Genomic DNA, 72089 nt, shown 5'->3' on the forward strand with positions numbered 1-72089 from the left:
ATTGCACCCAAAACATTTTTATATGGGCTAATGCCATAAAAACCCTTAAGTTTTTAGGTTTTTATCGGTTTTACCATAAATTGGATTATATGTTAGTTTTTGCCTTTATATTTTCCAAAAAATGTTCAGTTTTACCCTTTTATTAGTGATTACAAATCGGTCCACCCATTTCAAGCCCAAATCCATGAAATCAAGCACACTCCAAAGCCCAAATTAGTAAAACCCACCTCATTGGCAAATAATCCATTTTTAATTGGGCTATCTAGATCCAAACATATATCAACTAAAAATACAGTTGTAACATCCCATGTTCGAAGGACCATAACTCAGCCAATATTAATCCAATTAAAATGACTTCGGCACCTAACTTGTAGCTAACACAAAGGAGAATATGCAGAATATTTTTTTAGATCATTCCAAGCTAGTATGAGAGAGATATGATAGTTCAAAGATTACAAAAATTTTTTGGCTGAAATATCTGATTCAAGCATTTTAACAAACATTTGGTGAGCAAAATCAGATGCTCAGATCTTTATAATCCATTTGATGAAACATACAACATATGTAATTAATAAATACATGAATGTGACTAAATTTACAATAAAAGAGTGTATACCTTCAAATAATAGTGAGAATTCAAGATTCCATGCCATAAAATCGAAATTCCATTATGACAAAATTAGATCTTGATCTTCCATTCCTACAGAATTGCTGTCAGATACGCCTATAATCAAAGTTTTGTGGTAATTACCTAATCGAGACCACTGCTCTGTACATAAAAATTATACTGTTAATTTTTCAAAGTTCTGGTTGGAACAAAAGCGATTAGATTTCTTGTTGGAAAGAAGTTAAAAAATTAAATATCATTAACAAATTTTTCATTGAGGCAATTTATCGAACACATAGAGTCCATGACAGAATCATATCAAACATATCAGAAAAAACGAAATTTACTTGGATTACAGAAATACATAAAGTCAAAGAAGGATAAAATAGAAATATATGAAGTCAAAGTAGGAGAAAATAACGAACCTGATGAATCTAAACTTCGAATTGTGAACTTGATTGTGACCAGCTAAGAAAAACACCTCTAAAATCGAAGATTTGACATTAAGAACGCCATCTAGAATAGTGTTCAATGAAGTGTTGGACAATATTTCACGATCGGTTGTGTTGATAATTGTACAATAATAGGAACGAGAGTGAAGGAAGGATGGAGGACCGGTGACGAGGAAGGTTGCTAGAGTGAAGTTATGCCCGACTTATTTGATTTCTTTTTCTTTTGTAGGTGAAGAACAACTAACGTGAGATAAAAGAGAGAGCAATTAGATCAAACATATTTATTTTGTTTACTTAATTGCAGTGATTTTATTAAATGATCACATTAATTACAAGTGCAAAAAACCAGAAATACCCTTTTTGATTTAATTATTTATTTAATTATTTTCTAATTTCTGATTCATGCATTCAGAAGCACAATAATTGTTAGAAACATTTGAACCTAACTCTCTCTCTCTCTCTCTCTATATATATATATATATATATATATATATATATATATATATATATATATATATATATATATATATCTTTACTATATTATTAAGCATATTGGACATTTCTTGAAATTTAAGAGGTACAACACATGCTACATCTTATACAACCATTTTATGCTTACTAATCAATACACACATTCCATTTTTGTTTCAGAAATTAAGAGGCATTCAGCGTTGACGTTTCAGAAATATCATAAATTAAACATAACGTTTCCAGAAATATCATAAATTAAACATAACGTTTCCCTCTACGCTCACTTTGTCCCTCAAGCAAATATCAAAAACCCTAACCCGATCGTCCTCACCACCATCCGCAGTGAGCAACCACCCACGCTTCAACCTTGCACCACCCCGGCAACGAGAACCCACCATGATCCATCACTCTCACTCTCTCTACCCTAACTCGATCTCTAACCCCGCCACCACTCATCAACGCTAACCACCGCAATACTCATCAACGCAACCACCACTAAATAGTTCCCTCATCATCGTCGTCGTTTCCATTCAAAAATAATCGATGTCGCCGACATGTAGGTAACATATCCGATTTTTACACATATTTCTTTCTTCATTATGTGAATATGATGAAGTAAACAATTTTCTTTTATTACAGATGGAAATGTGAGAACAGAGACTATCAATTGGTTACGCAGATGGTTTGTTTTCTTTGCTCACTTTTGTCTCTAAATTTACTTAATGGCCATTCGACAAATATTTGCTATCACTACGACCATGCACTCTTAGAAAACCCTGGCCACCACTACGACCATCACAGCAGAACACGATCACCACACTATATCGCACCATGGATGCTCTTCTTCTTTTCATCCACCAAGTGCCACCTTCAACCGCCGAATTCATCAATTTTTCTGGTACATCTCTCTATGGTTATCTTTTTTGTTATTATCTCTCTTTGTTTCTCCTTCTTTACAACCCGTAACCACCATTCATAGTCTCCCACACCCAAACTTCACCACCACTAAAAAGCCCTAATCATCCCACCTTCACCTAAGAAAACCCTGAAGATCCTACCCTTTCGCCTCTGACGTCCCTTCATCTAGGGTTTCCACAAGATCTATTAAATTACGTGAATATATTTTTTCAAGTTTTGATTTTTCTTAATATAGTTTGATAGAGTATTGATTATCAAGATGGAGTATGACTATTAATTTATGCATGAAAGTATTGCTTATATGGTTTTTTATGTGCTACAAGATCAAATAGAGAATGCAGAGTAGAAAAACTACAAAAAGAAAAAGCAGATATGCAAAGCTAATTGAACAAAATGGTGTTTGCGAACAAAAGTCTTGGACTTTTTTGCATTTATTTACATGATTTTTGTCATTTGTTAGGATCCAAAGAAGGGCCATGTCGAAAACCTTACCATTTGACCTTGATTTCATAATTCTAATTTCAAGTACCATTTCTGTTTTGTTTCATAAAAGGTCGAAAGATCATTACTTGACATTGATTTCGATGTCTATGCATTTTGATTTTGTATTTAAAAGCTTGATGTCCATTTGGGGTTGATTTAGTTGGCTGGTGTTGTTGATGTTGAAGTGACCAGGGGCCTTGATGTGTCATTCCATCCTGGAACAAACAACTAAAGAAAAAAATTATTATAATTTTTATTTGTTTTAAGCATCTCAATCCTCTGCCTGTTATCTTTTATAGATTGATATTTTTGCCCATTATTATCTTTCTTAAAAAGCAGATTGATTACTATATGTACATCTTTTTGACAACAGTATATATGTATTGTATAGTGACTTCAAGATCCTTATATGGACAAAGGATGACACAAGTATGCTTTTGTAGTGATATTGAAGAACACTCTCCACAACGGGTATAGCCTGCCCTTTTATACTGAGATATGTGATGAAAGCACCAGAAATACATATTCAATTAAGTTTTTTTTTTGTTTTTTTTTTTGGTATATTTATTGAAACAAACAAGATATAGTTAGGTTTTACATTAAACGAAAAAAGTCATGCTTCAGAAAATGGGGTTTTAAGGTTTTAGGGGACAATTATTCAGTTGTGATGCTTACAATGATTTATAATCCAGTAAAACCATATGCTTTCTAGGTAAGTCAGAATAGTGATTTTCATGTTTTTTTAACTTTATATAAACTATGTTTCTCTAATGGCGTCTAATGTGTAAGTGGTGTTTTATTTATCTGTGTGGACATGTATGATCTTGCTTGTTGAGTGCTACGACTAAACTGATGATTAAAAGTTTGGAAGCATCACCGTTTTGTGAATTTTACATGTGCATCTCCAAATGTTTTGTTATAAACTTCGTAGGGATGTAATTTTGAGGGATTATTGGGAAATTTAACTTGGAAAAATTGCATTGGGGATTTGTAGAGTACTGTATGTATATCTATCTAACTATTCAAACTTTTTGTACCGTCATTTGGGATCTATCTTAGCCTTTTGAAGGATTAGTATGCAAAAATACGTATATTGAGGAAATTAATATATTTTCATATACAAAGATCATTTATTGTTAATTTTTGACGCTTTACTGTTCCCATGTTACCTTAAAGTTAAAATTCAAATTTAAAAGTAAAATATGTATTCTGTGTACCATTTATGTCTCATACATGTCAATCTCATTCCAATACAAGTCTTCATCTAAAATTAGGTAATTTATAAATAAAATTGATTAAATTTGGGTATAATTATGAAATAAGTTTATTTCCCCCTCAATTATGATCATTTTACCCTACATAGTCCCTCCTTTCATAACATACCTCTTTGTGTGCACATTGTAGCTTCAAAACACACAAGTCTGCCCATCTTTAACTCTTTATGAGCTGGTTTTCAGATTTTTTTTTTTTTTTTTTTGGGTACTTGAAATGATTGTGTTATTTGGCTTTTTATTTTATTTTTTATATATTGCCCACATTTGAAAAATGAAAATTGACTTTTTTTTCTTTTTTGGAATGTCTATATATATATATATATATATATATATATATATATATATATATATATATATATATATATATTCAAAAATAAACTAAAAATGTTTTGTTTATTGAACTCATACACAAAAACCCAAAAAATAGGTTATTATTTTCTAGCATTTTGTTTCTTTACTTAAAAGGACTTGAAGAAGTAATGTTTGGCATCTAACCATGGAAACAATGGACAAAATGCAAGAAGTAGCAACATGCTTTTGTTTATTTCCATTTGATTGCTTTAATCTTTAATATTCTTTTTTCGGGGGAGGGGAAAAGGAAGAACAGTCTTGTAGTTCATTATCTTATATGTCTGGTAGATGGACTTGGCTACACTTTTTCCCCTTTTTGTGCGATGATGCATCAGTGATGACCATCGAAAGGAGTCAAGATGAAGAAAGGAAACTGAGGATAGTTGAGAAAGGATGTACTGGTGACTTAAAATTTCATTTTACATGGGCTTAAAATGATATATTAATACTGACAAAAGAGGTTGGAAAGATTATTGCTTGACCGCACTTGTGGTTTTCTTTTTGTAACTTTCAAGTCAATTTTCGTTCGTATGTTTTTTAATTGATGTACAAAATTGAAATCAAGACTTAGTGTTTTTTTAGAATGCCCTTGAGATTCCTTTTGTATTTTTCCTTTTCTGATAAACACAAATCAAATGATGCGAAAACATAATATCTGTGAAAAAACGAAAACAAATAGTAATTAACTATATTTTATGAGCATCTATTGCATTCCAATTATTTTTTCAAAATAATTATAACTTGTTACAATTTAGATTTTGATTCAACATTGACCATGCCATATTTTGACCATTAATGTGACATAACTTTAGATTTCAGAAATTATATAAAAACTTTCGATGTAGTTGGTCATTAAATTATAGGTCATGTCATCATTTTGTCCTGTAAGTTCAAACCATCGTAATATTAATAATTAATGGGACACCATGTTATCAAACATCAAAGGCATAGATGGAAGTTTTAGATAGGTTTCCCTCCACCCCTAAAAGCTGTGTCCCGTCGCATTGTGTGAGTATAAAGAAGTGTTGCACAATGAATCATGTGTTCCTGTAAATTTATAAAGAATCCCAACATTTTATTTTTAATTCTTATTAATTTCATTTCTGCTAACATGACTCTCATTGGTAATTGTTTAGATGTAGTAACTATTAGCGCAAAAGAACCAATCGTCTGTAGAAACTAATTTATGAGAAAACTATTCACACCCGTCGCTTGGCGTGGGTAAACGGCTAGTATATATATATATATATATATATATATATATATATATATATATATATATATTACTAGGTTCAAGCACTCTAACTAATTATTGTGTGGATATCGTATGCTATGAGAATTAATAAGAGAATAAGTTGTTTAGCAATGCGAATACATCAAACATTACAAAAATATCATCATTTTCATGCATTCTCGCTAATTATTATTTATTTTTATATCACACATCGTTTTTTACTCATTTTCATCTTGACAGAATACGACCCAATAAATATTCTGACAAACATTGTTACAAAAATGAGAATAATAATAAGTATATAATAACCTTATAGACTATTTAATTAGTGAAAATGTGTGTTAATGACAATAGTTATGTAAGATTGAACGTATTTGCATTGCTAAACAACTTATTCTCTTAGTAATTTTCATAACATACGATATCCGCACAATAATTAATTAGAATAGAATAACCTAAGCTTATATATATATATATATATATATATATATATATATATATATATATATATATATATATATATATATATATATATAACATTTAAATAGAACGTACTTATAATATTTAATTAAATGTTTTTTCATATATAAATACGATTTTTCTGCATAAATACGTATAATATTTAAAAAAATTTCTGAGGGTAAAAACATAAGAAATTTATAAACTTAAAGGTAAAAACATAAAAATATTATCAAATTAAGAGTTTTATTTTGTTAAGTTAATGTTATGGTAACCTAAAAAACATGTAATCACCGTTAAAAAGGATAAAACTAAAATTTTTTGAAAAATATTAAGTAAAATCAGACAAAAAAATCTAATTTTGAACAAAACCGACAAAAAAATAAAAAATTTAAATATTTTGATGGCATTAGCCAATTTTTATATTTAAAATATTCCATAATAAGTAATAAACTCTACATAGTGCAACAAGTCAACATTTAATACAAAATATAGAATATCTAAAAATGTAGAATATCTATCCCAAAATTCGAGATGTTTCACTTACGTTTATTAATTTCTCTTCTAGAAAATATCAGTATCTTATATCCAACAGTCAAATTAGTCTTTTCTTGAGGGGTCAAATTGTAAAAAGTGGAAAGTGGTGATGTATATGACAGGTACCATATCCAAAAGTCATCTCTGTTAGTGGGCACTAACAAACTTTTTCACCGGGTCGGTGAAAATTGTCAAAAATAATCGAATGGTCATCCAATTTACTTTTACAAATAACATGTTATAAAAACCATAGTCAAATACTAAGGCTTTATGGTATCATCACGAGTGGTTTATGAGTAAAAAAGAGGCCACTTTAGGATATCATCACGAGTGGTTTATGAGTGAACAGAAGACCAAATAGATTTTTTACCATTTCCAATCCACTAGGTTGTAGAAATAGTGTTCACCGATGGGTTGATTTTTCCTCCGTCTTCATTGAGATGCCACAGCCAAGCCACCAGATATTTGGGCGGTGTTCACACATCCATTGGGCTGCCATATAGACTTCTTTCACGCGTGATTTGAGGCTCCATTCCGGATAATTTAACCTATAATATTTTACAATTCTTAAATAATTAAATATATTAATCTAATGCAGAATATAAGTTTATAAGTTATAAAACATAATTTTTAACGTTAAATCATTTAATTTTGACAAAGTTTTTAAAAACTTAACACCAAATATCAATTTTTTCTTCCTAGGGGCTCTTAATTTTGACAAATAATTTGAATAAGTTATCTATTAATGCTAATATGAAATTATATAGGTAAATTATGTTGGCTTAACACCAAAAATCAATTTTTTCTTCTTAGTAGGCTATTAATTTTTACAAATAATTTGAGTTAATTATCTATTAATGCAAATATGAAATCATATAAGATTGGATTAGCTCATACAACAAGTACACTACACTCAACCCTACGTTGATAATGTCTATTGTTTCTTCTCATGCCATATTAGCTTGACAATTAGACAGAAAACAATTTTTGAGTGTCTAAGGGTCCCATATGCTCATGATTTTCTTATGACTATTCCTATTGACGGTTTTGGCCAGCATATGTCGCCAGTGGAGTATCGTTTCATCCTCAAGTATCGCCTTATGATCCCTTTATTTCCAGCTGATGAGCCCTGTTTTGTTGCAAGACATGCTTGGACTCCTTTGGGGAGCATGCAATTCATTGTAAAGAGCTCCCGGGTTTCAAGTACCGACACGATCTGGTTAAGTATGTTCTTTTCGACATATTTAGACGCGCTGCGATTTCTGCCAAGAAAGAGGCACTTGTGAACTTTCTGACTGACCCATTGGAAGGAATATCAACACCTAGACCACCTGATGTTTTAGTATTTGGATGGACTGGAGGAAAACATGTATGCGTGGATCTAACAAGGGTTCCCCTCTTGTGGGCTTGGGGAATGAAGTTTTCACTATGGGGCAAACTGTTTTAAAAGCTGCATCAAGCAATGTGGCAAAACATGAGAAAGCGTGTATGGAAAATCAATACATGTTTATACCCTTTGCATTTGATACTTTCAGTTTCCTTGCGCCAGAAGCTGTAGAGCTACTCAATAGAGTCAAATGAGTCATGCAGAATAATGTTATGACTTCAAGATCTATAGATGCTTTTAAAAGAATTAATTTTCCATTTAAAAAGGGGTTGCGACACAACTTTTTACTCGTTTACCCGCAACGTCTATTTAAATCTTTCTTATGAATTCTGAAATAATATTTGAGTGGACCTTTTTTTTATGTAAAAAAAAAAAAAGCTTGGCTCCATTACTCCGTAGGCCATTATTACTTAATTAGTAAATTATAATCATGAATTGCAAAATCACATAATATAGTTCAAATAATTGACAACATAATCTGATTATCAGATTTTACTATAACAAAAATCACAAAACAAATTTTAGGTTAAAAATTTAACTTACATTGATTTGATAAACGTGGGGTCAGAATCGCGATTTCACATAAAGTCCTAATTCATATTGGAGGTTTGGACTTGTGTTTCCACTTCCCAATAACGCTTTGGCAATCGTCAATCAAATAAGACCAAGAAATGGGCTTAGTTTTATGCTTTAAACCCAATACAAGCATCACGCCCTGGGCCCCAACACTACATGTACAACCGACTAATCTTAAATTTGGTTGAAGGCATGTGTATTAACAAACATATTTGACCTCAAATTTTAATCCTACATGATGCAATTAATTAGTCCTCCCTTATATCAGTTCTCTTGTGTGTTATTTTCGTTACCTATTAATATTATGCAGTTCTTACTGTTACATTTCCTCTTACCGGCTATTTTGTTCAACGACCAAGAATTGTATGTATATTACATTGGGACAGTCACAATTAAGTTACTAAAGTATACATATCGACTATTTTATTATTTAAAAAAGATCGTAGTTCAGTAAAAAGGTATCATGCGGATGGGTAAATGGGCAATAAAGCCAAAGTCACAAGATTGTCGGCACAAATATTTAAAATATTTTTAACTTAGCTAATTAAGAAGTATTTAATTGGATCTTGATGCACTAAGAACCTGCTGAGATACAGCCGAAAGTAAGTAAAACTAAGCACTAGCAAATCACATAAACAGCTTATAAGCAAAAAAGAAAAACTTATGTAGTTGTATCTACGTGTTTTCCAAATTCATATGGATGGATAAACGTTGTACTCGGCAATTATATGTTACATAGATATCATTTTTGTTGTTGACTCTTTAAATGCACTTTGTGTAAAGCAAGCGTTGATTTTATTTCAGGAAAAACGAAAGTTTCCGGAAACAAAGATAGGATTAAATGCTATAAATTAATTTTTTTTTGGAAACGACAAATATATTATGAACTCACATCAAGGTGATGTGAGGAAAATTACAAAAGAGAAAAAAAGAATAACACACGAAAAAACACAAAATATTACAAACAAAGAAAATGACATAAATACCATACTCTTCGTCCAACAATCTTCTATGTTTGCACCAAATGAAAGTTATCGATTTTATCCTTTCCACCGTGTTTGTCGGGACAAAAGAAATGTTATTGAAAACCCTTTTATTTCTATCGTTCCATATACACCATAGTACTCCGCACAATATCACATTCAACAGTTTTCTTTTCTTTTTGCACTTAAACCATCGCGAAATGAAAAGTAACAGATCCTTCACCGAATCAAAGCCATCACAGGAGATTTCACACCAAAAAAGTATCGAATCCATAACCGCTTTCGCCGATCGGCATATGAGTAAAATGTGATCACTCGATTCCTCCTGAAAGTTACATCAACCACACATAATTGATAGAACTGTGACACCCCTCCGTTTAAATGCTACTGCTGATGAGATTTTGCCCATCCTCGCTCTCTATATAAAACATAAAACTTTAAATGTGATCACCTTACACCACTCAAATGGTCCATCATAGACCACGTGACCTGCCAATTCAATCCGTTCTCGTAACAATCTAATAGAAAAACGATGGTCAATCACGAAATCAGAGGCCCATCGATATTCATTTGGGTTCCACTACACAATCTCCTTAGGGTCGATATTGAGTTTTTTTTTTAAACCGACCTTATTTTGACAATATTCTGCCATATATATTATGTTTTTAGTGACATTTTTTATATCATTAGAAAATAATATATTAATTTTATGTCACTAATCTTTATAGTTTGTTAGTGGCATAATGGGTTAATATGCCACAAAAAGTTATTTTCATTAAAAATATTACATAAATAAAGAAATGAGTTATAATATTAACATTTTATTTTTTATTTTATTTCTGATTTTCATCGAATAATTTAGTTAACTTCCATACAATTGTTTAACATGTAATTATTTCTTAGATTTTTTTTTTGAACGTCTGGAGTATATCAAAGCAAATAGCCCTAGCAAGAAGCTAGAGGAAAATGAAACAATGATACCTTTGAGCATTAAACAGAAACAAAATAATCGTTTTTTAGATACGATGTCAGAAACCCACTTCCACTTCCGCTGATCTAAACGCACCATCACAACCCTTTCTTCGTCGACACCAGACCATCTCGTTGCCATTAACCTATGTTGTTGATTTCGTTGTCGTCATTGTTGCATCCTCAACCCACGTCGACATCTCTTCTCCTATGTAACATCCGATTCAAGGTACTTTTTATTTTTGACCCTTGGTGTGTAAATAGTTTCCAAATTTGGTCTCTAGGGGGCATTTTTTCCATTTTCGGAAAAATGGGGGTAACAATTGTTAATTTTAGGGTTTGGACCCTATTTAAGCAACATTATGACTCATGATCCCCTCATTTCTCAGCCTCCATTACCCTTTGAGCCTCATTTCGAAACCCTAGCCCCTCTAGAGAAGATTTGACCATCTTTTGTGTGTGTGTGTGTGTGTTGGTGAGCGTTGAGGAAAAAGAGCTTTAAAGAAGGAGCCTTGATTAAGGGTGTAACAATTGGTAATTTTAGGCTGGAATGCGTCAACCAAACCACCGTTATAAAATTATTTTATTATGAACCAAAGAATAAAATGATGGAATGATAAAATATATGTGGAACATTTTAAATTATTAAACACTTGCCAAGTATCTCAAGTGGTTTAAAAGCTTGTCCAACGATATAGAAATTTGGAAATTTTATCATTATATAAATACGGTTTGACAATTTATCGTTAAACCAAACCATTAATAATGTTTAAAAAAAATGGGTAAACGTTATTTGTTTAAAAAGAAGAGACATTTCAATTCAATTATATAAATTCCCACTTTTAAAACAATCACACACAACCCATAAAACACGTGCTAGTATATTTGATGTACTAATATTCTTATGATAATTCAAATGGTGTAGTAGGAACTTGCCTCCTAGAATCAATAATGTTGGGAATAGTTTAAGCTATGGCACTACTAGTTGAATCATTGCAAAAAAACTCGACTGCATGCAAAAACTCTATTCACCTTCATGGTTCCTATTTCTATCATTTAAGAGTGTACGTAGATGCATTATCAAATCCAAGAAATGCTCGCATCTTAAATCACCACTAAAGGTTGTGTACGCTGTGTCCTTAAATGCCACGATCATCGTGAAAAATAGATCCCTTGCATTTTTCTTTTCAATTGAGTATGTAATGCATATGACCTCAATTATGCAACCACACCCTCACACACAATGAAGCAAGTTGATGGAATCCAAAAGCCTATATAAACCCAATACTTTTCCTCATTTGTGCAACCATAACCCACGTAAACATCTCATTCCTTTGCCTTTTTTTTTTCTTGGTTTGTGACCACCCCAAAGAACACTCATTTGAAGGCACACATCCGAATATTCCAGTAGAAAAGAAAAGAGTGCAACACCTTTGTATTACACCTTCCTGTTCCAGCAACCAAACAACCCAAAAACACCTTTGGAAGCTATGAAAAACCATTGTTGTCCTCCTTACTCGTACCTGTTGTGACAACAAGCAGAAAGCAGCGAGAGGCTGCCGAAAAACAACCCCATCGCCACCCACTGCCACTGGTAAACAACCTTGCTGATTTCCGATTTCTTCCTCCTTTGACAAGCTGAAAAACAGGAAGAATTCTCACGTTAAAAGCTCACCAAAATAGCCCCAGATCATCCCTTGCATTTCACTACGAAACACTTCTCAAAACCGAAACAAAACACGCAACGAAAGTGAGTCTTCATGACCCCATTTTCGTTAAGTTTTATAAACATTTGGGGGGAGATACATATATGTCTTGCATGCTAAACTTGAAATTTTATTATCATTATATGATACATACTTAACATTATTTATAATGGGTTAGCATATGACACTTTAGTTATATTGAATATACCTGCAAATGAATATGTGAAATTGTTACGTGCATTATAAAACTAAATTTCATATTATATTATGAAGTAATAAAACATTCGCATAAAGTTATTATTCGTAGATATAAATATATGTTCTTGAGTATTATACTTGTGCCACAAATCTATACATGAGATATTTAAAGCTAAAACATTAGTCTTAGAATGGTCTCTAGTAGGATAATACAAGAAAACTATGGAATTAGGACCTAATTTGTTAATATAATTACAAGCAAGGTAAAAAATGTAAATATAATAAGATATAACTATATTTACATATACATAAGGATTTAACTAGATTAATGTTATGTATATATGAAAATAATGAGTTGTATATAATTACTTTTATATAAATTGATATTTCATATAAACGGGAGTTTATAAAAATGGTTTCGTAACATTTTATAAAAATAAGTAGTTTTTATAAAATATGATAATTTTTATATAAAAATGACATTTTATATAAAAATGGAGCTTATAAGGAGATCTTGTAATATTTTTTAAAAATAAGTAGTTTTATAGAATATGATTGTTTATATAAAATAAGATATTTTATATAAAAAGAAAACTTATAAAAAGATTATTAGCGCTTGAAAGAAACACACGATGGAAGTAATATTTTTATGCCTTCAATAATATATACATACATATTTACATACTCATAAAAGTATAAGTATAATAGTGTATGTACAACTATATATATTAGAATGTGACGACAAAGAAATACAAGTATTGTTAAGGCTCGGAATGCAAATGACGACAAAAATCCTAGACTTAACAATTTAAGGATATTCTGTATGAGAAACACTTCATCGCTAAGAACTCAAAAACTTAGTACAAAACCCTCTGTGCTATAACCGTTAATCCGAAAGGAACGTGGAACATTGGTATAGATCTCTACGGGTTGACAGCCCCACTTGCGGTTGCTAGCTACAACCATCGTCCGACGAGTCAAAACGAGCGTAATCGTTTAGTAACTTATATATTTCACGACGTCGATGAAGCGTCGTGATAGTCACAGTACATCTTCTCACCATACTGCTTTACAGAGGCTTGCACGTCCATAGTTCGGTTATAGGCTCATACTAGAACCCATAAATTTTAATCTAGAAGTTTTATCGTTATAAGGGAACTTTTGAACAAAATGGATAAGTGTTGAAAACATTATTATATATAATTCGTATTTATAATATTTTCAACACGATACTCACAACTCATGATTTTTTGGTTATGAACAATGAACCAAACTATTTTACTTGTATGGGATTACAAGTGCGGACTAAATACATACTTATAATCTTAAAAGGTCACAAATGTATTTTTGATTATAAACCCTTGGAACCTAAACCTATAAAGCTCACTAACATTTTTGTTGACGTATTTTTAAAATGTATGTATCTTCAGGAACTTAAAAGATGGAGGAACGCCTACAAGGTAAGGAGAATATTTCTCCTTAAATAAACTATTGAACGGATAACCGGTCCTCTTGATATATGCTTTATAAAACTTTCAATATGTATTGGTAGTCGTTTGGGATTTATTAAACAATGTATTTCTTCTTTTCATACTTTGGAAGAATATAATGTTATTTGAATCCTGTAATATTCAATGTATGTTGTTAACTATGAACCAATGTTTCATGCCACAACCCCCGGTGATTCCGCCATCGGTCGGGGTGTGTTAAATGGAGAGCTAGTAGATCTAAATTTTACTCATCATTTCCAGCTTCATTGCGGTATAAAGCTTGGAAATTGCTCATTGTATGCTTAAATCTAGTCTTTATGGAGTTTTGGTTACTTTTGGTCCCATGAATTAGATATAGTGGAAAATTTTCCACTCCAGAAGTTAGGAGTTGCTTCTTTTGATGTTTCTGAGGTCCCTAGTCTATAAATTTAGCATCTTGATGGTTGTGGATCAACCATGAATGTGTTTGTGTCCATTGGGTGAAAGTAGAATGCTAAATCTAGGGTTTGAGTTCTTTTAAGCCATGCAAAGGCTCTAAGTTAATGAATTTATGAATTAAGACGTTCCACAAGGCTAGGATCTGAAGTTGGGACGTTTGGTTGCAAGCATTAAGTGCTTAAAGGGAAAATGCTTAATGGGAATCTATGCATTCGAGTCCCCGATCACACATGCTAGCCAGGCGTACGTCTGGTATGCGTAGCGTACCATGCCTAGTCTTGGGCTTTGCGGTTTGGGCCATATTTGGTCTACTAGGGTTTTGGGCCTTGTTGGGTCACTCGTCTTTCTGAATATGGGTCATTGTTAGGCTTTGGGTCTTCTTGGCATATTGGGCTTTGGGTAACCTTTAGAAAATTGGGCCACTATTGGGCTTTTAGTGCCATTGATGTGGGCCTTGGATATTGGGCCAAGTGAGGAAAATGGTCTTTTACCCAGGGTGTTGGACCAATGAACTAGATTTCTGGTTATGGATTATGACTGAGTTATTAATTGGGGTTTAATTTGGTTGGCTAATGTGGGGATTCTCTGGTTCAACAGCCGGAGCATCTATTGACTAACAACAAACTGATGTGAGTTTGCTCACTATACTGTAAGACACTAGGATATGTTATGTGCTTGTAATATTTGTGACTCGTGTTGTATATGTTGTATTCCCGTATGCCTGTTTTCTATATATATATATATATATATATATATATATATATATATATATATATGTGAGGTGAAATAGTCTGGGGGGTGAAATAGACCCGGTACAGCCTTGAGCTGACATATGAATTTAAATAGAATCAGGGGTGAAATAGACCCGATACAACTTTAGCCCAATGCATGAGTTGAAATAGACTCGGAGGTGAAATACACTCGAGGGTGAAATAGACCCAACACAACCTTGAGTTAACAGATGTGTATAGTATGCGGTATTTTGGGGAAACTCATTAAGCTTCGTGCTTACGGTTTTAAGTTTATGTTTCAGGTACTTCCAGATCAAAGTGGAAGAACACGAGATGATCACATAACACTGTCACACCCCAAAACCGGAACGGCGGAAACGTTCTAGGGTGGATGACATCATGTCAAGTATCACAACAATGCAGTATAGTAATCAAAGTACAACAACCATTGCATTAATAGTAATAGTTTTACAGGGTTTACATTACATAGAAACATCAAAGTAATACAAGTAATAATATAGGCGCAACTTGGTACTAAACTGTCTTCATCAAAAGCTCCTGGAATGTACCTGTCTATTGCTGACTTGAGAATACAAGTTATTTGAAAGCGAGTATCAGCATTTTTACAAATGCTGGTGAGTTCATAAGTATTTAGTGTCATTTTATTCAAATAACTTAATTTAAAAGTAGTAGTTTTAAAGTGTACAGTGAATTAGAGTCCTTTCCAGAAAATCCTATATTTTCTAATTAAAAGCAGCCTTCTACCAAGACTGGACAGAGTTATGTTGTAAAAAGTAATTTTTCCTTAAACACTATCATTATCAAAATACGGTGTTTGATTTTAAAGAAAGTAGGAGAATATCAGGGAAAATAACATATGCCTCAGCAGTGAAGACTGCTGACTAAGGCAGAAAGGAATCATAGACTCCAGGAGAGTATCAAATGAACCGTACGCCTGGCTCAGTCTAACAAAAGGAGACACAGACCCCAGACGGTATCAAATGAAAGATACGTCTAGTAAGGTCCAAAAACAGTGAACACAGACCCCAAACAGTATCAAATGAATGATATGTCTAGCAAGGTCTAAAAACAGTGGATACAGACCCCAGACAATATCAAATGAATGATATGTCTAGCAAGGTCTAAAAACAGTGAATACAGACCCCAGACAATATCAAATGAATGATATATCTAGCAAGGTCTAAAAACAGTGAATACAGACCCCAGACAGTATCAAATGAATGATATGTCTAGCAAGGTCTAAAAACAGTGAATACATTGAATACAGTGTTAAAACCCGTTACCTTAAGGCCATGAATTATAAGGTAACCTCGAGATACTCGTAACCATACTGATAGACACTAGAGAACTTGACGCCCTGTAAGCGTCGGTGTAAGTATGACATTTGTCACCCCTTGGCTTGGTAGGCCGTGGACTGTAGCTAGCAGTTAGGGTGCAGGGGTGTCAATCCTATATAGATCTATACACACAATGTCCGTTCTCCCTACAAGAGACTCTGGTTACCAACTTGACAACGGAGAAGGCCGTGTACTGAAGATGTATCTCGTGTAGTGAGATCTGGTGTAAATACTGGGCTAATGATAGAGACTCACAACTGAACTGACTAATGTAAATGTATATGTCTATGCTTGTATACATAATATATAACTAATGATCAAACGACCTTCGGACGGACATCCGATCCCACCAGACCAAATCTCAACAAAGAAAACGAAATAGGGCGAACAAGCCTTCCTAAGTCTTTTAAACATTATTTATATATATCTCTATACAAGCACAGACATACATTTAACAAATAGGAACATTTAACGAAATTTATGTGTTTAACGAAGTAGAAGTGTTTCCCAAAGTATAAGTGTTTCCCAAAGTATAAGTGTAAACAAGTAGGAGTGTATCGTGAAGTAAAAGCATATAGTGAAGTAGTAAAGTATCGTGATGTAGTAGCGTATGGTGAAGTAGTAGTGTATCGTGAAGTAGTAGCGTATCGTGAAGGAGTAGCGTATCATGAAGTCGTAGCGTATCGTGAAGTGGTAGCGTTCCTCAAAGTGGGAGTGTTAATAAAGTACAAACGTTTGTGAAGTAGTAGTATTAATAAAGTAGGAGTGGTTCGTGAAGTAGTAGCATAATTAAAGTAAGAGCGTTAATAAGTGGAAGCGTTAATAAGTAGGAGCGTATCATTAAGTAAGAGTGTATCACGAAGTAAAAGCGTAAACAAGTATAAACGTATTTCGAAATAGAAGCGTTAATAAAGTAATAGTGTTTAACTAAGTAGGAGTATAAAAACATGGAAGAAAACTTTGGAAAAAAACCTTTATGCTTAAGAAAATCATGACTTGGTATTCTTTTGTAAAAATCAGTTTGAAAACCTTTAGAATTCTTTTGGAAACCTTTCATAAACAAGGTTTAAGTGAAACTTTGATAAAACATTCGGTGCGAAAGTCAATTTGAGGAAAGATTTGTACAAGTAAAAACGTTTTAGAAAAACCATTTGCTGTATCATACTTGGTAAAACAGTTGACAGTGTAAGAAATCATTGTGCATGCGGGTTATCAATCACCTGCGATTGATATGATAACTGGCATGTTTAACTTGTATCCCCCCATAAAAGCATGTAAAAACATTTAAAAGTTTCATTCTGGGGTATGAACTCACCTGATGTAAGTGGATCCGACGAGGTGCCGGTTGGGTGCTCGGTGTCAAGTAAAGACTTGAACACACTTAATGACCTATTAACATATGATAACATATGTTTACATACAATTAGTACATATAATACCAATTAAACAAGTATACGCATCCTAAAGTGCAGAAAACACTTTGATTAAGTGCTTGGAGTGTCCCGGGTAACATCTAAGGGTGTGTATGGCCTAGATAGGGAGTTTACTCTTCAAGAGTAAACTCTATATAGAGTTCACGGCCCTGGGACTAACTCCCCATGAGTTTACGGCAGTAAACGCATGGTGAGGGTGTTCTAGGATGCCAAAATGTCTTATTTCAATTGTGGAATTTTGCTAGGTCCAAATATAAGGCACATGAGTGGATTTAAGGCATCTAAATGGGCCAAATAGGAGCTTACGGCCCTAAACAAGGAGTTTACGGCCGTAAGCTCTTATGTACATATTCTTTTGGTGTTTTAAGGTCTTAAGTGGTAGGAAATAAAGTTCTATGCATTTTCCAAGTCAAATGAAGGAGTTTGGGTATCATTTGGGCACTTAATGGGAGTTTACGGCCCATGGACCAATTCTATGGGAGTTCACGGCCGTAAACTCCTATTCCCTTGGTTTCTTTAATGTTTAGAGCATTTACTTCAATGGGTTTGCTTCTAGACATTTTCCCATGGCCATAGGAAGTGTTTGTGGGCATTTCTAACACATAAAATTGAGTTTACTCCCCATGAAGAGGAGTTTACGGCCCAAGCATGTTCTTGGACAGTAAAATCATCTTTACTCTCCAAAAACTCGTTTCAAGGTGTTCTAAGTCTGAATGTGTAAGCCTACAAGTCATATCTAAGCCTTTGGGGCAATTTGGAGGGGTTTTGGGGCTTAAAAGCCCCATTAAATGGTGTTCACGGTCCAAGAGTGTTCTTGGGCCGTAAAAACATAATCTTGACCCTAATTTATGTCTTAAACTCGAATTTGCATGCTAGATAATCTATACAACAAGTTAGGGTAGATTGCTTACTCGTTTGGGGCTCAAAACGGACGATTTTTGGCTCGAAAAATAAGTTGTAGAAAGAGAGTGTAGAGAGAGAGAGAGTAAAAAGGGTGGAAATGAAGTTTACTCTCCCTTATATAGGGGCTTAAGTCGAGGCTCAGTGGAAATCTACCCGATACTGCCGTTAAACGGGGCTTTTGGTCGCACCCGATTTAGTGGTTGTATTTTGACTTGGTTGAAACTAAAATTTTTCAAAGGAAAAATTTGGGGTGTTTCTAACTTGTTTCAACCCTCATAAAGTCTTTTAAAAGTCCCAAATTAATTAACCTCTTCCAAAAGGTTAACGGACAAATAAATAAAGCGAGGCTTATTAACGGAAGGAGGTTAAAAATAACGGAATCAATTTCGGGTTGTCACATCATCCCCGCGTTAGAGGGAATTTCATCCCGAAATTCAGGTTTAGGCAAGGAAGTAGGTATGAATGACCGAGTAAAGGCAGGAGGGTACTTCCTATTCGGTTTTCCTTGCACTCCCAAGTGATCTCTGGCCTGTGTCTATCATTCCAACAAACCTTCACCTACGGGATGCGGATTCCGTCTCGTGCAGTTAGCGATTTCCTATAGGTATGTCTACGAAGCTAAGGTTCTCAATGGTTTCTATCAAGATGAGTGGGATACGAAGGGTGACGTTGGGCAAACACTTATGAAGGCTAAGGAGTGGATCGATCTGTGGTGAAACTTGTGGAATTTCAGGGTTGGACCAATCTACGTAAAGAATCTCGGATGGTCCTAAGCTGTCTGAAGGGTAGCGCTTTTCAGTACTTAGAACATAGTGTACTTCTATGGCGAGATCATCACTGGCGTGATCGCCATTCCGAAGTTTCCAAACGTTCTCTCTCATACTGGAAGTGTAGTCCTTCAGGGTGGGTTCTTAGGAAGCTCGGGCTGTCCTTGGTTTCGCGTTTCCTGTCACTTGGCTTTTAGAGACTTTCTAGAGCATCAGATAGGTTGTGTGTCTACGGGTATCTGTTTGCTGCAGAGTGTCTATCTCAACCTCGTGCAAAATGAACCTGCACTCTGATTCTTGAGATATTTCTAACGGAAACCCTCAGGGTCGAGGAGATAGGGTTTCACCAGACGAGTGTTGGACTATCTCAGGAGGCGGTTCTACTATTTCTGCGTGAGATAGTATTCGTGGAACACCTGATAGTCCAATGAATCTTGTAAGACATGTCCCAATTTCCAAGGCGTTGGTTTATTTCAGTGCGGAAAGCGGTTGCTCTTGTATAACCCATCGACTAACACCTAGACTGGTGTCAAGTCTATAATCTCTTCGGGATCTGGGTTATAAGACTTAACGCCACTACTTTCTCACTTTGATCAAGTATTATTGGCTACGAAGGTTATCCTGTGGTTCTCGGTATTCTAGTGTTCGCTTCGGAGAATGCAGTCTATCGCCTACAAGGCGGCGGTGACTTCCTCCATGCGAGAGGGCGGAGGATCCTAGGCACTACTTGTCTGTAACGGGGTGGACAAAGTGCCTGAGTAGTGCGAACATCTTCGGCAACTACTCTTCCGAAGGTTCTGAGTTTTCTCGGTCTATGTCAAATCTAGTGAGTATTGGGTTCCATTACTCGGAACTTTAATCTCCTCATCCACTCTTCTTAGATTTTAACATCATCACAGCTTTTGGATTTCTGGGATATCCGCTGAGATGCTTATTTCGGGGGATTAAGCGTGAATGGATGGTCGTAGTCAATGTCCTTGACTCTTACGACTCAGATTTCTTCACCAACCGAGGGTGTTTAGCTACTATGCTGGCTTAACCGGGATGACAACAAACTTCGGATCTGTGGTCATTATAGTAGCTTAACCCGTAAGGGTTCTCTTGACTCTAGCTCCTATTCTATGGAACAGGATGAAGGGTCTTTTTGAGGGATCCACGAGGTATGCTTTAGGTGGTTATCGTCTTCTGGAATACCCGTAGTGTCTTTCACTTCAGTTTCTATCTGTCTAAAGGGGGTTGGTTAACAGCACGCGGTACCCCTCTCCTGGGTACTTTGTAAGGTTTCAAATACGGATGACGACTGATGAAACATATTAGTCTTTATTATTTAAATTTTGTTCAGGTTCGGAAGAACCTTTATTTGCCGAATGGCTATGGAGAAAGTTCCTTTTACACATCACTAAGGATTTACACATGGTTGCACGAAGTCGAACCATGATTAATAGAGGCGTCGAAGTTGGCACACTTCAACATGATATAGAATGAGGGTCAATAGAGTCATGTGCCGAACAGGCACACAAGTTCTAGGCGTCTCGGGTTTCGTCCCGTGTATCACTGTCACGGATACTTGGACTGATAGAGTCGACGCGGAACTATAGAGAGTCCTAAGTGTTTCTGAGTAAAGTATCTTTTCATGAATGGATTTTCACGATGCATTTCTATAATCGCCTCACATATACTAGTCATGTATAATTAAGGTGGGGACGACTGTTGACTGAGCGACTCCGCCTTAAATCCACAACCAAACGAGGAACAGGAAATGAGGCGGCCTTCACTCACTCTAGGTCTATCCATCTCAATTATACATGGCCGTAACGTATATATTTAGCCATTATAGTTTTACCTGATGAAATTTTAAATTTTATAACAGTGCTGCGACTTTCGCCTTAATGGGAAATAATTACACTTAGAATTAGCCTTTTTATGTTCTCGCTTAGTTATTTGAATTTGAGAGACGTACTTAAAATTCTACCGGGTTCCTGGATGCTTCTCCCTAAGCAGTAGAGTCAGACTCCTCCTGAGTCTTTGTTGTTTCCTTTCAGTTTGGATAGTTCTTCTTGAAGCATCCATCCTTACCACATAGGTGGTAAATTAGGTTGTCTGCCACATTGGCGGTTGATGTAATAAACTCAACCGGGGTTCTGCAGACGCGAGCAGTATGCCCCATCATGTGGCACCTAGCACAATAGAGCTCCCATCATACACCTTGATGATGGTAGATACACTTGCTGCAGTGGGGAAGGTTTCCTAGGTATGGTCTCCTAGGTGTAGGGATGGAAGGGTTGGCAGAGAATTTGACCGTCTCAGCTTGTTGCCCTTCGGAAGGTCCTTGAGCCGACGTACTTCCCTCCTCGATCTTGATCTTCCTATTTAGTGGATTTGAGTGAGGTTCTTGGGTGGTTGGGTATACGGAGGTTGGTTGCTGTTGTCCATTACTAGGATCGGGATTTTCGATAGGGCTCTTGCTAACATTGGTGTTGTTAGCATTCAGTTGAGCCATGATAGCTGCTACGGCTGCCGAGACTACAGTCTGGAAGGTAGCTTCATCGAGTAGGAGAGTAGGTTTCTTGCTAGTGGATTGGTTATGCTTGCTCGAAGGCATGGTTTTTCCTATACGGAAAGGAACTCAAGCGGATGAGAGACGATGGTTAATCCTGGACATATCTATCCTTACTATGTTAGGCCTAAATTTTTCCCGTGCTTCGGGTATTGTTTGTCTGAGTGTCGACCTACATCCCTATGATGTAGTCCTGGTGTACAAGGTAGGAGTGTGAGTATCGGAAAAGCCATAATATGCGAGTCGTTCCTATTAAGTTACCTTTATACTGGGAAGGTTTCACTCTTCGGCCTGGAAAGATTTGAGAACAGTTCGGAACGAAGACCGCAGGAAGAAAAGCTCATGAAGACTTATAGCTAAACAACCTCAATAGAGGTGTGGGGATCCGCTCTAAGCGTATTACTTGCAACGGGAAAAGACGATTTACCTAACACATAGCGTGAGTAGTGTAGCCACTAACTCACTAAATTGTATTATTTTATGGGTGTATTAGCGTGACGAACACGGAGAAAAAGACACTTCTTGGGTTCCATGTACTGACTCCCTCTATCTACCTCGTATTTTTGACTGGGACCAGCGTTGGCTTCCTTCGGGTAGTTACCTAGGGTTCTCTTCTCCTATAGACATATTGAATTTCTACTCCGCCTTACTTTCGAATTCGACTCTGGGTGTCATCACTACATGGTGGATGACTGGAAATCTCGAAAGTTTAGGCGAATTTCTTCACCTATGTCCCTAAAAGATATAGGCACTTGGTGAATTCAATAGTCTTGACCTAGTTCATTTATTTCCGAACCGGAAATCTTCTCAATGAACCTCTTCTGGGTCTGAATCAACTCTCCTGTCAAGCACTGAAGTGGATAGGGTTTTCTACAGGGTTCGTGCAAGAATGGAAATGTCTAAAGAATCCTAAGAGATTATTAACATTTCACTGAGTGATCCATATCGAGTCCTGCTACGATTACATAGGGTATACAAATCATATATAGCTTAGATCCGATAGGCCTTCGAATATGTGATACTACTCTATATCCACATCCCAACGAGGAAAAGGAAGTAGGGCGAAACCACACATTCTTAGCCTATGGGATACTTATTATATATGGCCTTGGGAGTATACCCTCTGTAATTGTAGGTATATCAATAAGGATCTTTTTAGTTCTTCACACAAGGTTATCTATGGATCTTAAAATACCCCTATGGTTTTTTAATTCTTGATTGTGTTCTTACCTTCTGAATATGATTATGGGATTAGTGTGAGTCTTTTAGTATTCCAAAATACTCCTATAGTATTTTAAACTTTATTTTTGGCTCTAGCATTCCTAGTTGGTAAGTTTCAGACCTGTTGCAACTCCACTATCACTCCCAAGCACACGTTCATCGCATCTCGAATAAATGTAGTTGATCAGGTCACATTTATTCCAACTTACGATTACATAACTGCCCAGGTTTGACGGTAATGCTCAACATTCGAAGACTTTTATTATTGTTCTTCTTGTGATACTTGTGTTCGAGTGTTTAGATTCTGGATGTTCTTATACTTTGGTAAAATATGGTTATATTTTAAAGTATAATTCTTGGTCAGAGTGTTTTATCCTTATGTATTTATAGGCTGTATATCTTTTATGAATTGATATACTTAGCTCACTATAAACAATGCTCTGGTACCAATCTGTCACACCCCAAAACCGGAACGGCAGAAACGTTCTGGGGTGGATGACGTCATGTCAAGTATCACAACCATGCAGTATAGTAATCAAAGTACAACAACCATTGCATTAATATTAATAGTTTTACAGGGTTTACATTACATAGAAACATCAAAGTAATACAAGTAATAATATAGGTGTAGCTTGGTACTAAACTGTCTTCATCAAAAGCTCCTGGAATGTACCTGTCTATTGCTGACCTGAGAATAAAAGTTATTTGAAAGCGAGTATTTAGTGTCATTTTATTCAAAAAACTTAATTTAAAAGTAGTAGTTTTAAAGTGTACAGTGAATTAGAGTCCTTTCCAGAAAATCCTATATTTTCTAATTAAAAGCGGCCTTCTACCAAGACTGGACAGAGTTATGTTGTAAAAAGTAATTTTCCCTTAAACACTATCATTATCAAAATAAGGTGTTTGATTTTAAAGAAAGTAGGAGAATATCAGGGAAAATAACATATGCCTCAGCAGTGAAGACTGTTGACTAAGACAGAAAGGAATCATAGACTCCAGGAGAGTATTGAATGAACGGTACGCTTGGCTCAGTCTAACAAAAGGAGACATAGACCCCAGACGGTATCAAATGAAAGATATGTCTAGTAAGGTCCAAAACAGTGAACACAGACCCCAGACAGTATCAAATGAATGATATGTCTAGCAAGGTCTAAAAACAGTGGATACAGACCCCAGACAGTATCAAATGAATGATATGTCTAGCAAGGTCTAAAAACAGTGAATACAAACCCCAGACAGTATCAAATGAATGATATGTCTAGCAAGGTCTAAAAACAATGAATATAGTGAATACAATGTTAAAACCCGTTACCTTAAGGCCATGAATTATAAGGTAACACCAAGATACTCGTAACCATACTAATAGACACTAGAGAACTTGACGCCCTGCAAGCGTCGGTGTAAGTATGACATTTGTCACCCCTTGGCTTGGTAGGCCGTGGACTATAGCTAGCAGTCAGGGTGTAGGGGTGTCAATCCCGTATAGATCTATACACACAATGTCCGTTCTCCCTACAAGAGACTCTGGTTACCAACTTGACAACAGAGAAGGCCGTGTACTGAAGATGTATCTCGTGTAGTGAGATCTGATGTAAAATACTGGGCTAATGATAGAGACTCACAACTGAACTGACTAATGTAAACCTATATGTCTATGCTTGTATACATAATATATAACTAATGATCAAACGACCTTCGGACGGACATCCGATCCCACCAGACCACATCTCAACGAAGAAAAGGAAATAGGGTGAACAAGCCTTCCTAAGTCTTTTAAACATTATTTATATATCTCTATACAAGCATAGGCATACATTTAACAAATATGAACATTTAACGAAATTTATGTGTTTAACGAAGTAGAAGTGTTTCCCAAAGTATACGTGTTAACAAGTAGGAGTGTATCGTGAAGTAAAAGCATATAGTGAAGTAGTAGCGTATCGTGAAGTGGTAGCGTTCCTCGAAGTAGGAGTTTTAATAAAGTACAAATGTTTGTGAAGTAGTAGTATTAATAAAGTAGGAGTGGTTCGTGAAGTAGTAGCATAATTAATGTAAGAGCGTTAATAAGTGGAAGCGTTAATAAGTAGGAGCGTGTCACTAAGTAAGAGTGTATCATGAAGTAAAAGCGTAAACAAGTATAAGCGTATTTCGAAATAGAAGCGTTAATAAAGTAATAGTGTTTAACTAAGTAAGAGTATAAAAACATGGAAGAAAACTTTAGAAAAAAAAACCTTTATGCTTAAGAAAATCATGACTTGGTATTCTTTTGTAAAAATCAGTTTGAAAACCTTTAGAATTCTTTTGGAAACCTTTCATAAACAAGGTTTAAGTGAAACTTTGATAAAACATTCGGTGCGAAAGTCAATTTGAGGAAAGATTTGTACAAGTAAAAACGTTTTAGAAAAACCATTTGCTGTATCATACTTGGTAAAACAGTTGACAGTGTAAGAAATCATTGTGCATGCGGGTTATTAATCACCTGCGATTGATATGATAACTGGCATGTTTAACTTGTATCCCCCCATAAAAGCATGTAAAAACATTTAAAATGTTCATTCTGGGGTATGAACTCACCTGATGTAAGTGGATCCGACGAGGTGCCGGTTGGGTGCTCGGTGTCAAGTAGAGACTTGAACACACTTAGTGAACTATTAACATATGATAACATATGCTTACATACAATTAGTACATATAATACCAATTAAAGAAGTATACGTATCCTAAAGTGCGGAAAACACCTTGATTAAGTGCTTGGAGTGTCCCGGGTAACATCTAAGGGTGTGTATGGCCTAGATAGGGAGTTTACTCTTCAAGAGTAAACTCTATATAGAGTTCACGGCCCTGGGACTAACTCCCCATGAGTTTATGGCCGTAAACTCATGGTGATGGTGTTCTAGGATGCGAAAATGTCTTATTTCAATTGTGGAATTTTGCTAGGTCCAAATATAAGGCACATGAGTGGATTTAAGGCATCTAAATGGGCCAAATAGGAGCTTACGGCCCTAAACAAGGAGTTTACGGCCGTAAGCTCCTATGTACATATTCTTTTGGTGTTTTAAGGTCTTAAGTGGTAGGAAATAAAGTTCTATGCATTTTCCAAGTCAAATGAAGGAGTTTAGGCATCATTTGGGCACTTAATGGGAGTTTACGGCCCATGGAACAATTCTATGGGAGTTCACGGCCGAAAACTCCTATTCCCTTGGTTTCTTTAATGTTTAGAGCATTTACTTCAATGGGTTTGCTTCCAGACATTTTTCCAAGGCCATAGGAAGTGTTTGTGGGCATTTCTAACACATAAAATTGAGTTTACTCCCCATGAAGAGGAGTTTACGGCCCAAGCATGTTCTTGGGCAGTAAACTCATGTTTACTCTCCAAAAACTCATTTCAAGGTGTTCTAAGTCCGAATGTGTAAGCCTACAAGTCATATCTAAGCCTTAGGGGCAATTTGGAGGGGTTTTGGGGCTTAAAAACCCCGTTAAATGGTGTTCACGGTCCAAGAGTGTTCTTGGGCCATAAACACATAATCTTGACCCTAATTTATGTCTTAAACTCGAATTTGCATGCTAGATAAGCTATACAACAAGTTAGGGTAGATTGCTTACTCGTTTGGGGCTCGAAACGGACGATTTTTGGGTCGAAAAATAAGTTGTAGAGAGAGAGTGTAGGGAGAGAGTAAAAAGGGTGGAAATGAAGTTTACTCTCCCTTATATAGGGGCTTGAGTCAAGGCTCAGTGGAAATCTACCCGATACTGCCGTTAAACGGGGCTTTTGATCGCACACGATTTAGTGGTCGTATTTTGACTTGGTTGAAACTAAAATTTTTCAAAGGAAAAATTTGGGGTGTTTCTAACTTGTTTCAACCCTCATAAAGTCTTTTAAAAGTCCCAAATTAATTAACCTCTTCCAAAAGGTTAACGGACAAATAAATAAAGCGAGGCTTATTAACGGAAGGAGGTTAAAAATGACGGAATAAATTTCGGGCTGTCACACATACACACACCATGATTTTTCCGCTTTATTGACTCTGATGTATTTCAGATGATTATTGATACACTATGAATTTCTTATGGGTTGGTTATCACGTTGGTTGATGTTTATTTAATATAGAAATGTAAATTTTTAGTTTTTAATTTTGGGATGTTAGAAGTTGGTATTAGAGCCTTGGTTTGAGGGATTCGGGCATACTCTCGGGTATGTCTGAACTCAAACTTAGGGTTTGAAATTTTTTTCATAAAAGAAATGTTTTATAAAAGGAATTTTTCTAATAAAAGAAAGAGGTAATAAAAGAAAGAGGTGTGGTGCATGCAATCGACCGCGTTTAAGTAAGTTTTCTAGAAATACCCATACATGTTTTGTGTTATGCTTGAATTTTGAATCTGTGAACCGCATACTAGAGTAGGTCTAAGGATCTGCTCAGGATTGCATGATAGGATGCTAGGAGAGATTCATTTATATCCCTACTGTATGAGCTTGTAGACTTTCATGCTAGTACCGATTAGTTGGTGATAGGATGGTATGTATAGTTTATGCTTTAATTACGATTACTTGATGCTTAAATGCTGCTTGATTTGTGCTTTTAGGAGTTCCCATTAACATCACCTAACTAGTAAGCGAATATGCTAAGTTACATATTATTAAGACTAGATGATTTTAGAAGGGTAGGTTTTAACTCTATTGCATAGCTCTTGTTTGAGTCCAACCATTGTAGTGTGAGACCTTTCATTCGAAGAATTATATTGGTGTCAGTGGTGTGTAATTGTAATGTAAGGCAGTTAGGGCGAGTTCCGTTTGCAACTGATGGCGGAGAGTGGTGTGGTGGTAGCCCTAGGAAAACCTAAGAGGTGATTAGGTGCAGGGAGCCTTGTTTTGGTGAGGGTTGTTCGGATCATTAAGGAAGTGACTTGGGGATTCGAAGTGATTCTTGAGGAAAGCAAGGATAGATGTGGAAGGTAGTATGGGCCCGTACTACTAGAAGAAGAGGATCCGTACTCGAGACAAGGAGAGTCACGAAGATACCAGGAAGCTTGTAGAATATGGGATTCTTAAAGTATATTATGAGGGCTTATATGGTTTATTTTCAGTATGGTGGTCACTCGAGGAGGTTCTGGTAGCGGCTCTAGTGTCGGGGATCATTCGGGTTCGGGCTATGGAGTCGGGTTTACAGATTATCAGATACGGGAGTTCATTTCAGTAGAGATTACCCACCGTATTCATGAGCAAACTCCTGTGATCTTTGGCATGCTCAATGAGGGTATTCTAGAGATTCTGGATGAGCGCTTGGTGTGACAACCGTCAAAATTCGACTCGGTTCTAGAATTGATAAACTTAGTTGCATCTGTAGGCATGAAACATTCTAGACTTTGTAAATAGAAGCTAAGTTATAACCTACTAGAAACTTGGAAACAAGTAGAATTGAAGGATACCGTACTTAGATTTCACATTCATATGTGAATTCTACCACTACTTAACTGTAATGACTATCCATATTTGGGACATTCCTTGAATTGAAAATCGTTGCATGAATCATGTAGACTCATCATGCACTTCAGCTAGTAGTATAAATTAGGTCAAAGTCTCATAGAAACTTAAGTCAAAGTTCAAAACTATGACTAGTATACTTGGTTCCTTCATTTCACTTGAATCTCGGAACCACTACATAGAAATGCCAATAAATCGACAAAAAGGAATTACAAACATTATTTAACTATAAAAGAGTTATAAGACTCAAAATAATTTGATGCCTTTGAAATTCAATCTATCTTGATTTCTAAAGTTCAGCAAAATCTGAAAAACCCTAAAAGCCCTAAAAGCTAAATTTATAAACTTCAACACCTAAAACTCCATAAAATTGTTATGAACCTTACAATATCACTTTAAAATAATTAAATTCAGGAAAACCTAATCAAGAAATGAAAACTTTAATTATCAACATTTAACCCTAATCTACAAGTTAAATGTCAAGATTTTTATGAAAAGAAAACTAGGTTAATGCATAGTTTATAAAATAATGGAAAAATTCATAAAAATAGGAGGTAATATAATTAGAAGAAATAAGTGAGAGGGAGACTCTCTAATACCCTTAAAAAACTCGGCCTCCCCTCTCCAAATATACTCTTCCCCTTCCCAACACACCTAATCATTTTCACCTCACTTACACTCTAACTTCTTTCTCATTCTCTCTCATTTTCAATCACTTCCACCACACATTTTCTCTCAAACCTCTCTCTACCAAACGTAAACCAGCAGCCAAGAAGCCCTTTCCACATCAAAAATCATCTTCTTCAGGTGTTCTTCTTAAGGTAATCAACAAAGCCAAGCATTCTTCCTTCATTTCTACTCATAACTTCACCATTTTATGCATTTCTTTCTACTTATACTCCATTCTATGAAAAGACTTTGAACCACATACCATATCCACGATTTTTATGATGGTGGTGGGAGGTTTTCACATAAAAACAACATCCATGTTGCATTTTGTGGAATCCCGTGATCCAAACCTATGTCAAAATCAAGATAAACCACTTTTATACAAGTTTTGGTGGAGAAATCATAATATTAACCAACGATTTCTTTCAAAACCGATTTTTAAACTTTTCAAACTCATGCATGGCCCTAAACAAGCATGTATGTGTTGATCTTCAAGCCTAAGATGCTTGGTGATCAAAGGATGTTAAAATGTTCAAACACATGCATGAAACGATTTAAATCCACCAAATTATTTTCAGAAAATAATTTATTTTTCTCGAATTAATATAATTATTTCAAGAAAATAGAGAAAAAATTCATATAAAATACTTTTTTCAGACAATAAATTATGAAAAAAATTTGGAAACGACCTATACACTGACTAAAGACATTGTACGAAGTTACATAAACTTATAGGGCTGGTTTGTGTTAATTTCGAATTTGTTTTGGTTGAAGAAAAATAAATAGAAACATATAGTTATGAATGTCCAAAACAATATTTCATACTTTTAGCATCTTCTAGTTATAAGAAAAAATCCATGAAACATTTTCAAGATTTTTCCAAGACGATTTCATATTTTTTCCGATTTAATGAATAGTTAAGGGATTAAATCGATGAAAAATAGCAACACTTATCCAAAAATTATGAAACTTCATCAGAATAACTTGTATTACATATAAATTATAAATAAAAAGTTTTGTTAATTTTACCTTCTGTTTAATAGTTTTTCACAAATTAATGATTATTTCAATGAATAAAACAGAGAAAAATAGTTAAACTATTTGAACACCAACTTTGATATTTTTACAAGATTATATATATTAATTACCAGTGGAAAATAAAGTTTAGAGAATTTTCTAAACTATTTCCTATTTATGTTTATTCTTCTATAATAAATACACAAAAATTGAAAAAATTATGATAAACTATTTGAAAATACATTTTATTATTTTTCCCAGATTATCTATCTTGCATATAAGTAGTGCAAAATGTTTGGAGAATTTGCTTAACTTTTTACTATTTATATCTATTTTCTTAGTATTAAACAAATGTAAATTCTAAAAGTAGAGATTTACTATTCAAAAATGACTTTAAATAATTTTCTCAAATTATGTACATTATAAAACAGTTACAGAAAAGTTATAAGATTTTTTCATGATAATTTACTATTTTTTCATGATTTTATGATTATTCAAGGAATTAAAATGGTGAAAAATAGTTAGACAAATAAAAAATTCAAGAAGATTTATCTTAACATCTTTGACTTCAGTTGAAACTAAAATACAATGTTTGGGAAATTCTAGAACTAAATTGATTTATTTTTTTGGATATTTAATCATTGGAACACCTCTTAAAATGTTAAATATTAACATTTCAATAATGAGAATTTTCCACTTAAATTGTTATATAACAATTGATTCATGGAAATTTAATTTTCATAGAAAAATGTTTATAACTTATCAATATCAAATTTTTGACACATTATTGACATAATTCTATTGTAGTAGTAAGTATACTAGTATTAGATTTCAATTAGAGACTCATTAGTGTGTAACATCGTTGCAGGAATCGATAGTGATATGAGTGGAGTGTAGTTCAAGGCACCATTTGCATTATCTCAAAGCATTGTGAGTATTCACGATTTCCCATATTTTCGGTTTTAAATGTTTTGGGGTGGAAAAGCATGCGCTAAACTATTTATGTTCGTTGTATTTATTTTGACTCGTATGTGTGTGTATGTTACTTTAATTCATGAGGACTGTATCGCGGTTAAGTACATGGAATCATTCGACACAACTCATTAACTCTTTTGAGCCTATGGTTATTATGGATAACGCTATCAGGAGGTAACAACTCCTCACTCTCACGATTCGCTTGAGTGCATTTTACCATTTTATTCTCTATGTTTGCAATACACATAGTAGTTAATAGGGCACGATTCGGTCATTAGGCTTGGGTTGTGAACTCCTAAATGGAATCTTTATGACATACGAAACTTGTATACTCATGTTAGCAACGACAATTGTATACTCATTTTAGCAATGAAAATTATATACCCATTTTAGCAATGAAACTTGTATACTCATTTTAGAGATGAAACTTGTATACTCATTTTACCAACGAAACTTGTATACTCATTTTATCAACGAAACTTGTATACTCATGTTAGCAACGACGCTTGTATACTCATTTTAGCGATGAAACTTGTATACTTATTTTATCAATGAAACTTGTATACTCATTTTAGCAACAAAAGTTGTTTACTCGTTTTAGCAAAAAACTTTATTTCCCATGAGAATATGAACTTTGCATCTCATTTTGGAAAAATAGTTTATTTCTCATGATGACAACAAACCTTGTTTCTCATATTAGCAACAAACTTCTATTTATGGAAACTTTATTACTCGTTTTAGCAACGAGCTTCTATACATGAAAACTTATTTACTCATTTTAGCAATAAAAATTTGTCTATGGAAACTATTTTCAATATTCCGATTTTCATGATTTCAACCTATATTATGTTATAAACTTGTGAGTACTCACCAACTATTTTATAGTTGACGCCCATTTTACATGCTTTTTCAGGAATTATCTAGTAAGAGGCACGTAAAGACATAACACTTGTAGGAGAATTTGCATGTGTTGACTTTCAAATACATTGTAATTTGTTTTAAAAAGTTGTTCAAACTAATTGTAAATTGTAATGCTTTATAATTATATGCTTGGTGTTGTCTTTTAACTTTTGCTACGAAACCCTTTGTACTGTCACATCCTGTATTTCCTCTTTAGCGAGGTGTGACATAAATGGTATCTGAGCCAAAGGTTATAGAGAATACCGATTTTCTTTTGGAGAACCACAACTATAGCCAAATTTTTTTCAAAATGTTTTTTTTTTAAAATACTGAACATACTATTGGTATAACTAATTCGAGTATGCATTATTGGACTTTAATTAAGTATAGCCTGGCCAACTATGCTTAATTAAGGAAAATTAATGTGAGGTTGGAAACGATTATAGTAGAATTATGTTCAAAACAATATTCAAGTCGAACTTTTGAAAAACATAATTTTGCGGTGTGCGTATGGGCATTGCATATTATTGACATTCATCTAGGTACACTTAGAAACTAAGTGCACTTTTATCACAATGCCTTATTTAGGAATGTTCTTATCCCTTATCAAGTGCTAGGTTAACCAGTTAGGTTATATCACTAGCCACTCTAGGAGCAATCCGCTTAGTACTGAGAATGAATATTCCTGAGTAGCTATTGACTCTATTCGTAAGGTTAGTCACTAGATAGCTACTAGTAATAATCCTTGGTTAAAACCGATACCAATTATACCTCAATACCTCTTCATTGTCTTTGTACTAGAGTTACAACGAGGAAAATCATTCCGATACCGACACGGGTGACAATTGGAGCATCGCGTTAGATGGTAGGTGATTCGCCACAAGTAGTCACCTGGATGCCATTGGAAAGAATCCATAATATGACTCACGAGGAGGCAGGAAAGCTCAACCCATTGCTACTGATATGTGAAACTTCTCTTCTATGCTACGAATTTAGCTTTAGGTTGTCTCCACCTTGAGCTTAAAACCTAACATAGAATATCCCTTTGACCTAAAAGCTTTACAATAGGTAGTTCTTACCTTACCATCTTTACCTTGTATTAAAGCGCAAACCATACCCGCATATGGCAAAACTTACAAGACTTAGTTTGAGACCCCCAGATACACTAGTGATTATCTCAAGTATACCATCGTCTTACACTTTCAAAATTAATAAATGTTTTACACCCAACCTTAAATTTTTATGCCCGATCAAACATTGCACTACATTGTTGTACGAATCCTTCCTACAAATTTTAAATCCTCCTTTGAACCTTATTATTTTCATACATTCTTTTAAGCCTTATCGACATTACTGACATTCCTATCATTATTAAGGATTACATCCTCTTACGCTGTGAGCTAGACACCAAACCTATAACTTAACCTGTGACCTCTATAAAAGTCCGCGAAATTGAATTGACACCATAAAACGTTTTACAAACAATTTTCTTGTCCTTCATCTTGGGGAAAAGACATCTGCACTCCCCTTAGTATTTAGGTACGATCAGCTACACTAATCTACTTATTCCTTACTTCTTCATCTTCTGTCGAAAATTCATTTCGCACCATCGGTTTTATTTATCATCGATAAAATAATTTATAACCACTTCATACAACTTACTAGACCTTTCCTAACAATGTAAACCATATTTTTCGCTAAAAACAACCAACTTTACTTTTGACAACTTGCTTTAACTTAACACTTTTATCGAAAACTTAAGTTAAACAATGTTGAGTTTAACCTTGCAATTTCAATATCATTTCAAATCCATTTCAACGGATACATGTCCTTTTAAGGGCATATACACCATTTTAAACCTTGCTTACCATTTTGGTACGTTTTTGAAAAACTTAAAAGCATATTCTTTTATAAAAGTTTTTAAACATTATGCTCTAAAAATTAATTTATGACGTTGAAGTGCATATTATGTGTAAAAGCTTCATCGGATCTTTCAAAACAGTTTTATTTTGAGTCTTTTGATCACTTTCTCATTTAGGCATTGTAGTTTACTTAAATGTGTTTTCTTGAAATCCAATATGATATTTCTGCAACTTTCTACTTCAAACATGTTTATAAAACATCTCTAATGCCTACATCTCAAAACATACCTCATTTGTTTATTTTATTTCAAATTAGTTTTTTAATCTATAAAGTTTATAAAATTTAAATCATTGCAAAACTTAGTGTTCACTTTTAAACTTCCAGTGACACACTTTCAACAATGTACAATTATTCTTCTAAATAAGTCAAGCCTTTACCTTTTTCGTTTTTACCATTCTTGGAATCCAGTCTAAAAGGTCAAAACTGTCAAATTTTCAGTTACCAGTTGTAGTGCTTCTTCTTTTTCACAAATGGAGTTAACTTAATAGATAGCTCGTGAATTTTTAGCAAACCTTAGCAAACATTTTAAGACATCTACATTTCTATATAACCATCAACATACATCAAAGAGTGAAGTTTGAAATATATCTCGACTTGGTTTTAAATGTACCTAAAGATATTGTTCTTAAAATTTTAACAATAGCAACCATTGTTGCCGTTACCTTCCATTTCTTTCCCCCACACTTTATTTATTGCTCTATCTGATTTTAGATCTCGCACACCCATAATAATAACATAATACATTGTCCAACTTTGTTTCTGTCTATTTTGCTTCTCTTGGTACCATGTTCCTACACATATATATACAAACTGTAAGTCTACCCTTATCAATTTGAGCGATTAATAAGTGTATAGTCGCAATGCATAATTTTGATTTAGTCAATTTTAATAGATTCAATTATGCCTTTTATCATATACATTTTGTTTTTATTTTTAAATCTACTGTAAACAAGAAATCCTTATTTACATTTGCTATTTCCTTATAAATTCGGAAACTTGATTTAAAATGCATTTTTCATTGTATTTTCTTTACAATTAATACACAAGATGAATACCCATGTTCTTATCATTTTTCTAAATCCAGAAAATATATGTGAAACAATACATTTTCTTATGTTTCTTTTTTTCTTTAAAAATATAAAAAGTTTTAAATGTTACAGTTATCTATCCTTCAAATAATTGTTTTTGTAAGATCACTAAATAAAGAATGCAAGATTGACATTTTTACACATTTCTTAAAATAGCATTCTACTTTGCAATTTCCAGTGAGTTCCTAAACTCTCAAACATGTTTTCATAAATATTCTGACTCTTCGTAAACTTAAATTCGTACTGACTTAAAGAATTGGACAATTTTTAAAAAATTGTAATATGAATATTTCCTTATAAATTCCCTCATTGATAACTTAAACTTTTAAGCTTAATTAATCTCTTTATTATTTTACTACATCGTTTGATTGCCACACATGTATCTTCATTTTCTTGGAATTACTACACATTTTGATAACAATGAGATTAACAATCATTTCTAAACACTCAATACTATCTATACAATGTGATTTAAAATATCATAAACTTTCACAACCTTCATTTGAAACAACGACTCTATAAATATATTCTTCAATTATGATTCTATTATTGTCAGAGTAACCATAGTAGTAATTATAGCCTCGAATATCATCAATCATTTCATAATTTATTTAGTAGACGACACTTAAATAGTATTTATACTTGAGATGTACCAAAACTTCGTTACTTACCCTTAGTATGTATCTTTAGGAACTTACCCTCGATCGCTTCTCTTGCATTCGTGCTACCCCTTCTTCTTTCAGAATATATCTTTTCCAGATTTAATAGCCAACTCGGAAGTGAACAAATTGTTCCTAATCTCTTCTTTATCAGGTGGAAAATTTACACTTAGTGCTGATTTAGAACGCGACTTAAAGATCAATGCGGACTTAACGTTCAATGCAACTGGTGCTTCAACAAAACTTATAACGCTCTCTTAATTCAAATAATATCTAATCATATTATCTTTTTTTTATCTAGTTCGCCATGGTTGGATCATGATTTCCATGATTCTAATTTCCTACAATCTAGACGACAAAACTCGAATTAGGGAAACACTAATTTGATTATAGTTAAAGGATTTGAATCTCCCTTGAGGAGTTAATCCAAGGTTCTTAAGGTCCCAAGTCTCCATCTATACAAATGTATTCGGCTAAGTTCTAATAGAATACGTCACGAATTGAATTTCGGGACGAAATTCATTCAACCGAGGGAGACTGTGACAACCGTCAAAATTCGAGTCGGTTCTAGAATTGATAAACTTAGTTGCACGTGTAGGCACGAAACATTCTAGACTTTGTAAATAGAAGCTAAGTTATAACCTACTAGAAACTTGGAAACAAGTAGAATTGAAGGATAGTGTACTTAGATTTCACATTGATATGTGAATTTTACCACTACTTAACTGTAATGACGATCCATATTTGGGTCATTCCTTGAATTGAAAATCATTGCATGAATCATGTAGACTCATCATGCACTTGACCTAGTAGTATAAATTAGGTCAAGGTCTCATAGAAACTTAAGTCAAAGTTGAAACTATGACTAGTATACTTGGTTCCTTCATTTCACATGAATCTTGGAACCACTACATAGAAATGCCAATAAACCGACAAAAAGGAATTACAAACATTATTTATAACTATAAATGATTTATAAGACTCAAAAATAATTTGATGACTTTGAAATTCAATCTATCTTGATATCTAAAGTTCAGCAAAATCCGAAAAACCCTAAAAGCCCTAAAATCTAAAATTTATAAACTTCAACACCTAAAACTCCATAAAATTGTTATGAACCTTACAATATCAAAACATAATCAAGAAAAGAAAATTTTAATTATCAAAATTTAACCGTAATCTAGATCTACAAGTTAAATGTCAAGATTTTTATGAAATGAAAACTTGGTTAATGCATAGTTTATAAAAATATGGAAAAATTCATAAAAATAGGAGGGAATATAATTAGAAGAAATAAGTGAGAGGGAGACTCTCTAATACCCAATACATTCTTCCCCTTCCCAACATACCTAATCATTTTCACCTCACTTACACTCTAAATTCTTTCTCATTCTCTCTCATTTTCTATCACTTCCACCACACATTTTCTCTCAAACCTCTCTCTAACTCACGGAAATCAGCAGCCGAGAAGCCCTTTCCACATCAAAAATCATCTTCTTCAAGTGATTTATTGGATTAGTGTCTAAGTCCATAACTATATTTGGTATGTACTTGACCTGGTTGCAGCATGGTCCTTTTGGGTTGCCTTCAATAAAGCAACTTCACTGGATGAATTATAGAGAAAGTGGTTATTATGGTTTATTAATATATTATATGAATAATATATTAAAAGAGAAATCATATTGTTTAATTAATATTGGTCAAGAATTAATTTAGAATTAATTTTGTGATCAAAAGTTATTAATTGAACCTAGGGGACTCGAATTACAATTATAAGATAATTGGATTTTTGGATGAGGATCCATTTGGATGGGGTGGACAAAATTAAGGTGGGAAGCCCACCTTAAATTCGTTCAGGGCCTTATTCTGGAAGGTTCCTTTGGACCGCATAAGGCCTAAGCTATCCAATTAGGGTTTTGACTGAAACCCTAGCAGTACACCAATATAAAGGGACCCTAGGCATCATATTTTCGGCTACCCTAACCCTAGAAGGATTTGCTAGAGCCGAAAATCACCTCCCTCCTCTCCCTCTTACATTCTTCCAATTGTCTTGGTGTTTATGATCGATTAGAGGTATTACATTTGTGATACTAAGTTCTCAAAGTCAAGGATCTTCAAGCTTCAATTTAAAGGTAATCATCTAAACATGTATTAGTTATTAATTTCAATTTTTGTATGCTAGATCTGTGGTTTACAAGCTTTGGATGATTTGCATGTACAATTAGAGAAACCTAGATCCAAAGCTTTAGGTTTTGCATGTGCACCATAGGATTGATGTTATGCTCAAAATCCATTAGTGGTATCAGAGCCTAGGCTGTTTTCTATTGTATTTGATGCCTTGTTTGATTAGTCATCGCTTGCAAAATTGAAAATTCTGCCCTTTGACAGCTTAACTCGTCGAGTCACCAGATGAACTCGACAAGTCTAGTTAGTGACTCGGCGAGTCAGAGTGTCAGGGAGCAAAACTTTCGGGATTTTGGCCTATTTTTGATTAGGATAATTACAAAAAACGTTTTTGATTAATTAAATCCGATTTTTATTAAATAGATATGATTATCCTTATCAAAATAGAAGATAATTTCAAATTAATTAGCTAAATATTGCCTTATATGATAATCTTTAATTTTTTGAATTATTTGATTGCATTATCTTGCCATGAAATTAGATTAGGTCAAATTTAGATAATCACTAATTAATTTATTAATTAAATTATTTATCATTTGATCTAGAAAGTTTTGAAAAGTTTCAAAACTTGCCCTCAAGTTTTGGAATTTAAAATTTTGATTAAAAGTTTAATTTTTAAATATTAACATTCTAAACCCTAGAATTTTAAGAGTTTAAAATTCAACTCTTATACTATTATAATATTATAAGATTAATAATATATATGTATATGATTAAGCTAGTCTTACTGTTAGTAGGCCTCATTCACGAAGCCGATCTATAAGGCGGGTGTAAGATTGCTACCTATAAAATGAAAGTTTAATGGGTGTCCACTCTCATCCACCGCTTCCTTTATTGGTAGAGGGTCGTTAGCCGAACGGGTAGGATAGGGCAACTAATTCCTCATTAAAAGTATAATGTTTAATTAAAGTATCTAAATGTTTTTTTTTAAATTCCCAATCTTAGTTACTTTAGGAAAAATGTGAAATGATGCTATTCCATGTAATTACACTTTACACCCTGCCAAGTCGTTAGTGGAGCGTGCGTGGATAATTGGCACACTAATATGGAGTAGCAATGGAAGCAAAGGGTGACACAATGTTTATTATAGATCAATGGAGCATGTGTGGTTAACCGGAACATTGATTAGGTGGTAAATGACATCGAGGGTACCAAGTATATTTTCATGGTTATTCACACCCTGTTTATGATCCTCGGTATCCCATTCACAAACTTGAAGGACATATCGAGATTTAAACATGCCATTGAAGAGTTCAATAAATCTCAAAAGATCTAGGAGTTTCAATACATTTAAAATTTAATCTCTTTTTCGTTTTTCATGGTGGAAATTAGTGAATCATCATTCACTTACCTTCAAATTATTTGTTGTTTGGTTTACGACATTCCTCTTCTAAATTGTAAATAATGTTATTGGATCCTAGCCGTAATTTCTCATTTGGGTGTTTAATTGTGGATTCTTATGTAATCAAACTTTGTCTCTTTTCTATTTCAGATGTCTACTTCGAACGACAACAACGCTTCAGGCTCGACCCCTTCCGGCTCATTCTCACTCATGAACTTGTGTGGGAGGGTGATATTTGAAGGGACCAATTTCAATAATTGGATCTACAACATCCGTATGGTCACCCACTATGAGGAAAAGGAGTATGTTCTCGATAAGGAGAGGTTAATGTCAAAACTGCTTCTCCTGAAGAAATCGCTGCTTTTGAGGCTCACGAGCGAGATGCTACGAAAGTCCATTGCATCATGCTTTCAACCATGGCCGCTGAACTCCAAAAGTCCTACGCGTACTACTACCCCTATGAGATGCATCAAGATTTTATGGATAGGTACCATCAAAGCACAAGGCAGGAAAGGTATGAGTTCATCGATGCGATGATGACTACCAAAATGAAGGATGGATAGTCCGGCACGACCCACCTGCAGAAAATGCAGACATACATGGACTGTTTGCTAAAGTTAACAACTTTGATGAGGAGCTGGCCATATATATCATTCTACACTCCTTACCTCCTTGTTACAACTAGTTCCACATAACCTACCACATGAACAAGGAGGAGGTCACTTTAAGCAAGCTTCAAGGCCTGCTAAGGACTGCTGAGAGTAGTCTGAAAGATAAATCCGTTGCATTAACTCCTACTATCACCCCGTCTTGGTAATTGGGCAAGGGACGTGCAAGAAGAGGAAGGCTCCTTCTAAGAGCCACAAGGGAAAGTTCCACGATGACACCTCTTCTAGTGGAACCAAGGCTGGTCCTGCTGCACCCTCCTCCAACCCGAAGGATGCAAAGTGCTACTACTGCCACGAGAAAGGGAATTGGAAACAAAGCTGCCTGAAGTACTTGCAAGATATCAAGGATGGGAAGATAAAGCCATCCTTCGCAGGTATTTATACTATTCATTATAACAACTCATCACATGCTATGTCTTGGGTCCTTGATACAGGATGTGGTTTTAATATTTGTTCTGATTTGAAGGGCCTAAGAAGAAGTAGGGATGTGGAGCATGGGAAGATAAACTTGATCATGGGGAACATGAAAGCGTCGCCTGTCACCAAGATTGAAGTTTACTCTTTAGTGCTTAGTAGTGGGTTAGGTTTAGATTTGAATAATTGCTATTACTCATCATAAATGACACAAAACATTATTTCTTTTCATGGTTTGTATAAACAAGGTTTTAGATTTTCGTTCAATAATGAAAAGGGTTATATTTATGCTTTCTTTAATGGTTCTTTCTGTTTTGATGCATTGCCTTGTAATGGTATATATGAAACTGTGATGGTTGTAGACAACTTAGGAAATGATGTGATACATATCGATTCTTCCAATAGTTTGGACAAAGCATGCTTGTGGCATAGTCGTCTTGGACATGTCAACAAGAAGGGCATAACCCAACTCCAAAAGTATGGAGTGTTGGAGTCATTCGACCTTAGTGACAATGATGTGTGCGAGTCTTGTTTGCTTGGAAAGATGACCAAGTCACCCTTTATTGGAACTTGTGAAAGGGGTGAGGGTTATTGGATCTCATACATACCGATGTATGTGGGCCCTTTAGATCCATCACAAGGGATGCAAGCCGCTTCTATGTGACTTTCACTGATGATTATAGAAGATATAGGTATATCTACTTAATCAAGCACAAGTCAGAAACCTTTGAAAAGTTCAAAGTGTTTAAGCAGGAAGTGGAGAATCAGCTGGGCAGGAAAATTAAGATGCTCCGATCCGATCGAGGTGGTGAGTACCTTAGTCTTGAATTCCACGATTACCTCAAGGAATGCAGAATTGTTTCGTAACTGAATCTTTAAGAATAAGACCGACATGGATGGGAAAGTACACACTTATAAGGCGCGATTGGTTGCGAAGGGATTTACTCAAAATTCTGGAGTTGATTATGATGAGACCTTCTCACCAGTTGCGAAGATTAAATCCATAAGGGTTATGCTAGCCATAGCTACATTTCATGATTATGAAATATCGCAGATGGATGTCAAAACCGCTTTCCTTAATGGGAAGTTGGCTGAAGATGTTTACATGAGTCAGCCAAACGATTTTGTTGACACGAAGCACCCTAATAGAGTGTGTAAGCTTAAGAAATCCATTTATGGATTGAAACAAACATCTCACATATGGAATATTTGTTTCGATGAGAAAGTCAAAGAGTTTGGTTTTTTTGCGAAGCGAGGATGAGTCCTGTGTACATATCAAAGCCAGTGGGAGTATACTTAGCTTTCTCGTTTTGTATGTCGATGACATACTACTCATAGGAAACGACGTCCCAACCCTGCAGGAAGTTAAGTCCTGGCTTGGGAAGTGCTTCGCTATGAAGGACCTCGGGGAAGCTGCGTATATTCTAGGGATAAGGATGGTGAGAAACAGGAGTAAAAGAATAATAGGACTTAGTCAAAGTACTTACTTGGATAAGGTACTGAAACGTTTTAGTATGTAGAATTCCAAGAAAAGGGAGTTACAAATCCAAAGCAATACCAAGTTGAGTTAGACTCAGAGCCCGAGTATCGAAGCTGAGATAGCGAAGATGAGCCGAGTACCTTATGCTTCCGCAGTTGGATCGATCATGTATGCTATTGTTGGATAAGGTGTCTAAGTCCATAACTATTTCGGGCTTGTACTTGACCCGACCCGGCATGGTCCATTTGGGTTGCATGGCACCATGCAATTGGATAGACTAAATGAGAGAAATAACACTTGGAGATTATTAATATATTATAAGTTCTAATATATTAATAATATTATTTGATTAGTTGATCAAAGAATTAATTTGGAATTAATTAAGTGATCAAAGGATAACTAATTAAATATATGGGTTGATTATGTAAATCATCCATATCTTGTATAGTGGGCTAAGAGGCTCCATGGATTATCAAGTTGGGCTATACCCATAGGATACTCCATGGATGCTCCATGGGAGTTACAAACCCATGGGTCATGGAAATGAAGAGTCATGACACATTAGGGTTTACATGGTGTAACCCTAGATGTGTCAACACTATATAAGAAGCATATTCTCCACCAAAAATCGGCACAACTAAGGAACTAGAGGGCTTGGCCGATTTTGAGAAGTGTGTGTTATCTCAAGAGTCTTTCCAAGAGCATTTGGTGTTGTGTGAAGCATTTGAGGCATCACACTTGGGGTGCTAGGCTCACAAGGTTTCAAGGAACACAAGCAACAACAAGGTAAGTTATTCTATCTATGATTCAAGTTAAAATTGTTCCCCATGTATGCTAGATAGGAATATAACCTTGGAATTCAACTTTGCATAATAATTAGACAAACATAGATCCAAGGTTATTAGGGTTGCATGTACACTTAGGAAGTGTTAGAATGCTCAAAACCCTTCAGTGGTATCGGAGCCTAGGCTTGTTTGTTTGTTATTTGTGCTTAAAAGTTGAAGAAAGTCGAAAATAATTATTAAAAAAAAAAACGGAATTTCGACTTTCGTTGCTGGAAAATGGATTGGAAACATTATTCTAAATTGTTTTGGTACTTGAAAACTTGTTTTAGATGGAGTAATGTTTTTGCTAATTCATTTACAACAACTAGTTATCAAAATTACAAAGTTTTATGTGATTTTGATTCTTGAAAGTGTTCATATTCATATTCTTGTTCTTATGATGTTTAGATGATCATAGGAATTATTTGTAACCTATGTGGTAATTTAATTCTTGATCATAATGTGTTTTAATGGAGTCCATAACTTGTCCTCAAGTTATGGAAAACCAAAAGTCTCTTGGATTAAAAACCATTAAAAGAACATAAGAGTTAGAAAAATGAAGAGTCTTCATTTTATTACTCTATTAAACTCATAAGTTACAAGAAATGAAAAGTTTTGAAAGTTTACAAAACTTGCCCTCAAGTTTTGGAACAAGTAAAGTCAAGTTAAAACTTTAGTTCCAACCCTTAGAATTTTAAAAGTTAAAATTCAACCCTTATACTTATATTATTATGATTTAATAATTATATATATATGTATAAGAACAAAGTCGTCTTACCGCTAGTACGCCTCATTCACGAAGCCGGTCTATAAGGTGGGTATAAGGTTGTTGCCTATAAAATGGTGACTTAATGGGTGTCCACTCTCACCCACCGCTTGCTTGATCGGTGGAGGGTCGTTAGCCGAACGGGTAAGACAAGGACTTATTAATTCTCATTCAAAGTATGATGAATATTATAAAGTAACTAAATGTTTTATTAAATTCCCAATCTTAGTTACTTTAGAAAAATGTGAATAAGGTGCTATTCCATGAAATTACACTTTACACTTTGATTAAGTCGTTGGTGGAGCGTGTGTGGTTAACCGGCACACTAACTTGGACTTAACAAGGTAGGTAAAGGGTGACTTAGGGTTTATTATAGTATCGATGGAGCGTGTGTGGTTAACCGGCACATCGATTGAGTGATAAACTTTAAGGGTACCAAGTGATTTGCATGGTTACTTCACACCTCGTTTTGTGATCCTCGGTATCCCAGTCACAAAACTTGGAGGGCACACTCGAGATTGAAACATGCCTTTGAAAAGTTCATTGAATCTCAAAGAATCTAGGAATTTCTAAGAACCATTCAAAAGAAAAAAAACCTAATACTAAAATATTGCGGTTTTCGTGGTGGAAATTGGTGAATCGTCATTCACCTACCTTTCAAATATGATATAGCTTAGATTACGGCATACCTCTTCTAAGTTATATTATATTGTGATTGGATCCTAGCCTTAATATTACATTTGGGTGTTTTATTAAGGACTCTCTTATATCTAAACTAATCTTGTTCTTTTCTCTTCAGATGTCTTCCAACAATGCTTCTGGCTCTAATCCTAATGGCTCCTTCACCCTTATGAACTTGTGTGGGAAAGTCACCTTTGATGGATCCAACTTCAATGAGTGGATCAGAAACATCAGGATGATTACCCGCTACGAGGACAAAGAATATGTCCTTGACAAGGAGCTTAAGGAGATTGATGAGTCCACTGCAACTCCTCAGGAGATCGCTGAATTTCGGGCACATGAAAGGGATGCTACGAAAGTGGCTTGCATCATGATGGCCACGATGACAGCGGAACTCCAAAAGTCTTATGAGGATTTCTACCCTTATGAAATGCACCAAGATTTGATGGAAAAATACCATCAAAGTGCAAGACAAGAGAGGTATGAAATCATCTGCTCCATGATAACAACCATGATGAAGGACGGGGAATCCGTCACGAGCCACATGCAGAAAATGCAAAGGTATGTGGATCGTTTGCTGAAGCTTAATGTGAACTTCCCGGAGGATCTTGCAATAGATATTATTTTGCATTCCTTACCATCGTGCTATGATCAATTCCGCATGACATATCACATGAACAAGGAAGAAGTCACCCTCAGCAAACTTCAGGGACTTCTCAAGACCGCAGAAACAGGTCTTAAGGGGAAGTCGGTTGCTATCACTCCTACTCAAAACTCTACTCCGGTTTTGGCAATCGGGAAAAGTCGAGGGAGGAAGAGAAAGAGCTCTTCTAAGGGTACCAAGGTTCGGACCCTTGATGGCTCTTCTTCAAGTGGAACCAAGAAAGGTTTCATTACTCCTTCTTCTGACCCAAAAGAGGCTGAATGCTTCTATTGCCATGAAAAAGCTCATTGGAAGCGGAACTGCCCAAAATACCAGCAAGATGTGAAGAATGGGAAAGTTAAACCCAACCATGCAGGTATTTACACTATCATTTCTAATAACTCACCCCATTCTAATTCTTGGGTCCTTGATACCGGGTGTGGTATTCACATTTGTTGTGACTTGCAGGGACTAAGAAGAAGTGAGGATGTGGAGCAAGGAAGAATAAACTTGATCATGGGGAATAGGAAAGCTATACCTGTTACCAAGATTGGAGTTTATACTTTATCGCTAAGTAGTGGGTTTAGTTTAGATTTGAATAAGTGTTGTTATTCGCCAGGAATGGCAAGAAATATTATTTCCTTTCATGCTTTGTACAAACAAGGGTTTACCTTTTCATTTAATAATGAAGTTGGTTCTATAGATGTTTTCTATAATAATGTCTTTTATTTTAAAGCATTACCTTGTGATGGTGTGTATGAAGCTGTATCTGTTGTAGATAACTTGGGAAATAATGTTTTGTGTATTGATTCTACTAATAATAACTTGGATAAAGCATCTTTATGGCATTGTCGTCTTGGACATATAAGCAAGAAACGCATAGGCCAACTCCAAAAAGATGGAGTCTTGGAGTCGTTTGACCTAAAGTCAGGTGATGATTGCGAATCATGCTTACTTGGAAAAATGACAAAGTCACCCTTCACAGGTTCATGTGAGAGGGGTGAAGGTTTGTTGGACCTTATACACACGGATGTGTGTGGACCATTCAAACATGCCACAAGGGATGCTAATCGTTATTATTTGACTTTTACTGATGATTATAGTAGATATGGATATGTCTACTTGATCAAGCATAAGTCAGAGACTTTCGAGAGGTTTAAGGAATTTAAACAGGAAGTCGAGAATCAATTGGGCAGGAATATTAAGATGCTTCGATCCGATCGTGGTGGTGAGTATCTTAGTTCAGAGTTCCTCGACTATCTAAGGGAATGTGGGATAGTCTCACAATTGACACCTCCCAGGACACCACAGTTGAATGGTGTGGCTGAGAGGCGTAATCGAACCTTGTTGGATATGGTTCGTTCCATGATGAGTCGAGCTGCGCTACCAATCTCATTCTGGGGGTATGCCTTAGAGACTGCCGCCCATATTCTTAATCTAGTCCCTACAAAGAAAGTTGCCAAAACTCCTCACGAGATGTGGACTGGTAAAGTACCGAAACTAGACCACATCAAGATTTGGGGTTGCGAGGCTTTCGTGAGACGCGAGACTCATGATAAGCTCGAACCTCGAAGCGAGAGGTGTATTTTCATCGGTTACCCACAGCGATCCTTTGGTTACCTCTTCTACAGACCTAGTGAGAATGTGGTCTTTGTAGCAAGAAGAGGAGTCTTTCGAGAAAGAGAGTTTATAAGCCAAGGAGACAGTGGGAGACAAATTGATCTTGAAGAAATTCAAGAATCAAGCGGTGAAGGAACTTCAAACTCTAGCCCTCAACTTGAGGAGGAAACTCCTGTTGAGCCAATTGACAAATCTGTACCTCTGAGACGTTCCACGAGAGTTAGGAGTGCACCTGAGCATTACTATGGATTCCATATTACTACAGAAGGTGAGACACTTATTAGTGATGAAACACTAGTAAGTCAAGATGACCCTAACAGCTACGAGGAAGCCATGGCAGGCCCCGAGTCTACTAAATGGAAAGAGGCTATGGATAGCGAGATACAATCCATGTATGACAATCAAGTTTGGAACTTGGTTGAAAATGTACCAGGTCGTAAGACAGTAGGGTGCAAATGGGTCTTCAAGAAGAAGACTGACATGGATGGTAAAGTACACACTTATAAGGCTAGACTGGTTGCAAAGGGCTTCTCTCAAATTCCTGGAGTGGATTATGATGAGACCTTTTCTCCGGTAGCCAAGATTAAGTCTATTCGGGTTCTGTTAGCCATAGCTGCATTTCATGACTATGAAATATGGCAGATGGATGTCAAAACCGCTTTCCTTAATGGAAAGTTGGCTGAAGATGTTTACATGAGTCAGCCAGAGGGTTTTGTCAGCAACGAGTACCCTAATAGAGTGTGTAAGCTTGAGAAATCCATTTATGGATTGAAGCAAGCACCTCGCAGATGGAATCTTTGCTTTGATGAAAAGGTCAAGGAATTTGGCTTTTCTAGGAGTGAAGATGAATCTTGTGTGTATGTCAAGGCTAGTGGGAGTATAGTTAGCTTTTTGGTATGTATGTGGATGACATACTACTCATAGGAAACGACATTCCAACTCTGCAGGAAGTAAAGTCCTGGCTTGGGAAGTGTTTCGCTATGAAGGACCTTGGTGAAGCTGCCTATATTTTAGGGATAAGAATCTTGAGAGATCGGAGTAAAAGACTAATTGGACTTAGTCAGAGTACCTACTTGGATAAAGTGCTGAAGCGATTCAGCATGCAGGATTCCAAGAAAGGAGAGTTACCCATCCAGAGTAACACCAGATTGAGTAAGACACAAAGCCCTAGCACTGAGGCTGAGATAGCAGAAATGAGTCGAACACCTTACGCTTCGGCTGTAGGATCGATCATGTATGCTATGACGTGTACTCGACCCGATGTAGCTTTTGCCTTGAGCATGGTTAGCAGGTATCAGGCGAACCCTGGCAAGGCACACTGGACTGCGGTAAAGAATATTCTCAAGTACCTACGGAGGACTAAGGACTGGGTTCTTACCCTCGGTGGGAGTGATAACTTGAGAGTTGTAGGGTATAGTGATGCTAGCTTCCAGACTGATAGGGATAATTTCCGCTCTCAGTCGGGCTGGGTCTTTACCCTAAACGGAGGAGCAATTTCTTGGAAGAGTTCCAAGCAAGAAACAGTGGCAGATTCTACTTGTGAATCAGAGTATATTGCAGCTAGCGAAGCAGCAAAGGAAGCGATATGGCTGAAGAACTTCATTGGAGACCTTGGAGTTGTACCAGCTATTAAAGAGCCAATGGAAATTTTCTGTGATAGTGAAAGTGCTGTTGCCTTAGCTAAGGAACCAAGGGATCACGGGAGATCCAGACACATCGACAGAAAATACCATTTCATCAGACATCGGATCGAAGAAGGACTCCTCGTGGCAAAGAGGGTATCATCGGATGAGAACCCAGCAGATCCCCTCACGAAGGGACTGACTCGGGTTAAGCATCTTCAGCATGCTCGGAGCATAGGGCTGAAGGATGATATTAGATTTAGTAGTTAGATAACCCAGAAATTTGTAAAGTGTAATTGACATTAGATGATGAATAAAAGGAGTTTTATTTATGAGTAAAGTGTTGCTATCTCTTGTCGATCGTTTACTATATTTCTTTTGCATGTTTTGACTTCCAGAATAATTTTGTTTGGTATAATATATTATTCAAACCTCCACAGTCGGTCATATGTTGGAAGTAGATATGAATCAAGACTGTCATGTTTGGTTGTAGAGGTCTTGGACAAGGCTACAACAATCATGAGTGCTCATAAGTTCTGAGCATTGGACTCAACCCACGCTCACTGGAATCACTTCATGGAATTCTATCTCGAGTGATCGTGAGACGGTAATATCATATAAGTCTTCAAACCTAGAGATATGATTTGTTACTTACGAGTTGGTTATGCATTGACTGTACGAAACCGCATTGGTAACTCGATGTTATAAAACGTACTTTTGTGTGTAATTCAATAAGTGGTAGAACAAACATATGAGTCGAAGTTTATCTGTTCCTTCTTAGATTAGAAGCTGATATCTGGGCCCCTCGATGATTTTGTTTTGACCCATGTACCGGGCCCGGTCAGAACTAAGTTGATGTGTTCAATTAAGTTCTATGTCAAACAAATCGGAAATCGAGAAACAAATGCTGGACAATAAGCAAGACAATGTTCCATGTATTTGTCCGGCTGATATCTAGAACGGAGGATTATATGATCACTTATCTTAAATGGCGTACTATCATCTTCTTAGTTCCGAGAAACCTTGAAAGAGCTACGATTGCCGGTCGGTTCCTGAAGTACTAGAGATATAGTTATTAGACTTATCCAAGTGGGAGACTGTTGGATAAGGTGTCTAAGTCCATAACTATTTCGGGCTTGTACTTGACCCGACCCGGCATGGTCCATTTGGGTTGCATGGCACCATGCAATTGGATAGACTAAATGAGAGAAATAACACTTGGAGATTATTAATATATTATAAGTTCTAATATATTAATAATATTATTTGATTAGTTGATCAAAGAATTAATTTGGAATTAATTAAGTGATCAAAGGATAACTAATTAAATATATGGGTTGATTATGTAAATCATCCATATCTTGTATAGTGGGCTAAGAGGCTCCATGGATTATCAAGTTGGGCTCTACCCATAGGATACTCCATGGATGCTCCATGGGAGTTACAAACCCATGGGTCATGGAAATGAAGAGTCATGACACATTAGGGTTTACATGGTGTAACCCTAGATGTGTCAACACTATATAAGAAGCATATTCTCCACCAAAAATCGGCACAACTAAGGAACTAGAGGGCTTGGCCGATTTTGAGAAGTGTGTGTTATCTCAAGAGTCTTTCCAAGAGCATTTGGTGTTGTGTGAAGCATTTGAGGCATCACACTTGGGGTGCTAGGCTCACAAGGTTTCAAGGAACACAAGCAACAACAAGGTAAGTTATTCTATCTATGATTCAAGTTAAAATTGTTCCCCATGTATGCTAGATAGGAATATAACCTTGGAATTCAACTTTGCATAATAATTAGACAAACATAGATCCAAGGTTATTAGGGTTGCATGTACACTTAGGAAGTGTTAGAATGCTCAAAACCCTTCAGCTATGACTTGTACTCGCCCTGATGTGGCCTTCACTTTGAGCATGGTCAGAATATATCAAGGTAACCCTGGTAGAGCACATTGGACCGCAGTGAAGAATAATCTTAACTTCCTTCGGGGGACTAAGGAATGGTTTCTTACCCTCCGTGGGAATGATGACTTAAGGGTGCGAGGGTATAGTGACACCAGTGTTTAGACCGACCGAGACAACTTCTGCTCTTAGTCGGGCTGGGTCTTTACCCTGAATGGAGGAGCAGTGACTTGGAAAAGTTCCAAGTAGGAGGCTATAGCTGATTCAATGTGCGGATCAAAATACATAGCAGTGAGCGAAGCATCAAAGGAGGAAATATGGTTGAAGACTTCATCGGAGACCTTGGATTTGTGCTAGCCATTAAGGAGCCTATGGAGATTTTTTGAGATACCGAAGTTGTGGTTGCCTTAACCAAGGAACCAAGGGATCATGGCAGATCTAGGCATATCCACAGGAAATATCATTCCATTAGACATCGGGTAGAAGAGGGAGTCCTCGTAGTAAAGAGGGTATCGTCATAGGATAACCCAGGAAATCCTCTTACGAAGGGACTGAGTAGGGTTAAGCACTTGCAACACGCTAGGAGTATTGGGCTGAAGGACAATATTAGTTTTAGTGATTAGATACCCTTAGAAACTTGTAATAGATAAATTGTAATCGACATTATGGTGATTAAATAAAGGAGTATTATTTATGAGTAATGTTACTATGTTATATCAATTATTTACTATTGTTTCACTTTGCATGTTTTGACTTCCTAAATAACATGATTATTTAAACTGTCTGCAGTCGCTCATACTTTGGAAGTAGGTATGAAAGAAGACTGTCATGAATTGGCTTGTAGACTGTCTAAGTGTTTAGACATAGCAAAGGTTTGCTTCAACATTCTTGAGTGCTCTTGAAATAATATTTGAGTATTGGAATAAACCCATGCTTACTTGAATCACTTCATGGAATTAATCACGAGTGATTGTGAGACGATAATATCATATAGTCTTTAAACCTGGATACATGGTTTATTGTTTGCTAGTTGGTTGTGCATTGATAATGTGTAAACGCATTAGTAACTTGATGTTATAAAACGCATTATTGTGTATGATTTGATGAGTAAAAGCGAGGGTAAAAGCGATATCTTGAGCCCCTCGATGATTTGGTTTAACTTATGTACCGGGCCCGTTCAGGACTGAATTGATGTGTTCGATTAAGTTCTATGTCGGACGAATCAGAGATTGAGAAACAAACTGCTGGACAATAACTATGACTACGTCCCATGTGATTGTCCACATGATATCTTGAGAATGGAGGACTATACGATCCCTTATCTAAAGGACGTGTCAGAGTTCGACGACGACTTTTGAGAGCTACGATCGCTAATCGGATTTTGAAGTCATACTTGCATCTATGGCTATTAGACTTATTGTTGAAACATAAAAGTGACCCTCTTGAACTTAACTACCACAACGGTTCAGTAATTGCAACCAATACAGCACCCGGAGTCGATCTCTACAAATGTAACCGCAACCATTCTCCATCAGCAACCATATCAGCATCCGGAGTATTCAAGTCTTTCGTACCGCAACCTTAGTTATTTCTTTTACCATGTAATTCATTCTATTGTCCAGCATGCCTTGCACGGCTGCTCATAGAGTAGTACTTTTCTAAACTCTATAAATAGAGACTCTTTCTTATGTATTAAGTACTTGTGATATATGAGAGTGTGAAAACTCTTAACTTCTCAATACACAAGATTTCTCATTCAATCATCTTTCTTATCTTCATCAGTTATCTATCTTATTACTCTTCACACTCAAACTGCTACTGGAACATAACCACTCTTCGGAGCAAGTCTTCTAGACTTAATCACTAAACTTAATCTCGCTTACTAACTTGGAGTGACTGCATTCCTTGTTATGAATCAGTTTAAGTGTATACTTGATATAACTTTTGTCATTTATTGTTGAGCTTTTAGATCCTTAGAGATTAACTATTCTGCAACTTACTTGTTCTAACATTTGTTCAAGTATGTCTCCAAGTTTTTCTCTCAACAATTGGTATCAGAGCCAAAGTGGCTGCTTTTTGGATATCTGAACTCTGATTTTCTCATTAAGCCTTCTATGCCACTAAAGCTCATTTCTCAAAAAAAAAAACACAAAATGGCACAATCGTTATCTCTGAATGTCTCCAATAGTGTTGGTGGTTCTAACCGAACCCCAATACTAGTAGCAAATGAATATCATCACTGGTCACAAAGAATGGAGAGGTACTTAAGATGATTGGGTAGAGATGTATGGAGATCTATGGAAAAAGGACCACATGTTCCAGTCCTCACACCAATCCAAACTGACGGCGCTGCAACCAGACTAGGAGGAGGTCAACCAACTATGAGCCGTCCTACCAAAGATGATCTCGATAAAATGGAAAATGATGCTGTTGCTTTTTATGAAATTTCGTGTGGTGTTGCTCCTGACAATTTTGATATTATCATAAACTGCAACTCAGCAAAAGAGATCTAGGATGTACTCAAAAACCTGTATGAAGGCTCAGAACAAGCACAAGATAAGAAGCTCACAACCGCACTCAACGACTTCAACAACTTCAAAGCTCATGCTGGTGAAAGTTTGGAAGACTCCTTCAAAAGATTCAACCTGATAGTCACGAAGTTATCAAATGCTGGTACCATCCGCAACAACCATGAAACCAATCTCTAGTTCCTTAATGGTCTAGGAAGACATTAGACTACGGCTAAAATGATAGTCCAAGGTGACAAAAAGATTCACTCTTTATCACTCTACAAACTCTATGGAGAACTTCAAGCACAAGAATCCACTGTACTTAAAGACTGTGCTGACTTCGGAGGACCGCTTGCTCTCATAGCACAAGCTCCACCGCAGTCATCCTACTCTTCCTCGTATGACACCCCACCACAGTCATACAAAGCAGATTCTGAGTATGACGATGAAGAAGATTTTCAGATGGCTATTGCTCTAGTTAGCCAACAGTTCAACCGCATACCACCTTCCTCTTTCCGCAAGAATCAACAATTCAACAAACCACCATTCAACCGTAACTTTGGCCGTCAGAACAACAACTCTCGGTATCCTAAAGTCTCTCAGAACAATCAACCCAAGGAGGTACCGCAGTCTCCTAAGAACAATGACTCCGGTACTCAATCAGAAGACAAGAATGATGTTGTGATTTATCACAAATGCAATAAAGAAAATCACTTCGCAAAAGATTGTAAGGCAAATGTAGTCAAGGACAGAGCATTCTATCTTCGAATGGCTCAAGAATTGGAAGAAAAGGAAAAGGCAAGGGCATATGTTGCTCAAGTTAAAAGAGACCATCAAGTTTGGTCATCAGGAGATGAAGAAGAGACCATCAGCATTGTTAAAGGAAAAGGGAAAATCTGCATGTTGGCCACTGCGGATGATGATGGGTCAGCAATGTTGAACAAAAACTATTGCTACATGGCGAAAGATGGGACTCTAAGCATCGTTGAACAGGTAAACTCATGATCCAAACTTTAAATGATAGCATGCATGATTGTCAACCCTACATAGATGATCTTAATGACATTTGTGTTGCCTTCCTTTCAAACTATAGCAAAGCTTTAGATAAGAAGAGCACTGCATCCCAAGAGATGTTCCACGTGAGAGGAAGACTGGATAACAAGAGACTTAAGATGGCAATGTTAGAAAGGGATCTAGAGTTAGAGAAAGATGCTAGAATGTTAAGTGAAACTCAATTAGAAATAGCCTTGAATCAAAAAGATTTAGGTCAGAGAGAAATTGTACGCTTGAATCTTTTAATTGAAAAACTGTTTTAGTGAAAGTGAGGCTATTGAAAATTTAGTAAACAATGGAATCGTAGACAATACATATAATTGGGGTTGGTCAAATGGATATCCTACCGTAATGGATTCCTCACCTCGGTTCAACAAAGACAGAGTGTATGTTCTTCCTGATAGAGAATTTCATTTCCATGTCAATGCCAAGACTTTTCCCGAAGATATCAAAACTCACTTCGGTAGACTACACAATTTGAGCAATAATTGTGTCATTGAGGAAATTGTGCCTGAGGATTCTAGTCACATATGTGATCAAACTCCCATCAGTGGCACAACTCACTCGAATTCTCAAGCTTCATCCGAAGTTGATGAAGAAATTGTTGTTGAAGGCCCCAAAGTCTCAGAGGACTTTCCATCTTTGTCCTTAGAATATAGTCAACTGTCCCAGAAATGTCCCACCGCAGTCTCATCTAAAACCTACTTTGCGATAGTCAAATCATCTTCACCGCAGTTAAAAAACAATGACTGCAACTCTTCAGTTCAAGGAACTACAACTCTTCAACCGATTTTTCACGAATTGCCTATAGAAAATTTTGAGGTGGGCCAATGCTCTCAAATTCTAGAAACTTCAAGTTCTGATGATTCTAGCCCACGTTTTCAAAATAGTTCAAAAGGTTCCAGGAAACCACCGCTGAATAACAATGACTGCGGTTCTCCAAAATTTTTGGCAAAAAGAGCTTTCAAAGAAGAAATTAGATCTCGAAACAAAAGTAGGCCAAATTTTTCAAAACTTAAGAAAATTCCAAAATCTAAGAGTCCAGAAAATTCTTCTTTCATGAAATCAAACAAAAAGGAAAGTTCAGTTTCACAAGCCACTTCTACTACTTCTGACACAACCCAAAAAGGTGTCAAACTTGTTAGAAACTATGTTTTTCAGGTCTACTCTTCAACTGATCCGAAGTGGAAAGGAGTTTTACCCACTCCAACACTTTTAAAATCAAATCAAAACAAATGGAAAGGAATTTTATCAAATCCACCTAGAGCAATTCAAAGATTTACACGTTCGAAACCTCGTTCAAAACAAACTTTTCAGAACTCAAACGTTAAATCTTTCAAAAGTTACCCACCTCGGACTAATTTCAAGTCCAACACACCCCATAAACCGCTGACCAAGCACAATGTCAGATTGAATGACAAACCTTCTTTTTGCAAATGTCAGTGCAACTGTCAAAGGTTTTTATCTCATGTCAAGTCAAATCAAAGTCAGAAATCTCGTACTTTTCAGAAAACTCGTAACAATCCAAATCTGAACAAACACGCAGGACTTGGTCTGAAAGATGACAAAAGACCTGTCCATGCAACCTCGGACCATGCATCATTTAAGAATACATCAATCGTCCCTGGCTCCAAACTTGTTTGGATGCCTAAACTAACCGTTTAATTCTCAGGCTTTGTGCAAGGAGGAACAAGAAGAAGAATGGTTAATTGACAGTGCCTACTCCTTGCACATGACCGGAAGGTTAGAGTACCTTCGGGATTTCAGGCCTATATGAAATGGTGGAAATGTCACATTTGGCAACAATGCAAACGGTTTCATCCGAGGTTACGGTGTTCTCACTACGGGGAACTTTTCCATTCAGAAGGTTGCTTATATAGAAGGTCTTAAACACAATCTTATCAGTGTTTGTCAACTATGTAAAGCAGGACATCGAGTTGAATTTGAAAATCAATTCTGTTACATAATGACGAGTGATCGCAGCACCTGCTTAATAAAGTATCACTCCGAAGGCACAATGTATCCTCTAGATGTTTCTCTCATCATTGGTAAAACGCAGCTGTGCTTTCTGTCTAAAGCTGTATCTGAAGTCTGCTGGCTGTGGCACCGCAAGCTAGCTCATCTCAATTTTCGCTACATCAACAACCTCATCATAGGAGAACTGGTCCGTGGTCTCCCTGTTCTCAAATTCAGCAACGATACTCTTTGTCCAGCGTGCGAATGCGGTAAGCAATCCAAAGCAAGTCATCCTCTGATAATGGATTCTTCTATCTCTGAACCACTAGAGTTATTACACATCGATCTCTGCGGTCCCTCAACCGTAGCTAGTCTTCACCACAAAAAGTATATATTGGTTATTGTTGATGACTATACACGCTTCACATAGGTCTTCTTTCTCAGACTCAAATCAGAGACATCGCAAATCTTCATTAACTTCATCAAAGAAATCGACCTTCAAATCAAGCTTCCAGTCAGACGCATCCGCAGTGACAATGGAACTGAGTTCACTAATCATCTTCTGACTAGTATCCTAGTTTCCAAAGGCATCTCTCACAATTTTTCAGCACCCTACACACCGCAACAAAATGGTGTAGTAGAGAGAAGAAATCGCACACTCGTTGAAGCAGCCATATCCATGCTTAACTTCGCCCAACTTCCTCTCTATTTCTGGGCCGAAGCAGTAGCAACTGCATGCTTTGTTCAAAACCGAAGTATTGTGTGCAAGCGTCTCAAAAAAACGCCATATGAAGGGCTCAACAATCGCAAACCCAATGTTCGTTTCTTTCATATCTTTGGATGTAGATGCTTCGTGATCAACAATAGAGATAAAGTTAACAAGTTTGCACCAAAGTCTGACGAAGGTATCTTCCTTGGTTATTCCACTAACAAGGTTGCATATCGAGTGCTCATCTGAAGAACAAGGTTGATCATTGAAAGCTTTGATGTGAAATTTGATGACTCTCACATCCGCAATGCACCTCCGTCTACCGAAACAACTGCAATCATGGAAAATGACATTGCAGCCACTTCTAGACCTCTAAATCTAGTTGAAATCAACTATGATAATCTGTTTGATCCCATTGAAACGGTGAAACTATCCGGAATCCTAGTGTCATCCGCAGCTCAACAACAACATGCCGACGTATCTGGACCGTTTCTATCTGAAGTAGTATCGCTCAATACTTCCACCTCTCCGGTTGAGGGGGAAAGCTCTACTCCGGATATTGTTGCAACCGTTGAGGTTCCAGTACTTGATGCGGCTTACATTCCTGCCCGAACTGAAGCCTCACCATCAAACGAACCTTCGGACGACTCAGATGACGAACTCTTAGAGAATATTGACACTAGATCCGATCCTAGAATTGTCACTCTTTCATCTGCATTCTAGGGGGAACCTTCTCAGGTTCCAGAGGAACTCCTGTCCTCAATCCAGGGGGAACCTCAACCTCTGCTAATTCCTCAAGAAAATTCTGCCTCAATAGATCAAGATGTTTCAGCAGGATGCTCTCAAATCCAGGGGGAACTACCATCTCCAACCGCAGATTCCTCTGACATCCAAGACATTCCTTCTACCACAGCTGCTGATCATCTAATGCCACGTTTTTATGTATGGACAAGAGACCATCCACCAGGTCAAATTATTGGCAATCCATCTGCAGGTATCCAGACTCGGTCTTCCAAGGACTTGTCTGATCATTGCCATTATGCAGCATTTATGTCTTCGGTTGAACCTAGAACGATAAAAGAAGCTTTGCTTGAACCAGACTGGATAGCTGCAATGCAAGAAGAATTAGAAGAATTTGAAAGAAACAAAGTATGTCAACTTGTTCCTCTTCCACAAGGACATACTATTGTTGGTACAAGATGTGTTTTCAAGAACAAGCTAGACGAATCTGGCTCAGTCATCCGAAACAAGGCAAGACTTGTTTCCAAGGGCTATAGTTAACTCGAAGGCATTGACTATGATGAAACGTATGCTCCGGTAGCACGAATGGAAGCCATCCGGATCTTTCTAGCATACGCAGCCCACAAAAATGTCAAGGTACACCAAATGGACGTTAAGAGTGCTTTCCTCAATGGTGAACTAAAAGAAGAAGTTTATCTTCAGCAACCTCCAGGATTTGAAAATGATGAATTTCCAGACCACTGCTATAAGCTCGAAAAAGCAGTCTATGGCCTGAAACAAGCTCCAAGGGCTTGGTATGAGACACTCTCTAATTTTCTTGTCTCATCCGGGTACAAAAGAGGAGTGATTGATCCCACATTATTCAGAAAAGCAAATGGTGACCACCTTATGATGGTACACATATATGTGGATGATATCATTTTTGGGTCTACTGATCAAGATATGGTAGATGAATTTGCAAAGCTCATGACCAACAAATTCAAAATGAGCATGAATAGAGAGATCAACTTCTTTCTAGGTCTTCAAGTCAAACAAATTCAGCAAGGAATTTTCATTCATCAAGAAAAATACACCACAGAACTTCTGAAGAAATACTCAATGGATAACTGCTCTTCTGCTAAAGTCCCTATGGCCTTCGGATATAAGATCTTTGCTGATCCCTCTGGTGAATCTGTGGATCACAAGATGTATAGAGGCATCATTGGTTCGCTAATGTACCTCACCGCAAGCAAACCTGACATTGACTTTGCAACTGGTGTATGTGCAAGATACCATGCTGATCCAAAAGTGTCTCACATGACCATAGCCAAACAAACTCTTTGGTATCTTAAAGGAAGCAAATCTATGGGTTTATGGTATCCTGCAGGCAACGACTTCAGTCTTCAAGCCTTCACCGATGCGGATCATGCAGGTTGTAAGCTCGATAGATGCAGGCAACGACTTCAGTCTTCAGTCTTCAGGTGGATGTCAATTTCTAGGAGGAAGACTTGTAAGCTGGTCTTGAAGAAAACAAACGTGTGTATCTCTATGTACCGCATAAGCAGAATATGTGGCCGTAGCCAGCTACTGTTCCCAAGTTTTTTGGATGAAGACACAATTACTAGACTACGGGTACAGAATGCTGCGGATACCAATTTACTGTGACTCTGAAAGTGCTATAGCTATCTCTCATAATCCTATTCAGCACTCCAAGACAAAACACATTGAATTACGGTACCATTTCATCAAAGATCATATTCTGAAAGGTAATATTGAACTCATCTTTGTTCCTATTCATGAAGAGATTGCTGATGTTTTTACAAAAGCTCTTGACTCTACAAAACTCAATGTATTCTTACAAATGTTGGGAATGATGAATCCGGACCCGCAGTTCTTTTTGAAGTGTTAGCTACCGCAGACAGTCCTTGGTCTCCATTGCGGTTCTAACTGAGAATTACATATGATAGATGGTTTTGATACCGCAATCTAGGTACCACAACCATATGTCATACATACCTCTCATGGGTCTTAATGTTCCTTTATTTCTAATTTTCGTACAAGTGTTTGTCTCACAGATTCTCTGAAAATTTTTCTTTCTCATCCGCAATGGAGTTTCTCAACCGCATTGATGAATTCATCCGCAACCACCTCAAATAAATTCCAACATATTCATTAACTCTTGAATCTTTGTGTGCTATTTAATGATCCTTCATTAAATAAAATACAAACATTCCCTTTAGAAACTTTCACTTTACCTTTCTTAAAAAACCCCATATCAGACCTATTTTAGGGATGATGACAAAAAGAATGATTCCCAAATCAATCCTTTCTCAACTTGTCCTTTCTTCTCCCAAACACGTCCAATCAGTTACAACATTCTCTCTCATCAACCCACGATTATCTGACGTATTACCATGCGTCCCCTCCACCATTAAATGCAAAACCCCTTTTTAAGATTTCTCAAATCTCTTCAAAACCTGTTTCATATTCGTGTGGCTGAGATACAATCCCAGAATCATTGATTCCCCCCAAAACCCCATTCAAATTCTTACCCCCTTTTATCTTTTACCTAGGGTTAAAATCCTTTTACCCCCTTTTATAAACCCACCTTCTTCTCTATAATCGTTTACGCTCTCTGTTAATCGATTATTCTCTCAACTCTCCAAGAACTCACAAAAGCTCTCAAGAACTTCAATCTCACAACTCTCAATGGCCAAATCTGGTGCATCCAAGAAGCAATCCAAGGCTTCAAGCTCGATGAATCAAACCGGTTCCACATCACCAACAATCGCTTCAAGCAACTTCAGAGCTGTGTTTAACGATCATCCATCTTACAATGCTCTAACAAAACTGATAATCAGGCATCTTAAGAACCACATCTTATTTGGCCCGTTCGATGCGTTCACTGATGTTGTTCCTGTTTCTACACTCTTTAAGTGTGCTCTGTCTACATACAGACCACCAGAAAACCCCCAAGAAGTGCATCTGAACCTCATCAACGATTCCATGGTCATCTTGACCAAAGAAAAATTCTTAACCTCCATTAACCTGTTAATCCATCCCTCCATCAAAATCTTCACTCCATCCTTATCCGATATCACTACCGCACTCTACCAAATGGGTTACCAGAAACCAATCCGAGGGATTGGTGAATATAAGAAGAATCAGTTGCCTGCGGTTTGGTAGTTTGTATGCCACTTTGTCATCCGCTGTCTGTCTGGCAGAACCAGAGGCATTGACAACATTAGACTCAAGCTCCTTGAACTCGTATGGAGCATCTTCACAGGCCATTATGTCAACTACGGTCAAATTCTTTGGGATGATTTCCTCCAGTACATTCCCAAAGAGCAACCAAAGGAAAACCCAACTGAGCTCACTTTTGCTTGCTTTTAGTCTCTGTGTATTTCTGATCTGCATGTGGATGCTGGTCTCAACATGGGAAGTGACATCAATTTCTTTGTCACTAAGGATCTCAAAAGGTATAATCCTTCCTCTGATCAAACTATATTTGGACCTATCCGTAGGCTCCCCACACACATTCTTTCACTGCTTGGTCTTGAGACTGCTGATGTCTCAGATCATATTGAGGCCACAGAGGGTATTATCCCATACCCTTCTACCCCACCTCTTCCTTCTTCAACTATTCTTCCTGATGGTACCGCAGCCTCCTCTGCCACTACACTTTCTAACATTTCTCAACGGAGAAAATCTGTAGCTTCTAAAAAGAAAGCTACAACACCTAAAAATAAAGCCCCAAAACAAACTGCACCCTCCAAGAAACGCAAAGCCAAAACCACCACTGTATCGAGCAGTGACTCTAAAGAAGATAGACAACCCATATCTATCCTCAAGAAAAGAAAAACAACCGAAACCACTAGCCATATGCGTGACCGGACTGATACTGAATCCTCTCAACAGGCTCTGGTAGTCCTTGGGATGGCCGCACATCCATTCAATGCCATTATCGAATACCACTTAACCTCATCTTGTGAGATTGTTTCATCGTCATCTTCTTCTGAACGTGCAGACAGCCCCCCAGTTGTATCTCAAGAAGATAGAATTGGTAATCGTCCTAAGGTCTCCAGGGCTTCCCGGCTGCACATCTTTTCTTCTGAGGGGTTAGAATCTATCCTCTTGCAAGTATCCCAAACACTACAAACACCACTCAATCCGCAGGGCATCTCTTTTGCCCATGCTAGAACTGGGCTGAGGCCAAACTTGACCACAGGTCAAGGAGACCAAGGAAGCCCAAGAAATCCTACTCTACTTACATCTGTATCAGGTGGTTTAGGCACGGTGAGCACTAATGTGCAAGGATCCGTGAACCTAAGGGACACCTTGGTGCGAACACAAGGAATTGACGATGAAGATTCAAATGACTCTTGGAGTTGGTATCAACCAACCATTGATGTTGAAACCAGGAAGTATGCTGCCTTCAAAAGGGCATTCGAAGCCCGCAAGGAGCAGCAGGTCAAACAACAACAACAGAAGGAATAAGAAATTTTGTCAGTGGCCAGGTACTGGGCAAATGCCATCAGCAACGCCCACACTGCTGCCACAATCCTAAAGGTTCAGACCTGGATGGACCAAATGGCTGAAACTATGCTGAAAGCTCAAGCCTCAACCGCAGTCGCAGGTACATCTAATGTTCCTCCTACTTCAACTCCTGTTCCACTTACTGCAGTCAACCCATCTCAAGATGAAGAGCCAGCTATTGAACTCAGCTCGGCCCCAACCTTCGGTTTTGACGATGAAGACATCCAAGAGGTCAACAAACCGCATCCCTCAGATGACGACCTTATGATGTTCGAGGAAGAAGAAGAATCCAACGGTTCTCAGCACTCCACTTCAAAACCCAAAGAAAAGAAGAAGAAAAAGAAGAAAGATGCTGTCACTCGCAAAGAATTCCTCAACCTTCAAGCCAAAGTTGATCAAATTTTGGCTGCGGTTAAGCCTACCCAACCTCCACCAGAAGATATCCCAGGTCCGCAATCCCTAATTAAGCGCATCGAACGACTTGAAACGAGAGAGCGTATGGCCGCTGAGCGCGGCTCTCTCAAAGTTGAGATGCGGATTCGATCTCTCGACAACACCCGCAGGGCCGACCATCAAGATTTTATGGCCACAGCGGAATACCTCATCATTGAGGTAACCGCAATCAAACAAGGCTTACAAACAACCGTTGTGGATCAATTTGCCCAATCCCAAAGGGTAATAGCGGAAACTCATACTGCCTATGAGTCCACGATTTCTGTCCTTCATGCCACAATCGCCCGAATGCAGAAATCCCTCACATCAAACTTTCGTAGCCTAGAGATACTTCAGCTCACAAAGGATATTCACAAACTGCTTTTCAACTCTGCCATTCCAAACAACTCTCAACTGGCCGAATTGATGAAAGCACACTTTGCTGAGGTTTGTGCCAAAGTTGATGGACTCAAACAATGGCTTGAGGAAGCACCAGGGTTGCATTCCTCAAGAGGGGGAAGTGATAAGGAAGGCGATCGCTCAAATACATCCATCCATCAGAGCCCTCCAATCACCACAAACAAAATTCCCACTCTGCAACCCTCTCCTCCACCATCTCAAAATATTCCATCTCCCCACTCATCACCTAAAAACACCCTAAACAGACCTGTGACACCTCCTCACCTAAAGAATCTTGAGGAACATATGTCTTCAGAAAGCTCTACAAACTCTCCTACTACTGCCCAAAGGAAACATGACTGGAAAGCAGCCAAGTTAGCTGAAATTATATGGAGAGAATGTGGTTTTGACACTATGATTGATGAATCGTTAATCAACTCATGGGTCAATCCTCTCCACAGGCTACTTGATGAAGACTACACTCCCCACCTTACATATGTTGAACCACCATCCGATGGTTATTGGGATATTCCAATTTCTCCCAATGCCAAGTATTTTGCTGTTTTTGACTCCTTCGACCGCAGTCTTCCTGATCACAAGCGTCTTCCAATGGATTTCGAAGGACTAACTCGCTTCTATGCGAAGCATGGCTCTTCAGTTGAAAACATTTGGTGTAACGATAGACCATCCACAGTGAAGAACTACAAGATGCGGAAGTTTATGAAAGCAGACTTTGCTCAATTCACTCTGACCAGAAGAGAGCATGATTACATCCGCACCCAGGCAAACTTCCCCTGCATGAACCCTAAAGAAATATTTCTCATTGCCAGAGTTTTTCAGAACAAGGCAGAGAAACATCCTAAGATGCAGATAGCTCTCAACAAAGCCAAATCCTTCCTTAAGGACTCTGTCTATGACTTTGCGAAGATTGATGCGGACATCCACCCCACCATCATCAAGAAATTTGACTTCCACCACTTGAACCAGTGTCAATGCTTACAGAAGGTTATGAAGAAAGATCTCTAGGCGCAACCAACTTCCCGGAACTTGGCATCATATTCAAACGGAAGACAGACAATGTCAAATATTTTATTCCGATGAATGCCTTGCATCGCCTGCCCAAGAAGCAACTTGACATCTGCAAGACCGCAGTAGAAAAATCAAAGCACACTACTGCTGAAGTCAAGTTTGAGATCTCCAGAAGAATCATGTGGCTGGAAAATGTTAGAAAATTTTGGTGGATTTTGATCAAGTTTCTCAAACTTGATAACTGAACCAAAGTTAAAGAGGTCACTTAGGGGGAAATTGTTGAAACATAAAAGTGACCCTCTTGAACATAACTACCGTAACGGTTCAGTACTTGCAGCCAATACAACACCCGGAGTCAATCTCTACAACTGTAACCGCAACCATTCTCCATCAGCAACCATATCATCATCCGGAGTATTCAAGTCTTTCCTATCCGCAGTCTTAGTTATTTCTTTTACCATGTAATTCACTCTATTGTCCAGCATGCCTTGCACGGCTGCTCATAGAGTAGTACTTTTCTAAACTCTATAAATAGAGAATCTTTCTTATGTATTAAGTACTTGTGATATATGTGAGTGAGAAAACTCTTAAGTTCTCAGTAAACAAGACTTCTCATTCAATCATCTTTCTTATCTTCATCAGTTATCTATCTTATTACTCTTCACACTCAAACTGCTACTGGAACATAACCACTCCTCGGAGCAAGTCTTCTAGACTTAATCACTAAACTTGTTCTTGCTTACTAACTTGGAGTGACTGCATTCCTTGTTTTGAATCAGTTTAAGTGTATACTTGATATAACTTTTGTCATTTATCTTTCTTTACTTTCCGCAACTAACTATCTAACTATCTAACTTTATTATTGTTGAGCTTTTAGATCCTTAGAGATTAACTATTCCGCAACTTACTTGTTCTAACATTTGTTCAAGTGTGTCTCCAAGTTTTTCTCTCAACACTTATCCAAGTGGGAGACTGTTGGATTAGTGTCTAAGTCCATAACTATATTTGGGATGTACTTGACCCGGTTGTAGCATGGTCCTTTTGGGTTGCCTTCACCAAGGCAACTTAACTGGATGGATTATAGAGAAAGAGGTTATTATGTTTTGTTAATATATTATATGAATAATATATTAAAAGAGAAATCATATTGTTTAATTAATATTGGTCAAGAATTAATTAAGAATTAATTTTGTGATCAAAAGATATTAATTGAACCTAGGAGACTGGAATTGCAATCATAAGATAATTGGATTTTAGGCTGAGGATCCATTTGGATGGGATGTACGAAATCAAGGAGGGAAGCCCACCTTGAATTCGTACAGGGCCTTATTCTGGAAGGTTCCTATGGACTGCTTAAGGCCTAAGCTATCCAATTAAGGTTTTGACTGAAACCCTAGCAACATACCTATATAAAGGGACCCTAGAAATCACATTTTCGGCTACCCTCACCCTAGAAGGATTGGTAGAGCCGAAAATCACCTCCCTCTCTCTCTCTCTCTCTCTCTCTCTCTCTCTCTCGCTCTTACACTCTTCCAATTGCCTTGGTGTTTGTGATCGATTAGAGGTATTACATTTGTGATACTAAGCTCTCAAAGTCAAGGATCTTCAAGCTAGCTTCAAATGAAAGGTAACCATCTAAACTTGTATTAGTTATTATTTTCGATTTTTGCATGCTAGATCTAGGGTTTATAAGCTTTGGATGATTTGAATGTACAATTAGAGAAACCTAGATCCAAAGCTTTAGGTTTTGCATGTGAACCATAGGATTAATGTAATGCTCAAAACCCATCATGTTCTTCTTATGGTAATCACCAGAGCCAAACACTCTTCCTTCATTTCTACTCATAATATCACCATTTTATGCATTTCTTTCTACTTCTACTCCATTCTATGAAAAGACTTTGAACCACATACCATATCCACGATTTTTATGATGGTGGTGGTAGGTTTTCACATAAAAATAACATGCATGTTGCATTTGGTGGAATCCCATGATCCAAACCTATGTCAAAATCAAGATAAACCACTTTATACAAGTTGTGGTGATGATATCATAATATTAACGAATGTTTTCTTTCAAAAACAATTTTTAAACTTTTCAAACTCATACATGGCCTTAAACCAACATGCATGTGTTGATCTTCAAGCCTAATGTAGCACCTGGTTCCTGGTATGTAATTTAAGCTAAGTAATTTTGTATTTTAGGTGGAACTCGGTGAGTTGTAGGCCCGACTCGCCGAGTAGGATCGGGATTTCGAGCACGTTTAAGTTGGCGACTCGACGAGTCCATATCCTGGACTCGGCGAGTTCGCCAGTCTGGAAGAAACCCTAATTTCAAAGGGTTGCACCCTATTTAAAAATCATTTTGTCCCTCATATCAGCCCCCATTGCATCCAGAACACTCCCTCTCGAAGCCCTAACCCCTCTTTTGGTATTTTGGGTGCTTTTGGTACAATACCTTGAAGTTTTGGAGAGAATAAGAAGGTAGATCAAGAGGAGAAGAAGAAGATCCTGAATCTTTGTGCCATTTCTAAGCTTCTAGAGGTATTAGACTCGAAACCCTCTCTGTTCCTTCATTATTATCTCATTAAGAGCTTATGATAGTCATTTTAAGGCCTCTTATAGTCTTGATCTTTGAGTAATGAGCTTATAGTGTTAAGGGACTCCAGATCTAGGCATGATTGGTCTCTAGGAGCTCGGATCTACTGCGTTTTTGGAGCCATATTACATGGAAGCCCTAGATCTACTCTTTTAGTGCATTTTGAGCCCTAAAACCTTCATTGGTGTTTATTTATACGTAAAGTTGGAAACTTTACGTTATAATCAAGCCCTAAGAACCCAGATCCATGAATAGAATGCACTGGATTCAAGCATAATCGAGTATATAAAAGTTGCATGCATGCGACTCGGCGAGTCGTTCTTCGGACTCGGCGAGTCGAGTCACGAGTCCCTGATTTTCTCTGTTGAGTTATGCCAAGTGGGAACAGTGAGATTTAAGTGGACTCAGTGAATCGGAAGCCAAACTCAGTGATGGAGGGAGTCGGCGAGTCAATGCCCTGATTCGGTGAGGTCCAAGGCAACCTTCTTGCCTCAAGAACAAACTTGACGAGTTGTTCATACAACTCGGCGAGTCACATACCAAAGTGTTCATTAGATGAAGATGAACTTGACGAGTTGTTCATACAACTCGATGAGTCGGATGAAGGACAATTGGATATCAGTTTAGAAAGAGAATTCTTCGAGTCTATGCCTAACTCGATGAGTAGGAACGGGAGCGAGGACAATCGACTGGATAGGGACTCGACGACTTGGCGAGCCAACTCGGCGAGTCGAGTCAACTGGAAGTTGACTTTGACTTTGAATTTTTGACTTTGCTAGGGGTAAAGTGGTCATTTTACCCTAAGGGCGGTTAGCAGTGTTTGATTGAGTGTTTCGTGGGAATTCCAGCCGGAGGATTTCCGGAGCAGCAGCAGCAGTCAGACAGTTTCCGCGCACGTCAGCAGCTACTTCGAGGTGAGTTACCATCCAGTAGCGGTGGGTCTACGGCCACAATGTCGGCCCACCATTAGGGTTCATAAGTTAGGTGATTGTCTTGTGATATCATCTAGGTTTGCTACTACTTGATATGTTATATGCTAGCATGATATGTTGTATGTGGAGAGTTCGGTTGATAGGACCAAAGGGTAGTCAGACACCCTAGATACCTCTGACAGTATGTGATGATATATTTGCATGCTGGCTTGTATGTTATATGCGATAGAGGTAGTAGGAGGGGACCAGTCCCTGAGGTTCGGTTGTTCGGACCGATGGATAGTCAGCACCCCAGAATGGCTCAACACGAGTAGGTCAGCGCCCCAGAATGGCTTGACGCGGGTAGGTCAGGCACCCCATAAATGTTAGGCAGTATGTATGTGATATGATCGTATGGTATGTGGTACGATGGGGGAACTCACTAAGCTTCGTACTTACAGTTTTCAGTTTTGTTTCAGGTACCTCTTCACCGAAGGGGAAGGAGCCGGCGCGGTAGTGGCACATCATACACACACTTTGGTTTTCCGTATTATGATATATTCAAGGATTGTACTCTGACACTATTACTACTTTCATGTGTTGGGTATTTAGACACGAGATATGTTTAATGAAATGATATGATCATATGATATTTTACTACAAATGTTTTACAAAATACTTAATTTAAATGAAATTTTTGGACGTGAAATTTGGGTCATTACAAGTTGGTATCAGAGCCCTGGTTTGAGGGATTCGAACACACCTTCGGGAGTGTCTGGACTCAAACTGAGGGATTAAAAGATTTCGAAAAAGGAAATGTTTTATAAAAGTTAAGTAAAGAGTTTTTAAGAAAGAAAGAAGTGTGTTATGTGCGCGACCGGCTGAGCTCAAGTATGTATTCCCCAAAATACCCATACAAGTTTGTGTTACGTTTGTCAGTTTCAGTAGAACAACTTGCTAGAATAGGACTAAGGATCTAGGAGTGATGCCTTATGTGCCTGCTTTATGTGCTTCAACTTATGAGGGTTGCATGCTAGTATTGAGTAGACAGTAGTAGGATAGCCTGTTCAGGTTATGCCTGGTAGTAGGAGCGTAGCATTGCATGCTAGTGCAATTCTTGTTATGAGGATATAGTTGCTTGAGATTGTTCCCTTTTGTCCGAATGTTGTTGCTATGTGCTATGTGGGCCTTGAGTGATGAGAATTAGGTATTAGGTGAATACGTTAAGTCACATGTGATCAGGGTGAATAATCTCAGAGTGTTGGATTTGACCATATTGCGTAGCTCTTGTTTGAGTCCTAACCTTTATGGGGATGAGTCCCTTCCTCGAAGGATTATCCGGGCCTCGTTGCATGTGGTTATATTCAGGTAATGGCTAATTGGCGTTACAAAGAGACCTTCACCAGCTGAGGACTAGGTTGGGTGGAGTCAGAGGTTTCCTAGGGTAAGCCTAGGATAAGAGTAGCAGAGATCAGCAGTGGTAAAAGGGATCTGGTGGATTCAAGGCAATTTTTGAGGAAGGTACAGATAGATGTGGAAGGTAGTATGGGCCCATACTACTGAAAGCAGAGGACTCGTACCTAAATTGAGGAAGGCTAAGACAAGACCGGGCAACTTGTATTAGATGTGATCCCTTTAGAAGTATCAGTATCACTAATGGTTGCCTATATGTAATGCAGAATGGTGGTACTATGTCAGCGGCCAGCAGTTGGCGGTTCTGGAGAGGGATCGGGTTCGGGATCAGGTTCCGAGCCAGTAGATGAGAGGCTACGCGAGTTCATCGCGTCAGAGATCACCAGAGGCATCCTTGAGTCGACTCCCATTATCTTCGGGTCGATCAAGGAAGGGATAGTCGAGTTGATGGAGGATCGCCTCCGGGTATTTAGGAATGACATGGCATCTGGCCAGTCGGGATCTCGCACACTGTCCTTTAAGGACTTCAGGGGTAGTGGTGCGTCGGATTTTCACGGGGCGAAGGACCCCATAGCTGCCAGGAGATGGATTGCAGACATTGAGTCTGCACAGTTGATTAGCTTCTGCCTGAGGGGTCGAAGGTGAGGTATGCAGCAGGGTGTTTACGAGACCGAGCTAGAGACTGGTGGGAGTCCATCGGTGACTCGTTGGGAGCCTCGGTTGTTGAGGCTATGACATGGTCGGACTTTGTGACCAGGTTCAGGGACGAGTTTGCGCCGGCCGTTGAGCTTCAACAACTGGCCAGGGAGTTCCTAGATATGAGGCAGGCGACGGAGGCTGTGGCAGAAATCACCGCCAAGTTCCGGGAGAGGGCGTTGTTGGTGCCCCAGTATACGGGTGATGAGGATATGAGGAGGACCCGCTATCATGACATGCTACGAGCTGATATTCGAGAGCATGTCAGTTTTTCAGCTTGCCCTACCCTGGACTTTATGATTGCCAGGGCAAGGGAGAGGGAGATAGATCTGGAGCACATCCGGAAGAGGAAGGCAGAGGAGGGGCAGGTTACGGGAGGGGCTTTGTGGAAGAAGCCCAAGGGATCAGATGGTAGGCCGAAAGGCCAGTCGGCACCGGGCCGCTTCAGGAAGTGCGACAGGCCACATGAAGGGGCATGCAAATTGGGTACTTCGGGTTGCTATAAGTGCGGCAAGGCGGGGCACTTTAGCAGGGATTGTACTGCCCCTGCACCGGTTATTCAGACGTATGAGTTGCTATGTTTCCACTGCAACCAGAGGGACCATAAGAAGGCCAATTGCCCTTAGTTGACAGCAGCATCAGCGCCAGTGAAGGCGCTAGCTCCAGCGACCCTGCAAATCACTGATGGTCGGTAGGGCAAGGCAGTGGCCCCATTGCTGAGGAGTCGGGCATTCCAATTGACCACCGAGGAGGCACGCGCTGCACCCAATGTGGTGACGAGTATGATTTCTTATTTATGCTATTATGATATGCTGCTGTGATTTTGATAGTATATGTATGTGCTTTGTTTAGGATTGTTCCATGTGAACGGTATTCCAGTTCAGGTATTGTTTGATTCGGGCGCTACCCGATCGTTTGATTCTCTCGCGCTCAGCAAGAGATTTTCCGAGTCTTCAGGCATGCTGGATTGCCCCTAGATATAGAGATTGCAGATGACTATTCGGTGCCAGCATCGACGGTGTTCCGGGATTGTGTGCTGAGGTTATTTGAGGAGCGTTATCTGGTGGATCTGGTTCCCATACCTTTGCGGGGGAACAAGGTTATTATCGGTATGGATTGGCTAAGCCCCAACGGGGCAGTGATCGACTGCGTGCAGTAGTTGGCGCAGATCAGGACCCCAAGTGGGGGAGAGCTGGTGATTCAGGGCGAGAGGCCGCAGCGAGGACCAGCCCTATGTTCCGCAGCGAGAGCTAGGTGTTACCTCCGGCAGGGTTGCGCAGGTTATGTCGCGTATGTTATGGATACCCGGGAGGCGGGCAGAGCGACGGTGGGCGAGGTGCCCTTAGTGCGAGATTTCATGGACGTATTCCCCGAGGAGCTGCCTGGGATACCTCTGGAGCGTCAGGTGGAGTTCAGGATCGACCTAGTACCTGGTGCGGCTCCGATAGCCAAGGCACCCTATCGGTTGGCTCCTCCCAAGATGCAGGAGTTGTCTACGTAGCTGCAGGAGCTGCTAGACAAGGGATTTATTAGACCTAGCAGTTCACCCTGGGGAGCCCTGATTCTATTTGTAAAGAAGAAGGACGGGTCGCACCGGATGTGTATAGATTATCGGGAGCTGAATAAGGTAAGGGTGAAGAACCGTTACCCACTCCCGAGGATTGATGACCTCTTTGACCAGCTTCAGGGAGCATCTTGGTTCTCCAAGATTGATCTACGTTTGGGATATCATCAGATGAGGGTCAGGGAGGAGGATGTGCTGAAGACTGCGTTTCGGACGCGCTATGGCCACTACGAGTTTGTGGTGATGCCCTTCGGGCTCACCAATGCCCCTGCCGTGTTCATGGATCTCATGACCCGCGTATATATACCGATGTTAGACTGGTCGGTGATAGTGTTTATTGATGATATCTTGGTTTATTCCAAGACGCAGGAGGAGCATGAGGAGCACCTGCGGGAGGTGCTGGAGGCCTTGAGGAGGGAGAGCTTGTACGCCAAGTTCTCCAAATATGAGTTTTGGTTGCGCGAGGTGCAGTTTCTTGGGCACCTTGTCAACTAGAACGGGATTTCAGTAGACCCGCCCAAGGTGGAGGCCGTGATGAGATGGGAGGTTCCAAAGTCTCCATCCGAGATTCGGAGTTTCCTGGGATTAGCGGGCTACTATCGGAGATTCATTCAGGACTTCTCCAAGATAGTTGTACCCCTGACACGGTTGACCAAGAAAGCTGTGGTCTTTCGATGGGGGCCTGAGCAGCAGGCAACGTTTGAGGTTGTGAGGCAGAGATTGTGCGAGGCACCAATATTAGCCCTGATAGAGGGCGTAGAGGATTTTGTGCTATACTGTGACGCGTCTATTTCAGGTTTGGGCGCAGTATAAATGCAGAGAGGGCATGTCATTGCTTATGCCTCGAGGCAGCTGAGGCCTCACGAGGCGAATTACCCGAAGCATGATTTAGAGCTGGGGGCGGTGGTCTTCGCCCTCAAGATTTGGCGGCATTACCTCTATGGAGTTCGGTGTACCATTTACACGGACCACAAGAGCCTGACGTACCTCATGGACTAGCCGAATCTGAACATGACACAGCGTCGGTGGCTCGACGTGGTAAAGGATTATGATTGTGAGATCCTTTACCACCCGGGGAAGGCCAATGTGGCGGCACCAATTAGGGATGTTTTTGTGCGGATGACAGTGGTGACTCCGCTATGGGAGCTGATTCGGGAAGCCCAGCAGGAGGCCATGAAGGAGGAACACCGGAAGAGTGAGCTC

The sequence above is a fragment of the Lactuca sativa genome, chromosome 7 (genome assembly GCF_002870075.4).
Source record: "Lactuca sativa cultivar Salinas chromosome 7, Lsat_Salinas_v11, whole genome shotgun sequence".
Lineage (NCBI taxonomy): Eukaryota > Viridiplantae > Streptophyta > Magnoliopsida > Asterales > Asteraceae > Lactuca > Lactuca sativa.